The following is a 72,089-nucleotide window of genomic DNA, read 5'->3' as shown; positions in this document are numbered from 1 at the left end:
ACTCCAGTTAACGGTTCATCACCTCAAACTAACTCGACTCACCTTATCGTGAAGAGAATGTAGTCATTTTATACGCTGCGACTTTTGTGTATTTTAGGCTCTGAACAGAGGGTTAAAATTCGTCGTACTGAACCAACCCTGCGAACATAAACCCATAGAAACACGTCCGTTCACCACACATCACACAACTCACAACAAACAGCAAGCCGCAGTTTGCCCACATGGCATCCCCTCAACATTAGCTTTAGTCGGGTACCTCCAAATTTAAGGGCTAGTTTAAATAAGAATTTCAAACAAGTCGTCTTGGTACCAAACTGTAATTTTATTGTTGATGTTTGGAGCGACGTACGAGGGCGCTGTATAGGTTTGATGGTGGTCATTTTCACTGAAAGTTTTAAAAAGATTGTTTTCTCTGATCAAAGGAAGGATAAATTATGAAAAATACCAAAACATTTAATTCAGCCATGGACATTGCACAACCTGCAAAGATGGGTGTATAAAGGCCCGGTCACACAGGCCCCGATAACGAGAACGATAACGAGAACGATAACGAGAACGATAAAAATGCACGCCCTCTATTGGTTGAATGATCGTATTCTGCGTGGAGCATTTCAACCAATCGAGCGCGTGCATTTCTATCGTTCTTGTTATCGTTCTCATTATCTGGGCCTGTGTGACGGGGCCTTTACCCTTACAATACAAAAGTTCACTTTACAATAAAAAAGCTCACTCGTAAATTTTGGGATCTTTTTTAGTAAAAATATCTGCATGGAAAGGTGCCGATGAAGCTGGCGAGGTATCTCATTTTGTCAATTTCTTTGTTGTTCAACCCCTCCCCACCCCCTCCCTAAAAACGGATGTCCTTCCCCATCGACAAACTGATCATAAAGGCACTGGACAGTATTGGTAATGACTCAAAATAATTATTAGCATAAAACCTTTGGTAACAAGTAATGTGAAGAGGTTGATCGGACAAAACATTGTGAGAAACGGCTCCCTCTGAAGCAATGTAAGTTTTGAGAAAGAAGCAATTTTCCACGAATTTGATTTTGAGACCTCAGAATTAGAATTTTCCTACCCAGATATGTATGTTAGAGAAGTCCAAGAAGCTGTACTTGCTTATGACTTGCCATAGAGTGTCTTGTTTCTGACAAAGTTTGCATGTTTGGTACAAAGTACAAGAAAGGAATGTTTCTCATAGTAAAGGAAGGCAGAGGCTGGACTTTTGCTAGTATCATGCTTATATTAGTGTCAAGAGAGGAAGTGATTTTCATTGTCAAGCTACACCAGTCTACCTATTTGCATAGTTGTGGCTTATACCAAGTGCAACATAGGGACACAGGATCAAATGACGTTGTTTGTGTTGTATACTCCAAGTTAATGGATTTTTGCCCATTGTTGTCTTATAAGGTTGATGGAAGATACATGATTAACAGGTCGGTACAGGCGCGTGGAACCGCGAGAACAACGCGCGCGGCCCTGGGGGCCCGCGAATCGTGCGCAAGATCTTAGGGGGGTATCGCCATTATGGGGTAAAAACATAATAGGTACACCTCGTTAAATGTCCAATGCACATAGGTAATATATAAATTATTACATGTATAAGAGAGGAAAGTGGACTCACCAGTTAGCGTTTCTGGGAAACTTGACTGGTCGTCTTCAGCACTTCCCTCCCGGCTCTGCCGTCTGCCTGGAGGACATCATTCAGGTAAAGGTCGCTGAAGGTGTTAGGGCACTTCCAGCAGGCCCCCCTTGGTGATGTCTGCTAAGGGAGCCCCTTTAAAGAAGGCCCAAGAGGCGGCTACACCCTAACATCATGCGCCCGAATCGTATTCTTGGTCGCCGGCCAGCCGCCCAGCACGGAGCGGATGGCGGTCACGATCCAGCGTGAGATGGTGCACTGTGACGCCGGCCGAAAGGGCGGTGTTGTCATCACGAACAGCTTCTGATGGTCCGTACGAAGCGACTTCGTACGATTCAAGTACCACTTTAGTGCCCGGACGGGGCACCATAGTTTGTCCTTCGCCTCTGATGAAAAGGACTAATGTCCGGGACAAAAATGTCTGGGGACGTGAAGGAACTTGACTGGTTCTTGGTTAAGAAGCCGATCGTGGGGATCAAGCGGATGACGCCTGGTTCCCATCGGATATGTCCGGTCTCTATTGACAGGGCATGCAGCTCACTGCGCCGTCGCGAAGTAGCGACGGTCAGTAGAAACGCCAATTTGACGGAGAGCTGTAGTAGTGTGGAGCAATCCATAGGCTCGTAGGGAGGCCCTGCTAAGGTTGACAGAACGTCGAACAGGTCCCAAGACGGGACGAGTTTGCGTTCTGGGGGACAGGTGACAAACACCCTCTTGATAAATTGGCTAAGGGACCATGGATAAATTAAGAACGCGGCCGCCCGCGGTCAGACTCGTTCTAGAACGAGTCCGTCCCAAAATTGTCACGCGCCCGTCCCAAGATGGATTAAGCGCTTCACTGATTTTTAAGGTCCCTCATTATCGAACTCTATTGTTGGTGCCTTTTGTTGTTCAGATTACATGGACAAGGCAGCTTGCAAGTAAGCCACGAAGGGGTGAAGGATTAGTGTTTGCGGTCTAGCTCAGGTATACACCAGACAATGGGTTGGAGATGTCCATGTACAGCCAACCCTCAAGTTTGCCAAAGCTAATACAATAATATGCTACTGCCATAACAAGTTGAAGTGGTGACTATTATTCTTAAATTTGAAATCATCGCCAACTTATTTAGATCTACATCTAATTGTTACATTAGGACCCGTGTTTACAGAGATGATTACACTTACAAGATTCGTTCAAAAAGGTACCGCAAAATCATGCTGACCGGCTCGCAATCACACAAAACACAACGCACAATTACATCGTAGTACACAAACACTCCATCTAGCTACACACTCACACACAGTGTTTTCAATATTCAGGCCTAGTAGTCTTGTTATTTTGCGTGCAACAAACTATAATGCATGAAACATTGATCGCTAGAGGGCTTTCCTAAACAATGTGATAGCGGGAGAGCCGCCCTCCGTTGGAAAAATTGCGCAACAGCTTACGAAATTAGTTTCAACCGCCTTGAGATTAAGACTTTCGGGAGAATCTGGTGTCCGAAAATTGCAATACTAACCAGCGTTGGTGCCCGAGCTAAACTCATACAACATTGGTGCCGTCGCTGGTACCTTGGGCAACGTGGTGAATTTTCAGCAGTTCCTTGGGAAATATTAAGCGTGTTTAAGAAAAACTTCATAACGTGTTGGCTTCATTGTTCAAACATGAAACATTTTGGACACCTTGGATGTACAAAAAAGAGTATAGTTTTACTGTTTACTGTAAGATGTTTTTCCTATTGACTTTGTTTTACTTTGGGGGATTATTTTGCATGGCGGTCGTGCAAAGACGTAGTATTTTTTATTTTTTAATCTGCGGTTGTGTTTTGACTTATTGTGTGAAAAGGGCTACAACTTGGGTTTATCTACCCAGATAAGCCGATTATAACTACACAGGGGTTTTCGGCCTACACCATTGTTCCTTTGTTATACAGTGGGTCTTCCTCGAGACCCGGTGGTTGAGGAGAACGCGTTCCACTCCGTAGTTTTTCTTTTGTTCGATTTGTCACGCAAAGGAAAGCGTCGCGACGCGGTCGTTCCCGTGACATAATTTATCCATGGTCCCTAAGGGCCCCGTTGTCTGAGACGGAGGAACCGTTCGTGAATCGGGGCTGGATCACGGCGATGGCTGACCTGTAATTTCTGACCGTACCGGTCGTCAGGCCGCTGTCTAGAAGATATACCAGGAAATCCCCCACCTCCCCTACAGAAGTATTGGGAGGATGGAGGGATTCCCGGCTACACCATTTAAAGAAATGGCGTAGTCGGCTGTGGTATACCTTCCTGGTGGAGGCCCGTCGTGACTGGGCTGCGATTGTTGCAGCCCGTTGCGAAAGGCCTGCTGAGCAGAGGGATCGCGTGACAGCACCCAGCACGTCAGGTGAAGATCCCCCGGAGCCGAATGGACCATCCCCGAACTGGGCTGGTACAGGAGATCCGCTCGCCCTGGTAGGATCACCGGACGGTGGACCAGTAACCTGACGAGTCGTGGGAACCACGGTTGGCAGGGCCAGAACGGGGCTATGAGAAGGACCCAACAATCCTCCTGCTCGATCTTGGTCAGAACCCGAGAGATGAGCGAGATGGGTGGGAACGCATAGGCCAGTAGGCCGTCCCATTGTACTGATAGAGCATCGATCTTCCACGCGTTGGGGTCTGGCCCCCTTGCGCAGTAGATCGGCAACTGGTGGTTCGCATAGGAGGCGAACAGGTCCAGGTGTGGCCGGTCGATCAGGTGGAAGAGCGACCGAGCCACCTGTGGGAGAAGGGACCACTCCGTGGGGGCAATCCAGCCCCTTGAGAGAGCGTTGGCTGTGACGTTCTCTACGCCCGGAATGTGGTGCTGTTCCCCACTGTGTGCACCAGTGGATGAGATCCCAGGCCAGTGCACACAGGCGTCCCGACCGGGTGCCCCCCCAGTGGTTGATGTAGGCCACGACTGTGGCAATGTCGCCATCTCACCAGGACTGCACAGCCCCTGACGTCCGACTGGAATACCGTAGTGCGTTGGAGACTGCCAACATTTCCAGGATGTTGATGTGGGCCGATCGGTGTTCGGAACCCCACACGCCTGCGATTTGACGCGGGTGGAGGGTTGCCCCCTAGCCGAGGAGTGACGCGTCGGTCGTGACGGTCACCAGCCCTACCTTTTTGGCCTTACCGGGGCATTTCCCCTTCTGACGGGCGGAGACGGCGAGACCGTAAGGTCCCCCGCTCGGCCGGTTACAGATCTGTCAGCGGTGGCTGAGGGGGCTGACTGGGAGATTAATTTGCATATTTCCTATGCCACCAGGCAATATTGCTAAGACTTTACACACAATAGCGCCCTCCACTGTCCTACCCACAATGCTCCATGACATGCTTGCCACGAAGTCGTCCTCTTTTCTATGAGCCCTACCAAAATGTAAGCACCCAAGAACCGAGTATGTGGGGAAGGAGGGAGGGATACTCTAGCGGTAAGTATTCGTTCGTAGACCCCATCCACACTTCTGTGGGGGGGGAGTCTACTGCACTCTACTTACCGGTAGAGTCGAATTACTAATTTGCATAGACTCGCACCGAGGAAAGGCCTTGGGTATACGCGGTGCTACTGCATGTCTTTAGGGGCGTAGGACCCAGGCGCACTCCAAAGTTCAGAGAACGTCTTGCGGACCCTAGGCCCACTTAAGGTCCATGCCCGAATGAATGAGGTTTCGTCTCCATGGGTGAACAAACTTATTGTACCATGCTGGCTATAAGGCCCAGGAATCTGAGCCAGGCCAGCTTCATTGCCCGAGGAAAAAAGGGGGCGGCCACGCATTGACGCAAGTTCAACACCTGGTCCACCGATGGGCCGGCCAGCTCCTTCTGAAAGTTGAGGGCAGCACCGATGAAGGTGGACACCTGAGAGGGGATTGGGTGCAACTTCTCGTCTGTCACCAAGAACCCCAGGTTGGGAGTGAGGCCTCAAGTTATCTCCCTTGACCGACCCACGATTAACCAATCGTCGAAGTAATGGAAAATCATCACCCCTCGTCTCCAAAGTGCTGCCCAATCAACCCCAGCTACTTCGCCTGTGGCGTGGAGGCCTGTGGTTTCCTCAGGTCCATCTCGTCCGTGGCCTTAAGGCGTTTAGCCTTGGACTCCATGGACTCCTGAAAATTACCCGCAAACAGGACTTTCCCCAGAGGGAGCGTGTCAATACGCTTGTCCTGCCCTGCGGACGGGAGACAAAAAGCGCATCTTAGACGTGCAGCCGTTAGGCCGATGTTGCTAGGGTCAAAACCCTTGCAAACTGGTCCAGATCGGTATGCAGTCTGCTGTCAGACAATGGATGGAAGCTACCAACATGTCTGCCCGAACCGCCGAGTCCTCAACACCAGCTAGTGTGAGGTAATCGGATAGAAGGAGTCGGAAGGACGACGTGCGCATGCCAAAGTGTGACACTGAGTCCCTCTTCCCAACTATACTCTTCCATTTTCCCTTGGGCTTTGTCTGCAAAGGGAAATTTGGAAGGAGCTGTCCCCCTATCGGCGGCAAGTCTATCTGACGCCGAGTCTGGTAGAACTGGGTTCAAAAAATATATATCGAAGTCCACCGTGGGGAATTGATAATAAGTCTCCGCCCACTTGGAGTAAGTATTCCCAAATGGTCACCAACATAATGCCCTCGATACGGTCACTGCAGACACAATCGAGTGGCATAGCTGGAAAATTATTTCCGCTACGCAGAGTCGGGCCTGTCCTCCACTTGAATGATTGTCGTTCAGCAGGATGATCCTCAGATTTCTCGACGGGAAGGCCCGGCATCCAAGTCCTGTCCCGCTTGACAAGGCGCAATTTAGTTTCGGTAATTGAAGACTGCTGAATGCTAGTGGCCAACTCGTCCTTTACCCAGGGACGAGTAGCTAGCCGGACTCAAAAAAGGGTCGGAGGCACCCAGCAAAGGCGTGCCACCAAATGGCAGAGCTGTGCCCAAACCATGATGGTCCGACCCCTATCTGACACGAAGGACCTTGAAGGGTGCAGGCTGATCCCCGTCGGGGATGGTGCCCTTGTACCCAAGTGCGTGACTGTCCATAGTGCCCCGCGCCACCCCACGTAATATCGTGTGTGGTAGGTGCTGAGCAGTGGCTGTGAGAGGAGGCCGATGCACAGCTAACCAAGCCCTTGGGGCCTCCCTGACCTGTGTGCACCCAGTCGTGACCGGAATAGTCGGGTTGGATGTACAGCCCGGGTGGGGCAAAATTCTAAACCTCATGTCGGCCGGAAATGTGGCCATGAGGGTCTGAAAAGCTGTCATGAAATCGTCTTGGCATACTGACTCGTTATCCCGGAGACGCCCGACCCTGTGGGAGCCAAGCAAAAAAAATTGTCAGAGTGACTTTTTTTTTATTTTATTTTTTTTATTATTTTATTTAATTTAATTTATTTATAATTATTTCACCTGGTTTGCCGGGGGACTCCCAGCTACCCTGCTCCATGTAAACAATCCTTCAACTCATAATATTGCAAGCGCCCCACAGCCCATGGCGTGGGCGGGTGTTAATTGGGTAAGGCGGCCCTGCAAAAGCCCGTCAACGACCGTCGTGGGGGAACCCATGTGGTAGCGAGGGCCGGGTAAGCCAATGCTTCTACCCATCGCAAGCACACCACCGCCTATGGCGTGGGCGGGTGTTGATCGGGTAGGGTGGCCTCGCAAAGGCCCATCAACGACCGTCGTGGGGGAACCCACGTGGTTGGCGAGGGCTGGGTTCACTGAGCCAGGTGGAGGTGGAATCCCTCCGGCTGCAGTGACCCCGAGGCTCGAGAGAGGGCGCGGCGCGCTCCGGAACGGAGTTACCTTTAGCCCTACCTCTCTTGGTCGCCGCCCCGGCACTAGTTTTCTTTGACTTGTCGGGGCGCTTGACCTTAGATTGGGTGGACCCACTTACGCTGATCGAAGAGGGGGAGCAGGGAGGCTCCCTCCTTGGTCAGTGGGTCCCCAGCCGACGCAGCCGACTGAGGCCGGTTGAAGGGTGAGCCCAGTGACTGAGTGTCACCGGCGCAGCCCTCCGAGGGCTGCGACTGTCCCGGGGAATGGACGTACCCCCAGTTCCGACAGCCAGAGCCCTCCCCAAATTCCATTTCCTTGAACTACTCATTTATAACGATCTTTATCTAAAACACTTCAACTAAACAACAACTCTACTATCTTCAATCTCAGTCTTTATTTCAAATCTCAGCCATAAAGGTAAGGTGTTTTTATTTCATTTTAAAAACGGTAAACTGTTGGACACAGAATTATTTACATCCTCACCCAACTGTGGCTATGAGAAAAGAGGACGACTTCGTGGCAAGCATGTCATGGGGCATTGTGGGTAGGACGGTGGAGGGCGCTATTGTGTGTAAAGTCTTAGCAATATTGCCTGGCGGCATAGGGAATATGCAAATTAGTAAATCGACTCTACCGGTAAGTAGAGTGAAGTAGACCTACTGATCTTCTGTTATTTTGCTTTTCTCTCCTATTTCCATTTTCTTTGGGTAGTAGTTCAGTGCACTTTTTTTTTATTTGCAAAGAAATCAAAAAATTGAGGGGGGCACGGTTGATGTGCCGCCAAGACCCCTGATGAGTGAATTTGGTTTTGCTCCCATAGACAAATTGTTGCATCCCTGATTCCCCCCACCCCCCACCCCTGTTAATGAGACCCTATGGTTTCGACACTGATATTGCACATGTGATTTTCAGACATAACAATTTGACAGGCAAAATAACAGACTGAGAATTAAGGGCTTTATTTTCCTTCAATTTGTTTACAATGTAGTGAAAATGCAAACAAGAGTTTGATGTAAATGGATCTAGGTCTTTGATCTGTATGTGATAACAATGAATTTAAAAAAAAAAATTACTACAGAAGCTTGAGACTATGGAACTCCCAGGATCACCATGTCTTGTGACTTGTGGTAAGTGAGAGTGATGAACTTTATACCAAGACTGGTAAGAAGAGATCATGCATTCATATGGTTTCTTCTTTCTGCTCAATGTTATGTATGAAATCATTATTGCTGGTATTGTTTCCTTTGTTTTTTTATCTGGTAGCACACCAGGGCCTATTGTCATCTGATGTGAAAATCATCCTCTTGATGACATGACTACCACCAATAATTAACTAAGCCATTCTTATTATTGTTATTGTCATTAAACTGCTTCACTGTGGAACTCTCTACCTGCATCCTGTTTCCTGTTTTGACTCAATTTTCTACGCTTTCTTTTTATATCTTTATTTTAGCCCTCACCTCGATTGGCCTTTTTAAAATTATTTTTATTATTATAATTGCAAACAATATTAATTACACAGGTCAACCCCTCACTGCCAGTGTCTTCTCGCTGTGCATCGATGATGCTGTGGTGGTAGAGGTCACCAATCCTCTGTCGGCTATTTACGTGTGGTTCGGGGCCTACTACATGTTGAATTTGTAATACCCAGAAAGCTGTTCAACTGTTTTGGAATTTCTACAGAGGTAATTAACGAGTTTGAATCTTTTTCTCCTTAGCCACTCCCTAGAACTTAAAGTTAAGGTCATTTGACTTATATCATTTGACCTTACTTGTGAGTTTGCTTCGTGGAGTGTTGTGGCTGAGTGGTCTAGTGTTGTGGCTGAGTGGTCTAGCACACCAAACTCAAGTTCTGTCAGCTGAGCCATGAGAATTTTGGTTTGAATCCCAGACTGGCCAGTCATGATGCTTGTGTCCTGGAATAAGACACTTATTTCTGCTCAATACCCATGAGTAAATGGATACCTCCGAGGTAGGTTTGATATTCTTCCTACTAAAGTCTGATTTTTAAAACTGAACATTTTTTTTTTTTTTTTTTTTGAGTTATGCTTGGGATCAACCCAGAATGTGGGTCTAAGAGGAAGAGACCAAAGGGAAAGCAACCAAGGATCAGTGCGAAGCTGCTCGCTCTCACCAATGCACTGGGCAACTATGAAAACGAGTGGGTGTTGTAGACCGGTGATCTCTAGTTTATCTTCAAAACTATCTTACCTCAAACTTTCCCAAAACAATATACACAGTAAAAGTTTGGGGTTTAATAGCTTTAAAAGGAATGGGGAATCTTAGGTCAAATCATTATTATTTTTTCTTGCTGCACTCATTTTCCAAGAGTCAATATGAAAGTGAAAAAACATCACAAGTCTCTTACCTCGTTTAAAATGGTATAAAATTAAATTTCTTCTTAGTTGATACCCTTCCACAGTGCAAAATCTGTGAACATCCAAACACATCTTATGAAGTCATATTTAAAAAATGTGGGTATGTACATTTTTTTACAGGGAATTTTCAGTTCATTCATGAATATCTACGATAGTCATGTGTGGAAGGTACAGACCCATTTATTGTCCAGTGACTTCATGTTCCCGGTGCCATACAAAGTATCAGTTAAAATGACATTTTACAACGTTTTAATGACTCTGGAAATGGAATGGAAAATGAGTGGAGCAAAAAATGAATTTTACCTTAGAGCCCCTCTTTAATCTAAAAATCTTAATCATAACTTGGATGGGAGAGAAACAAGTTGGCTGCACCATGATAAAGGTTTATTGGATTCAGTTTGAAAATCATATTAGTGTATATTTAGTGTTCTTTACAAAGAAAACTTTGGAATAAACAAGAGTTACATGTTAGTTTGTCAAGAATGAGATGTGCTTATGTGGTGCACAAAGTTGAAAGCTAGTGTAGTTATATAAATCATACTTTGTGTTCCTGGGGAAAAAAGAAAACTACGAAGGCCCATTAGCGCCAGTAAAAAAATAAATTTCAAATCAGTAATAACGAATTCGCAATCCGTTATTACGGATTAGTAATCCGTTATAACGGATTAGCAATCCGTTATTACGGATTAGTAATCCGTAATTAATCCGTAATTACGGATTAGTAATCCGTTATTACGGATTAGTAATCCGTTATTACGGATTAGTAATCCGTTATTACGGATTCACTCATCCCTAGAGGGCGCTATTTACTGGTCACTCTGCATCCCTGGAGCGATGTGGTACGATGTTTTCAACGTGATTGAGTGACCGAAGCGCTATCGTGATTGGAGATTCTTGGTAATAAAACGCAGGTATTTAGTCGTTTTAACATTTTCATGTTCACTGGATTATAGACCTAAAGTGTAACTGAAGTAGGTGCTATAATAGGCTTGTTTGGAAATAGTGTGTACTGTTTTTAAGCGCTGCTCCACTGCTTCAGCGGTTGCGCGCTTGTGCTTCTAGTTCCACAGTGTACACTACCCTTTGACTGTCATGGCCATACACCTATTATATAACGGTAAGCCTGTGAGACTGAGAAAGTTGGGCACTAGCTAGCTGTAATGCTCAGTTGGTAATCCTGGACACAGGCCTTAACTTCGCCCATGAAATTCAATCAGTCTTTAGTTTCATTGTTAAAATTAGTAAGTGGCCTGCCAAAATTGCTGCTATAGCTATGACTAATAGTTTATGCCACAGAGCTTGAATTTGAAGGGAACGCCGTCGCGTCCCGATGTTGAACCGACTGTGGGCGATAGGGAGATTATAAGTACATTGATTTTGGGCGAAGCCTGGCATGGGGCCAAGAATAGATGGGGACCAAACATATTAAATTCAGATGTTCATTCTAGCTCACTCTACCCGCAAAGCATCTAAATTGCATATAATATAACACTCGTTCTTCCTTTGCTCATAAAACTATTAAACATAAGGGACCCATGCTGTGGAACGTGCTTAGTGAAACCTGAGAGTTTCCACAGGTTTATCTACGTTTAAACGTGTCGTTAAATCGGACACATTTGAGTCTTATTTGTAGATAGTGAATATAAATGTATGAATTTACCAAGAACTTATTATCTGTACATGTGCATTACTGACTGGGAATGGGTGGTCCCATGCCGGACTGGCGGCCTCAGCGCTCCGGCGGTCTCAGAGCTCCGGGTGACGTCACCGGAGATTTCGGCACGCAGTAATCACGGTCTCAGATCTCTGGCGTGCCAAGCTCTCTGGGATGACGTAGCATGCTGTCGTTGCGGGCGTGACTCCCCGCCCCCGCTACCGCCACGAATAAATTTTCGAGACCTGTTTTGTTATCGTACGAGTGCTTTTCCGAGGGGCAACCCAAAACCCTTTTCTGGCTTTCACAAGAACCTTCTTTGTAATTCCCACTCCTACAATACTTATTATAAACGTGTTTACTTTTTTCACATAAAGCTCCACATAAAGCTCCACATAAAGCTCCACATAAAGCATACGCTCCACTCGTTCATGGGCGTCGCCATGACTTGGTAATCTGGAGCTCTGAGACCGTCGGAGCTCCGAGACTGCCACACCTGGGATCCTCGCCCACATGGCCATCTACATTGCCGGCCTTTTCCCTTGCGGTATCCCCTGGGTGTGATCATTAAGTCTTTGTCGGTACTTAATTAGTGTTTTGTATACTAATTAAGTTTACGTGCATATTATGCATTGAGATTATTTTTATTTCATTTTTTCCCCCAGTATTAGCAATCCTTCAGTATAGTACAAGGGACTGTTAAATAATTAATTAAGAGTTTAAAAAATGTTTTCGCATGTTCTAATTTATAGCACTTGACTATTTTTGTTCATTTCCTATCAACCAGATAGGTGTGCAGCGATGGGGGACATTTACAAATACCTACAGGAGAGAGGAATTCCAATGAAGACGATCAACCAAATGAAAGATGAAAAGGTTTAAAACTCATTCTCTCCCTTTACCGGATTATATAACATGCATAATAGGTCTATAAGAAAACAATTGTTTCGTTTATTGTTTGTTAATGTTTCCATTGTTTTACCTGATATTCAGGGGGGTTTCGAATGACACAAGGCTATATGCTAAACAAGTTAATGTATTAAAGCATCTATTTTGGTTAAAAGTCTTTGAAAGATAGTTAGAGGCCTATTGCAATAGGATAGAGAATGATTAAGAAAAGAAAATAACACTTTTATATACTGGTCAGGAAGTTTTAGAGTGACATGGTCAGTGAGGATGAGGGTGGTTAGTGGTCAGTAAAAAGAATAACATGTTCTACAATCCTGGCCATATCTCGTTGGGCCCCCCTGCCCCCTTTCAATGTTGGTTCCAATTGCTGATTGTGTTCTGAGTTGTGTTCTGAGTTACAGTCAACATTGAGTGGGGGGCGGGGGGCGGGGGACAAATGTTTTGAATGTGAATGGGAAGTGCACAGGGAATCGTTGTATACAACATTAGGAAAGGGTGGCCCAAGCATTTTGGCCGGGATTGTAGACATGTGTCTGTGTGGGCATTGGACTTATTACGATGGGGCAGGGGGGTGGGCTCAACAAAAATGTAAGGTTACTATATAGTAACATTTCTGTGAGTTAAACAATAAAACTTGTTGTATGAAGACTGTTTATGGAATGGCATTTCTTTTAACCGAAGAGGCTAACCTTTCTTTATTTTCTATTTTTGCTTTAGATTGACGCAGACACAATTGGGATGATGGATGATGACACTTTAAAGACCTTCATCCCTCTGCTTGGCGACAGAATTGCAGTAAGGAGCTTTTGTCAAATGGCAGGCCCATCAGATCAACCACCACTATCATCAAAGAAAAACAAACTCCTGAACACACTGCGTCGGAAGCTGCAGCTTAAACGACGAAAGGAAACACTCACGGATACTGATGATGAAGACGATTTTGAAGCATCTGGATCTAGTGACAACCGATCAGTGAAGCTGAAAGGCAACAGCAATGCCCGGAAGGATGTTAGAAAAATTGACATTGGGTGGATTGACTATAACTACCAAACGAGTTCCTAAAAGCAAGTCAGTAAACAGCATGGAGGAGGAACTCGGCCAATTTCAGTTTCCAAAAAAGCTGGCAAGGAAGAGTTGGTGAAGTTATCCAAGAACCTTTTTTTTAAGGGCGGGAAATCCTCAAGAGGAAAGTCAGACGATTTTGAGTTTGAAATGTGCGACTTCAGACAACTTCCTGTGTCTTCTGATTTCACCGTAGGTACCCTGTATGATGAAGTTAAAATGCCTGTACTGCGTTTTTATCTGCAGACGACAAAGAAAAGCCAAGGGAAAAGTCAGGGTGAAGAAAGCCCCCAAGCTGAAGAAGGTGCCAAAACTGAAGAAGACGCCTCAGCAGAGGAAAGTGGGTGTGGAGGAAACAAGAAACAGAAAAACAAAGAAAAGCCAGAGGAAAATAAAACTGAAGCTGTGGTTGATGAAGAGGACGTCCAAGAACTACCGGCAATTTGGTCGGATATTGGCAATGAGGTGGTTGTAGACATCGACAGTCCGGATCAAGTTGGATCAAGTTGGATCATCACAACCTGATACTCCAACTGTGCAGTTTGGACCATTGGGCAGAAATGAAGTCGAACATCTGAATGACACCCTACCATTAGAAACCAACCAGGTGCCAGACGAAGAAAGGGGGTACAGAAAGTTCTGGTGAATTTGAAGTGGTCGTCCTTAGGAGAGCATTTATAATTGATGATTTGGTCGAGGCCTTCTCGAGGCCAAGCATCATGGGAGCAAAATTATCGGTCCACATGATTTTACCCAATGGTGACATGGAGTCGGGGCAAGGTATTGGAGTTTACCAAGATGCTCTCACCCAGTTCTGGTTGGAGTTTAACGAAAAAATGACGACAGGGGCGACAATTAAGGTACCTGTCATTCGGCACGACTTTGGTGAGCGGAAATGGGAAGCTGTAGGAAGGATCACTGCGAAGGGATGGAAGGACCTGCGATATTTCCCCATTGGTCTTGCTCCAGTGTTTATGGAAACTGTCATTTATGGCAACAGTGAAGCTGACACCAAGGAAACTTTCCTGCAGTTCATTCCCGAATCTGATCGGGAAATTATTGAAGCAGCATTGGATAAGTTTCCTTCTGATGACACCCATTCTGGGAGGATATGAGTGCAGGAGACTACCAACTAAAGAAAACCTACCTGGACTACTGGCTGAGTTAGGTGAACAGGAGTGCATTATGAAACCCACCTTTGCTACCAAAATCATGAAGGAACATGTCGAACCATTTTTTTCATATTTGTCGAGAAAAGAGTGTGTCAATCTATGACGAATTAAAGTTAAAACAGATAAAAATGGGTCGAAAAGAGCAAGAATACCTTGCTAGGGATTTACACGCAAAAGCGGTGTAAAAGAAGGGCCTTGCGGGTCTGGAAGAAATACAGAAATTTCAAGACGTCCTGACCGAGTATCGATTGGTGGTTTTATCCAGCGATCGTTTTAACGCTTCTATTTTCAGGGGCCAGTACAACGGCAAACGATCTATCTGTATTTTTACAATAACCATTACGATTTGATCACGTCAATGAAGGGCTTTTTAAACAGGGGTTATTTTTGTGACACGTCTCAAAGGGGTTTTGATTCTCAAGACAGACAAAAGCGATGCGTAGATGATTGTAGAATGTGTTTTTCTCCCGGCTGTAAATCGGGTGAGATAATCACTTGGGTACACTGTACGGAATGTAATCGTAATTTTAAGGACCAGAAGTGTTTTAATAATCATAAGACTAAGAAGATCAAAGGTAAAACAATATGTAAGTTATATTACAGATGTAAACGCTGCGACTGGTACGTAAACAATGAACTCGAGGGTAAACATGGCACGCACGACTGCACCAAAAGATACTGTACCGTATGTAAAGAGATGGGGTTTGTCGATCACGAATGCTTTGTCAAGCCTATCACTGGTACGGGAAGTAAACAGATCGATACCGATGGTCGAGTTGGTAATGGGGACGGTACAGGGCCAAAGAAGGAGAAGGACGTAGCAAAATATGTATTCTTTGACTTTGAGTGCACTGAAGATAACGGCGTTCACGAACCAAACTTATGCGTTGCACATGTTGTGTGTGAATTGTGTGAGGATAAATCAGAAGATGACCCGCTGTATAAATCATGTAAACATTGTTCAGAGTCTCGTCAGAAGATATTTAAAGGTGAGAAATGTAAGGAAGAGTTCTGCGATTGGTTATTCAGTTCTAAAGAGACGGATAATTCTATCGCTCTGGCGCATAATTTAAAAGCGTACGATGGGTATTTTTTGCTCAGTTTCCTGTACGACAATGCTATCATACCCGATGTTATTTACACGGGGTGTAAGATACAGTCTATCAAGCGCAAAATTGTTGATTCTATCAACTTTTTACCCATGGCTTTAAGTAAACTGCCTCAAACATTCGGTTACAAAGAATTACACAAAGGGTTTTTCCCTCACTTATGGAATACAAAACAAAACCAAGAGTACGAAGGTCCCTTTCCGGATGCCAAGTACTACACCCCCGACAGTATGAGCCCAGAAAAGAGACAACAATTTTATGAATGGTACGAGGGAGAAAAGGGAAAACATTTTGTGTTACAAGATGAACTGTTGTATCAGTGACGTACAAATTCTTCGTCGCTGTTGTTTGCAGTTTCGAACCCTATTTAAGAAAGTATCCTCCCAGGGGGAGAATGACGAAGGTATCGATCCCTTTCAGAATTGTATTACAATAGCCTCTGCGTGTAATCTGGTGTACAGGAGAAATTTCCTGAGTGCCGACACCATTGCGGTCTTACCTCCTACTGGGTACGAGTGCAAGGAACAACAATCAAAAGTCGCTTTGCAATGGTTACATTACGTTCACTTGACGGAGGGTAAATATATCCAACACGCGAGAAATAAAGGAGAAAAACAGACTGGCAAATATAAGGTGGACGAATATGATGCTGAAAGTCAAACAATATATTCTTTCAATGGATGCTACTTTCACGGGTGCGTCAAGTGTTATCCAAATAAGAAGACAATCAATAATACAATGATGACGCCCATGTCAGAGTTAGACACGCGCACCCTAGAAAGGAAAACTTTCTTGGAATCAACATGTACAAAGTTTGTCGAGATGTGGGAATGTGAGTGGAAAGCCATTGTCAAAAACTTACCCGAAGACATAAAAGTTACCCTCCAGCACAAATCAATTACTGGACCCCGCGCAACGTTAAATCCCAGGCACGGATTCTACGGCGGGCGTACGAACACGTCTTGTTTGTTTCATAAAACAAAGGGGGATGACGTAATCAGGTATTTAGACTTTTGTTCGTTATATCCATTCATAAATAAGTATTGTTCTTATCCACTGTACCATCCCGAAATCATAACTCAAAAATGTCTCAGACTACTACGGTCTCATCAAATGCCAAGTAGTCGCACCCCCCAAATTAATCCATCCCTTGTTACCCTATCGATCGGGGGGCAAATTGACATTTCCTTTGTGCCGAAGCTGCGTAGACACTCTGCAGCAGACTTTGTGTACACATACTGATGATGAAAGGGCTTAGCACGGTACGTGGGTGTCTATAGAACTCGAAAAGGCTATTGAATTGGGGTATAGAGTGATCGATATTGAAGTTGTGTGGCATTTTGAGCATAGTGAACAGTACGATAGGGAGACCAAATCCCCCCCACAGTAGTGTGGATGGGGTCTACGAACGAATACTTACCGGTAGAGTCGAATTACTAATTTGCATATTCCCTATGCCGCGAGGCAGAAATGCTAAGACTTTTACACACAATAGCGCCCTCCACCGTCCTACCCATAACGCCCCGCGACATGCCCGTCACGGAGTCGTCCTCTTTTCGATGAGCCCTACTAAATGTAAGCACCCAAGGACCGAGTATGTGGGGAAGGAGGGAGGGATACTCTACCGGTAAGTATTCGTTCGTAGACCCCATCCACACTACTGTGGGGGGGGGAGTCTACTTCACTCTACTTACCGGTAGAGTCGAATTACTAATTTGCATAGACTCGCACCGAGGAAAGGCGGTGGGTATACGCGGTGCTACTGCATGTCTTATGGGGGGCGTAGGACCCCGGCGCGCCCAAGGGGGTGTCGTCCCACGGGTGAGCAAAACATTATAAGTATTGTTAGCACTATATTACCGTGGAAAAAAACTCACCTAAACACGAGACTGACGAGGTGGAGCTTGTTCTGGCTTTGCAGCTGGCCGCCTGCAACACCGCTCTACCCGCTCTCCCATCCACCTGTAGAACGACCTTCAGGTAGCAGTCAGAGAACGTGGACGGGCTCTTCCAGGAGGCCGCCCTTGTTATGTCACTCATGGAGACCCCTTTAAAGAAAGCCCATGAGGCCGACACCCCCCGTACCTCGTGGGCATGAACTGGACCATCGGTCGCTGGCCATCCGCCCGGCACCGAGCGGATGGCTGTAACTATCCAACGCGCGATTGTATCGCGGGATGCCGGTCGGAATGGTGGAACCGTGGACACGAACAGCTGTTCGTGGCCGGTTCGGAGTGACTTCGTACGATCGATGTACCACTTTAGCGCCCATACCGGGCACCAAAGTTTGTCCTCTGTGACCGCCGAAAAGGTTTAAAGGTCGGGAACAAAAATATCTGGAGGTTCGAAAGAACCGGACTGGTTCTTGGCTAAAAACCCTGGCGTAGGGATTAGGCGGACCCCTCCGGGTTCCCACCGGATGTGCCCCGCCGCCACTGTAAGGGAGTGGAGCTCGCTACGTCGGCGAGACGTAGTGACCGCCACCAAAAAGGCCACTTTGACCGTTAGATGTAGCAACGTGGCCCCACTCAGTGGTTCGAACGGGGGTTTTGTTAGTGCCGACAGCACGCTAAAGAGGTCCCAGGATGGGACCAATTTGCGCACAGGGGGACGGGTGACAAACATCCCCTTAGTCAGCTGCCCAATCGCCCGGTTATCCGAGACTGTCGAGCCGTCGGCGAATCCTCCGTGGACTGCTGCAATGGCCGACCGGTAATTTTTCACTGTGGCCGTTGCCAGTCCGCTATCAAAAAGATATAGGAGGAAATCCCCGACCTCCTCTACAGAAGTATCGGTGGGACGAATAGCTCGCCGCCTACACCATTTAAAGAAATGGCGAAGTCGGCAGTCGAGGCCCTTCGGGACTGGGCGGCAATTTCCGCAGCCCGTCTCGAAAGGCCCGCTGCTCTGAGGGATCTTGTGACAGCACCCAGCACGTCAGGTGCAGGTCCCTCGGAGTCGGATGAACCACTCCGGACCCGAGCTGGTATATGAGGTCCGGGCGTTGTGGGAGAACCACCGGCCTGTGCACCAGGAGCCTGACCAGCCGAGGGAACCAGGGCTGTAGGGGCCAAAAGGGGGCGATCAAGAGAACTTTGCAATGATCCTGCTCGATCTTTGTCAGCACCCGTGGAATGAGGGAGATGGGCGGGTAGGCGTATGCCAACAGCCCCTCCCATCGCATAGTCAGAGCGTCAATCCGCCATGCCCCGGGGTCGGTACCCCTGGCGCAGTAGATCGGTAGCTGATTGTTCGTCCGAGAGGCGAACAGATCTACGTGAGGTCGGTCGATAAGCAGGAAGAGCGACTGGGCCACACAGGGGCGGAGGGACTACTCTGTCGGGACGATCCAGCCCCGGGAGAGAGCGTCGGCCGTGACATTCTCCTTCCCTGGGATGTACAACGCCGACAGGGCGATCCCCTGCCGTATGCACCAGTGGATTAGGTCCCAGGCTAGTGCACACAGTCGGGCCGACCGGGTGCCCCCCTGGTGATTGATATACGCTACCACTGTAGCGTTGTCGAAGTGCACCAGGACGGCCTGCCCCACTAACTGTGCCCGGAAGTGCTGGAGGGCATTCTGGACCGCCAGCATTTCCAGGACGTTGATGTGGGTCGAGTGGTGTTCCGGGCCCCACACCCCCGCTATCTGATGGGGGTCGAGGGTCGCCCCCCAGCCGTACAGAGACGCATCGGTGATGAGTCGCTGACGGTCGGGGCGGGCGGAACACTCGACCACATGTGAGGTTGGCGTCCTCCACCCACCATTGAAGGTGGGGGGTCAGCCAAGGCGTGGTAGGCACCGGGAGGTTGACCGAATGACGGCTGGGCCGAAAGTAGGCGAGGAGATGGAGCTGGATAGGTCTCATCCTCAGCCTGCAGAAATCTACTAGGTCTACCATGCTGGCCATGAGACCAAGTAACTTGAGCCAGGCTACCGCCGGTGCCACCGTAGCCCCCAGGAAAAGAGCCATGCACTGCCGAAGGTTCTGTACCCATTCCGCCAAAGGGCGGGCTAGCCCCCTCTGAAAGTCGAGAGCCGCACCGAGAAAGGTGGGCACCTGAGAGGGGATCGGGTGCGATTTCTCGATGTTGATGAGGAACCCCAGGCTGGACGTGAGGCGCCACGTAAGTGTCAGCGCCGCGTCCGTTGCCTCCCGTGATCGGCCCACAATCAGCCAATCGTCGAGGTATTGGAAAATCAGCAGTCCTCGTCTCCAAAGTGCTGCTCCGATCGCCCGTCCCACTCGGGTAAAAACTCGAGGGGAGGTTGACAGTCCGAAGGGGAGTACCACAAATTCGTATAGCATTCTGTTGTAAAGGAAGCGCAGAAATTTGCAGTGTTCGGACCTGATGGGGACGTGGAGGTAAGCGTCCCGAATGTCCAAGCTCGCCCCCCATGCAGGTGTATCGATTGATTCGAGGATTGCCCGCAGCGTTTCCATGCGGAAGCGCTTTGGGAGGATAAATCGGTTTAGGGGCTTTAAATTCAGGATCGGTCGCCAAGTGTCCGCCTCCTTCTTGGGAACTAAGAAGAAAGTGGACATGAACCCCATCCGTGTCCCCTGGTCGGGGACAAGGCGTATTGCCCGTTTGAGGAGAAGGGAACTGATCTCCCCTTCGAGGGCCTGGCGCTTGAGAGGGTCGGACGGGGTGGGCGTTGGCCGTATCAGCATGTCCGACGGGGGGGTTCTCGTGAAATCGAGTGCGTAGCCACACTCGATTGTCTCGAGGACCCATCTGTCGGACGTGATCTGAGCCCAGGACCCCAAAAATTCCTGAAGGCGACCTCCCACGGGTCCGTCGGCGGGAGGTCGCCTGGAGACCGGGAGGTCACTTCCGCCACGCCCCACGATACCGGGGGGCGGGCGGGCGCACGAAAACCAGTGACAGGGATGCCCGAGCAACGGATGAAATTCGAAGACGAGGGCGGGCCCTGTGAGTGGGGTATCCTGGGGGCGTCCCAGGTACCCGACTCCGCACCCATAATCCTTCTCCTCATGGCTAGCACCCCACAGCCTATGGCGTGGGCGGGTGCCTTGTGGGTCTTCAACCCTCGCAAAAGGCCGTCACCAACCGTCGTGGGGGAATCCACGGTGTCGTTGCGGGCTGGGTATTCTGAGCCGTGCGGAGGCGGTGCTGGGAGAGTGGGCGGTGCGCTCCGGACCAGAGCCACCTTTCGCCCTACCTCTCTTGGTCGTTGCCCCGGCACCGGCTTTCTTGGCCTTGCCGGGGCGCTTGACCTTCGACTGGGTCGACCCACGCACACTGACCGAGGAGGGGGAGCGGTAAGCAACCTCTTTGATCGGTGGGTCTTCCGGCCGACACAGCCTCTGCCGACAGAGGCTGCGTAGGCTGGCTGGAGGACTGCAAGCCGGGCGACGTAGTGTCGCCGGCGCAGTCCCCCGAGAGCTCCGACTGTCCCAGGGAAACGGACGTAACCCCAGTACTGACAGTCGAAGCCCTCCCCAGTTTCTTTACGCTACTCATTATTTTCTCAACGAAATCAAACTATAGTTTATTTCACAACTCACTACAACACAACAACTAAAACTCTACAATCTTTCTAGTCTTTTTATAGCACTCTTAGCGAGGATAAGGTTTAGACAACGGTTTTCTTATGAACTGTTGGAACAGATTTAAAACACAACCTCACCCACTCGCGGCTAAGAGAAAAGAGGACGACTCCGTGACGGGCATGTCGCGGGGCGTTATGGGTAGGACGGTGGAGGGCGCTACTGTGTGTAAAAGTCTTAGAATTTCTGCCTCACGGCATAGGGAATATGCAAATTAGTAATTCGACTCTACCGGTAAGTAGAGTGAAGTAGACACGGGTGGTTTATTCACGGAGTATATTAACACTTTTCTTAAGCTTAAAGTTGAAGCTTCTGGGTGGCCATCATGGGTCGTCAGCGAACAAGACAAGACACAATATCTAAATGACTATTATGAACACGAAGGGATACATTTAGATGCATCCAAAATTACAAAGAATCCAGGCCTGAGAGCCCTTGCCAAACTGATGCTAAATAGTTTCTGGGGAAAATTTGGTCAGAGAATTAACATGCCAAAAGTCGAAGTGATAAGTGATCCAGCCAAACTGAATGACATTCTATTGGCAGATGATAAGATTGTACATGACATAAATTTCATTAATCACGAAATTGCTGAAGTTCGATACGAAGCCGAAGAAGAGTTTGTTGAACCAAACGCCAAAACAGATGTGGTTATTGCAGCTTTTACTACTGCCCATGCTAGACTCAAGCTCTACGAACTACTCGAACAATTGCAAGAGTCCGTATTGTATTACGATACAGACAGTGTCTTATACGTAACCAAACCGGGACAGTACAATCCTCCAGAGGGTGATTATCTGGGCGATTTGACGAATGAGTTAAACCCAAAAGATGGAAATTATATAGAGACATTTGTGTCGGGGGGGGGGGCCCAAGAACTACCCGTATCGATTAGACACTGGAAAAACCTGCTGTAAAGTGCGGGGCTTTACCCTAAACTTTAGAAATTCACAACAGATTAATTTTGATTCAGTGGTCGACATGGTAAAAGGTGTAGGCCCTCATAAAATTATGATATCAGACCCTCATAAAATAGTAAGGAACAGTAAAACTAAAGAAATACTGACCAAGTCAAGCACAAAAGATTACCGCGTCGTCTATAGCAAGAGGGTTAGAGTAGATCAGTACAACACCGTACCCTACGGTTATAAAGCTGGCACACCCACGTCAACCACTCATTGAGCTTCTAAACATCATGGATGCAACGTCAAATACAAGCACACGGGATAAAACACGTATGCTTAAACTGATTTTAATTATTATTTTGCTGATTACGTATTGCATCCGTTTTATTTGGAAAGACTATGGTTCGAGAAGAACATGTAAAGGATTTATTGACTCTTTTTCTTGTGAACAGTACATCGCTCGAATAACCAATCGCAAAGCTTTTTTTTTCAGTGCTATTTTTATACTCTGTATTATTATTTTTAACTTCAGACGATCTCATGTCGACTAAACTGCAACATCCATTTACTTGCATCATTGCCGGACCAAGTTCCAGTGGGAAAACAGTCTTTGTAAAAAAGTTATTGGAACAGAAAAATGATGTTATTCTTGATACACCTGAGAGAATTTTGTGGCGTTATGGAGAATTTCAGCCGCTTTTCCAAAAATTTTCTGATAGTGTACCTGGTATACAATTTGTGGAGGGGTTGCCGGACGATTGGTCCGATCACCTCGACCCACGACACAAAAATATTCAAGGGAGAGACGCCCTACGCCTATATACCCAAAGTATAATAGACCCGTACAAATGCCTTTGTCTTCATTTTGTCAAGATGACGCATCGACTCGGGAACAATGCCCATACTCTAAAACTATTGGGCAAGTCTTCACCCAAAATAAGGAAAGATATTATAAAAGGAGCCGACAAAGAACTGATATCATATCTGTGCGAATGTGCTTTGAACGTATTAAAAGGCCATGTACATTTGACTTCTGCTCATAGGAAGAAGTTATCACGTCACAAGACACACCTGAGACAATTGGCTAATAAACGACTGTCACACAAGAAACGAAAACATCTACTCGTGCAAAAAGGTGGCTTTTTTTGGTTCGCTCATTGCACCCATCTTAAGAGCATTAGGTGGTCTGTTCCTAGGAAACTGATGCGTTACGCCAAGAAGATTGAGATGAACGCTACCGCGGATCAAGTCACACGTGCCATTCAAAATGTACTTTTGAAAAGTGACATTGGAGAAACAAAAGTACAATCGCTGGAACGGGACATGAAGGATACTCTGGACAGAACCGACCTGGATGACAACACCAAGGTACTTTTGTATCAACAAGCGCTCCAACGCTACCTACAGTTTGATCGAGCCAGAAAACAAGAACCCATATCAGTGACTATGAGTAATCCGAAAGGATATTATGACATGACCGAAGATGTCACCAAAACAAATACGGTAACCCCTGTAAATCAACCTGACACTGCCGCAGAAATCATTGAGGGTGTGCCCAAGACGTACAAGCATAAAGCCCAACTATTATTAGAAAAAATTAAAAAGAATGACGCCATGAATTGGAACGATATGGGCGAGCTAAAAATTGGTGAAGATGTGGTTAAGGGATCTAACATTACGGATTTAATCAATGATGTTTTACACGCTACAAAAGGATTTGACCCTCTTGGATGGCAACAATTTGTACGTGGTTTGGCGAGTATGAACGTGCCCGAAACGCTAGTGGGTAATGTGTCACGCCGAACCATAGTCCAACGTCACAAGCAAAACTTGATGACACCGAATGAAAAAAGGGTACTACCCGTGTTGCCTACCGCAACTTCAAAAGCTAATCGAAAGAGAGTCACACGGGCCTATTCTAGACACAGACCTAAAAAACAGTTACTTTGGGAGTCTTTGTAATAACGTAAACAATAATGATAAACAATTGTCAATTGTATTTTTGTTGTTTTATTGCGAAATAAAATAAAGTACATGAAATATAATATTTATACATTGTAATTGCGTTTTTATTTTTGTCTTTGGTTATTAATTAACTAATTCAAACTTTGTTTTGTCTGTTGTTATTTTATTTAAACTTGGTTTTTGTTTGTTTTTACTTAAAACTTTACTTCATTTATTTAATTAATCAAAACTTTTATTCAAAAAGACACGACAAACTTTTTATACAATAAAAAGAGGCTATTTATTTACAATACTTTGAAAACTTTTCACAATTTGATTAATAATAAAATCACCATGTGATATTGGTAGAGCAACGTTGTAGAGGGATTCCACAAAGTTATGTACAAACGCATCATTATAACGGGTATCCCTAGTGAGCATGCGAACAATAGTCTGCATTGCAACGTTCCTACACCTGTATTGAGCAAACATGATACAATACTGACCGCAGACTGTACTGTCCAGAGACTGAAGACAGCGGTCATTGTATAAGACCCCCGAGGAATGTCTATCAATAAACCGCATTAAATGCGCATCGTATTTGTCTAGTGGGTTACCGTATGAATCGAAAAATTCTGCCCTTTTGTCTTCATTAAAATATAAAGCGACCCAATGCATCCCCGGTTTATCACTTTTGTCTGTATTTATGACATATAGAATAGGAAAGCTGGAAATTTTTTCGGGTAACTTATCTATGGGAAAAACGCCACCATTGTGTTGTCTGGTTATTTTGTCAGTTTTCAGAATGAATAATCAATCAGTATGTTACGGGACTTGTCTATTTCTGGAATCGAATTGACTCCGCATAAACGAGTACATTCACGGTGTTAATCAATGGATCTCTAAAGGCGAGCTCCAAGCGTACATTACCGCTTCGTATTAGATTAAAATGACCGCCGGAACACAGATCTGGAGTCAAGTCAAATGCATAGAGGGTGTAACCGTTAGCGTAATCCGATCTAGAAATATCGTTTCCAGAATTCTGATGAAGATTGTTTAGACCCGAAAATAACGTCTGATATGCCATGAGATAATTACTGTCGGGTCCCACAAATTTTGGTTTGAGTGGTTTCCAAGGCAGTTGTTCCCCGTCTATATACAGCGCTAAAAAGTTTAAATTAAAATGTTTGAAATTGTATGGGTTTTTCTTAAAATCCCCATTTATAGCCGTATTTTCAACACAACCTAAAACAATGCGTTTGGGAGTCTGACCCAGAAACATCCTTTCCCTCGTAAAAGATTGATTGCCTTGCGGAACGGAGAATGTTTTTAACTCCACTCTGCATAATGGATATTTTGCAGTTGTTTGCTCCAATGTGTTTGCCTGGGCTAAAGCTACCGTGGGATTCACGCTGACTCTTCGAATGTACAAGGTAGCGCTCTGAATCTTTACTTTGTAATCTGCATCGGGTGTAGAAGACATGAGACAGAAAGAATCCTTCGAACGGTGCAATTTTATTTTCATGGAAACACCGTTTAATAACAAAAAATATGTCGGCGTGTATAGGTCCTATCAGGTCCACCAGTTTGCTCCCCTTTGTGTGTAGAAACCTTTGATGTAATCCTTCATTGCGATTGTCTACATCTTCGATCGTGGGATCAGTAACATCCATTTTCCCGGCTGAATCTTTATAGAATAATCCCGACGTGAGGTGAGACGACTTAGCGGCTGGCCCATAACTGAAAAACGATTCGAAGACAGATCGGTATTGGTACGTGTTAGTTGATGGCGTTATTACACGATCATTTAAGGACACGTCGACTTCGGAAAATAGAGACTGTAACATTAGATTTACGGGGGCCACAGGTACGTCATCGTCTAGTGCCGCTCAATCAGCACCCACGATTTTAGCCTGTACGTGAAGCATGGTCTGCGCCAAGTCCAAGTAAGTATCGCTGGATCCATTTATTACAAATTCAATCGGACCAGCGTCCACGATATTTGTCAGAGGTTGAAACTGTATCCAACTGGCCCTGGTCAAACTAGCCTGCGTACCGGGCAAAGAAAAGAGGTCCAGCTCTGACTTGGTACATTCTGAGGAATTCTTATGAGCAAAAGCCATGATGACGATTTAACATCAAATATATCGAGTGGACGCTTCCTAGCGGATGAAATGGTGGGTCGACCTCGACCCTTTCTCTTTATAACCTTCTTGCGTACTCCATGGGTTAGTTTTTTCTTCGGTTGACGAGCGATGGGGGTAGTTTAACCCTTAAGTGCATCATTAGCCATTTGCAGACCAGTCTGGAGAGCTTGTTTCCCAATTGTCTTAGCTCCCCATGTCAGGATGGGGAGAGCTGACGGAATAACCCGGAGAGAATTCCACCTAAACCATAACCCCTTTGCATCGGTGCTCCTTTGAAGTAGTTTCCACCTCCCGCCTGAGCTTTATAATACTGTTCGTAGAGTGACATGATGACTAAAAAAGGGGAGGGCGGACCTGACGAAAGTGTAGTTTCACGATGACTTTACCTCGTTCGAATGAAAATTTGAATCCAGCATTGTTTCTTATAGTCAAATTTATCGTGTCAAAGTTCTTTGTTTTAACTGGTATATAATGAGGCATACTGTAAGACGTGGATATCATTTCCCCCATGGTTTTATTACCTGTCTTTAGCGGTACTATTTTTATCAAGGGAACGTTAGAATCGCCTACATATTGAGGTTCTATGATATCACTATATATGTACAAACTATAAATTCCAGAATAAATGTCAGAAGGTCGAGTTCCTATTGTCGTTTCAAAGAGTGTTTTGCGAGGCAATCCTAGTGAATTGTATAATCCATCGTTAAATATTACGTAAGCACCCGGTTTCAATCTCACTAAAACTTTTTTAGATTTTCTGTCTACCGTCAAACTTATACTCGGCTTGGCTTCGTCAACCATAAGTTCATTGATGGTTTCGAGAAGCTCTTGAATAGAACTGTAGTAGCCATGTGGTATTTTTAAATATCTTGTCAGTTTACCATTTTCAGAGTAGGTCAGCGAATTATTTCCATCCGTTATGTTAAAATAACAATGAGGATATTGAATTTCGCTCAGACCGACCTCCCAATTACCAGTTAGTTGAATAGGATTAAATAGTCTGGTCGTGTAATCCGATAGTGTATTGTTCGGATACACATCCAGAGAGGCATTGCTAGGAAGGGTCAAATAGAATTGACGGTCCGACATGTTTCGAGTTTGAGTAGTTTCTGCCTGCAGGCATGTCGGATCCCCGTTATTATTCGAGTTTAGTTACCAAACTGTTGAACGAAGAGGGATATCCCAACCACTTTACAAAATATTCCTTTTGGCCAAGTTTTGTTCTCTGACGAAAAACTTTTTCCACTCTGTACGTATCAAACGTATCTTTTAAAACTTTCTGTAATTCCTCCTCGTAAAAGGTACACTTCAGCTCCTCGCCTCCATAATCTTTCAAAACATATAATGGTCTTACATTTCGTATACGTCGATCGATGGTGAATATTTCCTCGGACCATTTGGGTAAATATCCTTTTCGAAATACTTTTGCCGCTATGCTAATCCTAACCGAGTCTCCGATCTTAAACTTATATTTAGGTTTGGCTGCATGTCTGGCATCACTATACAACGCCTTCCACACTTTCCCGTCATTTTCTTCAGACACTTCGTTGGGTTTCATACGTATCGATCTATGTGTCGAATTATTATACGTATTGATCACTTTTTGCAACACATCTTTGTACTTGAAGGTATTTTGATATGAAAATAATTTCCAAAGTTTTGTATTCAAGGTAGAATTAAATCTCTCTATGACGCTAGCTTTGTGTTTTGTTATTTGTAGTGTAAAATTCAATTTAGTGATGAGTTAAGAATTCTTGCACATGAGAATTCAAGAACTCCTTACCCTCGTCCGTTTGGACTCTCAGAGGGGCCCTCTTTTGACCACTATTTACAATGGATCTAAAGGCATTTAGGATCGTTTTACCTCTTATTTTTCAGTGGTCTTGCCCAAGCAAATTTGGAAAACACATCGATACATGTTAATATGTATTTATACCCCTTATTATATCTTGAAAGCGCTTGAGCATCACATAGATCAAGTTGCCATATTTCATCAATTGCAATGGCGAGAACACGATTTCTAGGAAAAGTTCTTTTTATTGGTTTATGCAAAGTATAAGTATCTTGTTTTTCCAAGTATTGAACTATTTGTTTCCGAGACAACTCGTACACACCCTCGGCTTTGACTCTCTGATATAACTTTTCAACGCTACTTAACCCCGATTCATGTTCAATGTCATAATATAAAGTGTATAAGTAATCGACCCAATCTTTCATCTCCCCCATGTTGACTCTCTTAGTTGCAAAGTCAAAATGAATCCACCCCTTTATGTTCAAGTATTTATTACAAACGACTAATAATAACACACTATTTATCAAATTATTTCACGTTAAAAAAATTGTTTTTGATTTTATTCACTTCAATCAAACAGTTATGTACAGTCATGTACAGTTGTTAATTTTAAAAAGTTTAAAATAAAATTTTACAAAGGAAATGTTTTAATCAAACATGTATGTACAGTTTTAAAAAGTTTACACACAAATGCAGTCAAATAAAACACAATTATTAAATACAAAAGAGGACTTGGAAAAATGTCAAGCAACATAATCTCTTAACTCTTCCATGCCCTCTTCCGTAGTTAATGTAAAAAATAAAAATTCAATAAGTTCTGCGACCGCAGAATCTTCGCAAGGATACCTTTGTTTAGTGCGTCAATAGTACTGACTTTTTCAAGCCAGTGACACACAAGGACATCGCTATCCTTGCGAAGTTTTTCTAACATTTCTTCAATATACATTTACATGTTAAATTGATCCTGTGGATCATCCATCAGGCAGCTATGCTGCCTTTGAGATGGATGATCCACCTCACATCCATAACAATTTGATTGGATAATAAAACATAACACTGTGCGCACGTAGAACCCTACGTGCCCGTACATATGTTGGCCGATTGTGGCTGGTACGGTGGGGAGAGCTAATGGTGACATCGGAGGCAAACAAACGGGTGACGGAACAGGTAAAGCAACTGGAACGGGTGACGGCACTGAAGGAAGGGGTTCATCAAACACATCGTCGGGGCAAAGAATTTCCGACGCTATACAAGTAACACACAAAAAGAAATGGTATAAATAAGTTGAATGGTTGAAAACTTGATTGCAAGCTTGAAGTTTGGGTTTGGTCTTGAGCAATGTAACGGCAATGTTGCTAATATGAGAACATCTTCTGATCAATCAGTTAATCACAGTTTAACAGCAAAAAAAAACAAAAACAATAATAATAAATAAATAAAAATATAAAAATAAAATAAAACGTAACGTACCACATTGCCAAGAATACCCCTCCAAATCATCGTCATCTCCTTCTCCGGCCGTGTCCTCCTCCATCTCAAATTCTATGACATGAGTAACTAAAAATAAAACAAAAGAGAAACAAATTTATTTAATTTAATTTTTAGGCGTGACGTCTTTTACATTAAAACAAACACATTCAGAAAGAGGTGTATTGGAAGGGGAGGGGGTTGTTCTAAAAAGAACATTTAAGTAGTGGAAGCAAACAAATAAAATAAAACTTACACTCTGCCTGCTCTTGGAAGACACTTGTAGGTGGTGGAGGTAGGGAATGGGGGATAATTTGTCCCCACATCATGTCTTCTCCTAACAGCCTCCGCCATTCTTCCGCCGCGTTGAAGGAATCAGGAAAAAATTTGTTTTCAGCCATGATGATGATGATGTTTATAATTTACTGCTACTGATGTTGCTGGTTTGCTGGTTTGCTGATTTGCTGTGAAGATCTGTGGCTCCAAACGATTTGTCGTGGGCTTTTTATCCATTTGTTTTTTACATTACAACACACGCTTTTGGATATGTAAGTGACCATTTCTTAGTTCTTTGTTTTTAGTTAACCAATACAAGCGTCGGAAACTTCTTCAACGGCTTCGTCTATGGTGGGAAGCATTGTCTTTAGTTTAGACTTTGCCACTCCTCAACAGTGAGGTTAATCCCTCGCCCAGGAACCAATGGAAAGCCTTTCTTTTTTGCTTGGGTGTAATCCCTAATTTTTACGTAAGTCACATCTCTAAATTTCTCAATTAGAGCAGTTCCTTCGCCTATATTTTGTAAGCTAACAATCTGTATCGCATTTATTAAAAGGGCTATTGTAACAAGTACGAACAAAACAATAGCTACGATTAGACCACCCATCTTTTTACGCTCAAATATATTTATGAAGCTCTGTATCTTATCAATTATATATTATATAAGTTATAAAACAGCTTCGTCACCCAAAAAGGTTTGACAGTTTGGAACGATTGTATTCATTAACATGAGTCTTTTGAAATTGGCGCCCCTATCATGTCAATACATCCCCGGCTCGTATATCGATACTCTTAACTCCCAACTCACAATTACATGGCAGGATAATCCTATAATAAACTATTCAACGATATATACGATGAGATAACCCATCTTTTCACGCTTAAATATATTTATGAAGCTCTGTATCTTATCCATTATATTTTATATAAGTTAAAACATCTTTGTCCCCCCAAAAGGTTTAACAGTTTGGAACGATTGAATTCATTAACATGAGTCTTTTGAAATTGGCGCCCCTATCATGTCAATACATCCCCCGGCTCGTATATTGATACTCTTAATTCCAAACTCACAATTACATGGCAGGATAATCCTATAATAGGCTATTCAATATTAGATTTGATTGGCTACAGGGTTTACACTGTGTGGTGCAATAACGATAGCAGACCTTATTCAAAACATTACAGTAAACATATCGTGAACACTTCTACGCCCGAAATAATGTTTTATGCTGGAATTAAAAATTCATATACATTATAAAACATATTACTTCGTTGACACGCCAATATCATCTTTTCAATCGTGGCTTCTTCATAGTTACGTTGATACCAATGTAATAAAGCGCCAAAACACATAGACCAAGGATTATACATATGGTTTATTTTATGTTTATATATGTCGGCATTTGAAGAACCAAGTGCTAAAACAAGTTTTTCCAATGACTTTTCAAAGATTTCTGGGTCGTCGAATTCTTCAAACAGCTTTGAGGTTAACTGTTCTAACTGTTTTTTATTTAGTCGTGTAGATAAATGAACTAGTCGCGGATAAGTAACGTCCTCCGTTTGGTTTTGTTGACGCAGATAACGCAACCCATCACACAGTGGCTCAACCCTTGAAGATGCATCCGAACGATGATGTTTTTCTGCAGACATGATGACCGTTCAACTGACCAAAGTTATAATGTTATGATCATTTAATGATCATAATATTTATAAACCATTGGGATATTTATTATGTACACTTATATTTTCTGTATATCTCTCAAAACTGCAACGTCATTTTCACACGCCCTCTTTGTCGGAGGATATTTCCTACCAGCACTGACCAGTAATAGTAATACTGCAACATCATTCCCACACGCGACCTTTGTTCGGGGATTTCCCTGTCAACTATCCAGTAATACTGCAACGTCATTCCCACACGCGACCTTTGTTCGGGGATTATCCCCACCACCACTGACCAGTAATACTGCAACGTCATTCCCACACGCGACCCCTTGTTCCGGGATTCCCCTGTCAACTGCTATACCAATACACACACACACACACACACTACCTATGCATTGCACCACAGCGAGAAATTTTAACTGTTTTTAACCCATTTCGGGCACAGTTTGACCTCTCTGAAGGAAGGTCAAATTAAAAGTGTTCCATATTTCTACCCTATTTTGGGTACAGTTTGACCTCTCATTGTTCTCTAGGGCAAAGGGCAAAGTGTTCCATATTTCTACCCTATTTGGGGTACAGTTTGACCTCTCATTGTTCTCTAGGGCAAAGGGCAAAGTGTTCCATATTTCTACCCTATTTGGGGTACAGTTTGACCTCTCATTGTCCTCTAGGGCAAAGGTCAAAGTGTTCCAGAGAGTCTATCTTAACTACTATTGTTTTTGCACCTGACCTAATTAAAATCTGAAATGGTTTTGCAAATTAACTGACATTGGTGTCCTTATCTTTGGTGACACACTCATTCAGCTACATCTAGCCAAACTAGCTTGTCATTCATAGAAACCTCACTAGTCCAACACCTAAATTATCCGGCAGAACAATTTCTTTCCATGTACTTTTGGCAAACTCATTCAGCCACACCTGACCAAACTAGTACACCGCTACATTGCAATGAACTACACATCCTTATGCCTAGAGCTGCTGAAATAAGCATGGCAGTCTCAATCAGCTACATCTAGCTGAATTAGAACTACCACTGCAGTACAGCATCATTGGTGCAGGTATAAAGGGTCATAAATGGAATTCGGTATCTTACTTTTGGTAAACACAATTGCCTACATCTAGCCAAAATAGATTACCGGGTATGTTTCCCTTTTGCATTGATGAACATTTTCTTTCATTCATGATATTTTAAATTGCTTGCTGGATTGGTTACCTCTATACATGGAGAAAGGAAGAGAAGGAGTTCAAGTGAGCTTCATATTAAAGACACAGACTTTCTTGTCACGGATGTAAAACAGCTGTGGGTAACAAAGCGCAAATTCCGCTAAGGGCCCAAGCCAGACACAAGCCGCGTTGCATTGTGGCAAGATGGGCGCATGCATTATGTAGCATTTCTGACAAAGTTTTGTCCAATATCAATTTTAAACTGCCTCATAATCAAAATGCTCCACATCGCTCCACCAAACAGAATATTCAAATAGACAAAGGAAACCATCATGTACACGATCCCTTAATTGAACTTTAGGAAAAGGTTAGAATGCCCATATTATCACACAAATATCAAATATAATCCCATATTTCTCATAATATTTTCTTCAAAAATGGATACAAATATCCCTTGTTCTTGCGGCAAAAAAAGCAGATCGCGACGTTCAAACCATCCAAAAATTCAGCTTGTTTTATAAAATTACATGGAAACATGGCGCACTTAAACACCCTGGACACAGCTACTGTGCATGCATAGTCGAATCCGTTAGTGAGTTCGAATTTGGTAACTCCAATGTTATATCAGAGCTTGATTCTCGCTGTGTGAGAGACGTGCGACAAGAAACCCTGTAATCAAAGACGACTTTGTGAATACCCTGGCAGGCCAGTCAAACTCCTTCTCTTCCTTCCTCCATGCTCTATACAAAGCCAAGATTACATAATTTAGTGACAGATATATTTAAAGGAACATGTTGCCTTTGATCGCACGAGTTTGTCTTTTAAAAGCATTTGAAACCGTTTGTTATGAAATGTAAATGGTTATAAAGTAGAATATTTAATGATCCACACAAGATTTACTCAAAATTGCACAGTTTGTCTTTTACATCGCGAACACAGCAATGTGTTCCTTTAAAGGAACTAGGGTGATTTATCTCACTACAAATAGCTAATATGTTAAACCTTTTTGACAATCCCAGAATGGCATTCTCAGTTGGGTGGAAGACAAATTACAATTCCCACTATATTCTCAATGACAGGTACAGGTGCCTTCAGTAAGTGGGATTTGGTGTCCATCAAATAGTTATGGCACACTCAGTTGGCTACATCTAGCCAAATTAACATACCACTCACATACTGTACATAAACAGGCATGATATTTGGCCGTTGGAGGAAAGTAGGATAAAAACGAATCTGAAATTAGAGTAGTGGGAAGAATATCATGTCTGCATAGATACGTTTGAGGACACAAATCAAAACTGGTTTAAATTAATACTTTAGTCAAATGATAACAAAAAACAATTGATGAAGATGTTTTTACGGGATTGTACATAAACTTATCTTAATGGCTTACATTTAATAAAGATCTGAAAGATTTTCACAAGAACAGTGAGAGCCTAACCAAGATTTCCACCTCTGTTTTAATAAATCCAGGCAAATTCTGTTGACTACATCTAGTCAACATAACATACCTTCTGCCCCATATAGTATAAATATCTGCCAATAAGCAGAAGGGGGAAAAAATTCATAATCTAGGAGAATTAAAACTTGTTAATCGGAACAAGGAAAGATGATCGAGTTGCTTTTTCATGGAACTTTGTTGGCAGCTCTGGTACTCACATCATAACTTCTCCACAATTAAAGATGCTATGTCAGATTTTTGGCCGATTTGACTCAAAAATTTTGATTTAAAATTCAATAGGTATTTTGATGGGGGTCGAGAAAGTTACAAGCTTTCATTTGAGCCATTGCTCGAAAAAGTCCGCCAATTATTAGTAGTAGTGAAACAAAGTGCTCAAAAATAGATTTTGTCGGGATCATGTGACCAATTATTGTGTGTTTTACAATAACCGTTTTAATTTTTTGTCATGGTTCCTGACCATTAAAAGTAAAAGTTAACCTTTTTTTCGTTACAGCGGGTGATACTCATTGAAATACCATTCACTCAAAAACAATTTTTTTTTAATGTTTGGGGCCAAATATCTGACATAGCATCTTTAATTGTCTTCAACTGATCCAAATTATTTGCTAAGACATTATTGTGATTGAGGTGTCCAAACGGGATTCAGCAACACTTACTCCTTGGATTTAAGAATATGTTGCCATTGGATCCACAATCATATCAAACTGCTGGAAGGCATATAATTGCCTCAGTCCAAAAATGTCAACACTTTTTCAATTGTATGATGAAGTGGTGTGTCCAAGCTCTCCTGAAATCTTGATTTGGCTCTCACTGGACTGGTTGAAATATTTCTGGTCATGATTAGTGAAAGTCAGGTTGAAGGGCTTGTATGACTCTAGGAATTTAATTTGAAAATTTTGTGTGTATCCTAATGAAAAATTGTTTAAAATCATGTGTCCTGCAAGCCATGCTTTATGTTCAAGGAGTTCTAACCCAAGTTCATCTGGTCACAAAATCTTAAATGATTCTGCTTAGTAATAGACATTGGTGTCCTTATCTTTGGTGACATACTCATTCAGCTACACCCAGCCAAACTAGCTTCTCATTTATGTACAGGATAATGCCAGAGGTGCGCACCATTCGAACCCGCGAATGGCGCGCTCACTGAGGGCATGATGCTACTTAACCCACAACTGTGACGTCATGCTTTTGTCAAAATCACTCAGATATTTTCCACGAATTGAGCGATACTGTAAAATTTTCAATTCACTTGTTTAATGTATTACGTAATCTCGTTCACTCCAGTGAACACCACCGGTGGTGTGTAAATATTGTACATGGTCAAAGAGCGACATTCAGGAAATACGTTAATTCCTTTGACAGTGTCATCATGGTCGGGAGTGAAAACTTTTTGATCTCTTTTTTTTTCTGACTCATAGTAAAATTAGTCAAGTGATAAAAAAATACTTTAACGCGGATGATGTTGTAGCCGACTTACTTGGTCTACAAAAAAAACAAAAGGTGAAGATAAAAGAAGTAACCTACAGTACCTGCCAGTAATTCTAGATATTTTAGTTATAGCTTTGATTGACAAATTTAAGCTAACTTAAGATCAACAACTTCAGTTGAATTTCTGATATTTCAAAATAATATTGAAAGAAGTATCTTTGCGAACTTAATTTCTAGGGAGTTTTCTCCCATACCATGTTTGTGTATGATAAATTAAGCATTTTAAATTAGTTAAAAGAAATTCTAGTTAAGAAGCTCTAATACGTGAGGGCTTTTTTTAAAATGATAATGTCTATGGCGTCATTGACGTCATTTACTTTGTTCTTTGAATCTAATATTTTGAGTGACTGGTGCAATGTGGACAGTTTCACCTGTTTGCACAATGGGTGAATAGTTGTACCCAGTGCGCCATTCCTGCAAAATAATGGAGCGATCTAACCATGGCATCCCTTATAAAAATCGACTGTATTTTTACTATAGTTTTATTGTACTATCCAAAGTAAACCTATAATATTTGAAGTACAAATGAAGTTTCACTTACTGTAGTTTTACTATATTAAACAAAATATGTTAATTATATAGTAAAACTACAGTATACTTATATTAAAATTAAAGTGAAAACTGTATTTGGTTAGTATAATTTTACTGTGATACAGCCAGGAAGTTTTTCCACTCAGTAGCTTTCCAAAATGTTGACTCTTTCATAGATCTTGGAAGTCTAGACACTTCATTTGGCGGTTTAATGGAAGTAAGTCGCTTGTTAACCTCATTAACGTTTCGTCCAAGATAATATGCTGTATTATGTGAACTTGAATCAAACCACTTCGAAACAAATGACCTCACAACACCAAGTGCAACTGCATGCATGTATTCTGGAACAAATCCCCACGAAATATCAAATCTTGGTAAACAAGACAATACCGTGGGCCCTTTGACACCAAATACACATTCTCTTTGCTCAATTGACTGGGTTGCATGGACTTTCATGTTTTGGGCAGTCCTGTGTTCAGGCAATGGAGTTGTTAATGGATAAACTCTACATCTGCCATGGCCTCTTTCAACCGTTTCTCCAGGATGTAAACAAAAATTGCATCCATGTAACCCATTGAACTGCTTGATGTTTTGCAGCGGTGCTCTAGCAGGAGAGTCACAAGAACAAAGTGGTGCACACACCTTTGAACAGAAGGTTTCATTACCTATTTTAAATGTCACACCCTCTCGCTTTAATTTGTTCATTTCAAAAACGAAAGGGCGAAACAATGTCTCTGTTTTGGGTTTTCTTGGGCCAAACCACAAAGCTGCAAGGATTACATTTTTTGATCGTTCTTTTGGTGGAACCTCATTAATTATACATTGAATGGGGTTTAGTGAATAATTTGAGCTTTTAAATAAAGGGACACCGTCCGAGTTCCACATCAATGATATGCTATGTCTGTCATTAAATGCACCGTTTGCTTTTAGCTTTTGATAACTTAGTCCGTCCGAGATATCCCTGATATTTCCATTATTAACAGGTGTCCTGATTAAATTTGCAAGGCCTGGATTTTCGAACAGTTCTTTAAGTTGTTGGGCTATCGGAAGATACAAGAAAAAATTTCCCCTACATTTACTGTCTCTTTTGGAAAAAGGACATTTACAATCTGGGCAGTGGGAAACTAGAGGGTCCATGCCAATATAGGCAAGGCAATCATCGCAGTAGAAGTGCATTTCAACTGTTTCCTTGGTTGTCTTAAAGTTCGCATAAAACCGATACTTAGTTTTAGGGACACAGTCTAGTTGGATGAGGTTTAAAATCTTCAACAAGTCACCAAGTCCACTGTCGCTCAGATGGTGTCGGATGACGAAGCTTAGAAGCAGTATCAGTAGTTGAAACTTTGTCAGAGCTGAACCAGCTGAAACTTTCTCATGTGCTCCCTGCGGAAAGGTAAACAACAAAAGACAGATGAAGGGCATTATTATAGGTACAAAATAAGAAATGAATGATTTTAGTAACACCATGTGAACCGCTCTAACCGAGAAAATCTAATCCTTTACAATATATGTATGCAGCGGAAAGATATAGACATGTAATTTCCAGTCTGTGAGAAACGGTAACAAGTTTTGTGCACATGGCATGCCAATGATTTGTCAATTTTGTTCAACTAAAGGTTTAAGGGGACTGCACACAAAACAGTAAACTGTACCTGCATGTCATGAGCCTCTGGTCGATCATCGCCATCTTCGGAGTCCGAGTGATGAGCCTGTGGTCGATCATCGCCATCTTCGGAGCCAGAGTGATTAGGCTCTGATTGATCATCGCCATTATCAGAAGAATAAATGTTGCTGTGAACCTGCATGCAACAGAACAAAATGTTTATGATATTTGCTCGTGAATATTTGTTTGTGATGTTTGCAAAGTTAGTTAGGAATCATGAATATTGATGTCAAACCACACCAGTGTCAAAATTTATTAGAATGGGACAGAATACAGTAATCTTCAAGAGTAAAAAAATATTGGCACATGTACTTTTTTATAACTTATTTTTCATGGATGGGAGTCCGATTTGCCTTTTGAAATTAGATGTGACCTACTGATCAGCGTACAAATAGGTTGATGGATTAATTGATATATAACATGATGACCACCAAAGCAGCCAGAACACAAGACATCAGGGCCTATGTATGTGTAAACAGTTTTTATACTTGACAGCAGAAGACTGCAAGCACTTGTAAATACATCAATTGCTACGCTTGGCAACTGTTGAGCGCATTCTTTGGATAATTGTTCAATTGAAAAATGTGCTCGCAATTTTGAGATTGCTCTCCGTTGTTGCAAGATAAAATGCTAATAACGTCAACCATTATTAGGTGGTGCCGGTGGGATTAAGGTCACGGTCCGCACCCTACAAAGTTTTGGTTACATGTACGTGCACACAAATGCACCTGTTACGGATTATAAAACACAGAAAAAAATTACTCACCCGTTCTGGAACTGGACATGCTGAAAGCACTAAAGCAGGGTGTCTAATTTCACTTGACGTTGTTGGCAAACACTCTGTGGCACTTCTGAAGAAAAGAAGAAAATGATCACTGTCTTAACCAGTAATCTTTAACTTAGTGACTGAGTGACAATGACTGACAAGACTGAGTGAGTAAACAGACTGTTGAGTTTTTGGATTTGCTCAGTGGGGACAGTGTTGAGATTGCACACGCAATTTTGAGGTTTTCCTCAATAATTCCCAATACTTACTACTAATTTACTAAAATATATTTGTTTATAATATAAATAGACATTACCCACTTCTTCTGTATAGGATTTTTTGTTATGAGGGTTAATGTAGCTTGTAGTTGTACTGTAGGAGAAAATTATTAATGTGACTACTATGAGACTAAAATTGCAGGTGGCAGTTTGATGTTATATTCTTTCATTTTGGGGCATAAATGGCCTCCGCGATTTAATATATGTAGCCTATATTTATGTAGCCAGATACAGATATACCTCCTCCCAGACCGGTTTACCTACCTGTTATTAATGACCGTCTCGCTCGCATGATCATGAAGGGATGTGTCGACTTCGCGTTCGGCGTTGACGATTCGTTGTGTATGTGGTGCTCGAGATTTCTTGTAACGTTTGAATCTGCTGCAACTACGACTGGGAACCTCTTTTGTATCGTCTTGAAGATATCGCTTATAAGGGCCTCTTGCTCTACCATTGTGGGCCATTTTGAGAGTTTCTTTTCTCCGATTCCGAAGACATTTGTTTTCTGCATGGAGGTCTTCGGTCGGTCATCCAGCCCCGGCCCGATACTGATTGCATGTACATGTACATGTCAATGTACTGTACATAGACCTAAAATGTATACAAAACGCGCTGAAATCATCGAGGCCAAAATTTCCTATTACTTTTAATTCTGCTGGAAGACGTTGTGACCAAAAGTAACAAATTTAAAAAATTTCGTTTGAAATAAAGATCTGTTTTATTATTATTTTTTTTGTTTTTAATAAATTTAGCACTGTTTTGAGTATTTTTAGACTATTAATTAGGAGGGTATGATGTTGAACTTAATTCCCTGGTTACTTTCTTAAATTAACTACTAGATCTATGCAAAACTGGTACTCTGCTTTTAAGAGTTTAACAATTCTATTACAGTAAGAAGCGTACCATAATTGTCTGCCATTTTATTTTATAATTTTAAAAATTACAACATGAAATTTCTAAATATTGCACTCGTTTTTGAAATTAGTTTTTAATAAACCCTTGATACTAGTTTCGGAAACCCGGAATTACTATATGTCTGAGTTTCGCCTCCCACAATAGCCGGCTCCCGTTACTATAGTGTGATGCAGGAAAGAGCTACGTACCAGACTATTCGACGACCACCGACTCTCTACGCACGCCTGCATTTATTTCCCATGCACCACCCGGCCACGCAACGCATCGACCTGAGAACTTTGAACTGTTGCACTTCACTTTGTTTTGTCATTGTAATTTTTGTTGTTTATTTATAATATTCGCGTCATCGCATGATGAAGTACGCGCTGTTCGTCTTTTTCGAAGAAGATTGTATTGAAATTGGTGAAACATCGTGGATTACGGGCGTTGAAAATCTGCCACCTCTCCAAAATGATGGCTGGGACCACAAAAACAAAGTTGTGACAGTGACGTGGCGGCAAGCTGGGAAGAAGAAGACGACATATGCAGCAAAGCGTTGTCCAGCAAAAGTTATTCGATTCAGTGGTAAGTAAATTAAAACATAGCCATGCTAACGGGTTACTAGCCTACCTTGTTGAGCTGTAAATTGGCTCTCTTTTAACATCGATCTTATCACAGTCGCCATTAAAAGGCAAGATGAATATTTACCATTTTATCATGCCTCTGTACTGTACTACCGTGTAGTCTGATGGAGTTGAAACAAATAATATTTTATTTGAATTCCCCCTTGCCCTTGGCTTGCCATGCTTGTAACTTCACACTCCAGAGTGTGGCGGCTTAGTTATATCCGAAAAAACAGCAGCTAGGCCTATACATACATGCTGATACATTTAAATCAATTTTAAGACATGAAAATACTAACTAAAAAGCTTGTATATGTAAAACGAAGCATTGACCCAACCGTCGTACAAAGAAAAAAATACAACTCATCCCTGAGAAATTACCCCTGCAGTATCCCAGTGCGCAAGCCACCGTCGGGCCGCCAGCGGCTGAGAAGCGGATGAGCGGCATCGGCACGCCGCCCGTCTACCGACAGTGGTCCGCCGATGGTAGCCACCATTAAACGGCCGCGTAAATACCATCGGTTTGCCGCTTCCGGACCGCTAACGGACCGCCGTGTACTAAATAATGGTCGTCCAGCCGAGGTTGGACCGATGGGGGACCGATGTTGACGAAATTATACATGTTTTGTACTAAACCACGCATTACAGCTTTGACACTTCTGTTTCCGACAGAAAATACACAATTAAGCTCTGACAATAATTAACAGCAACGGCTATAGAATAATTATAAAGAATATTTTATCGTTTATCATGCATGGGACCTGGTTTATTTTTTCTTCTCTTTTACTTCGGCTGTTTGACAATCATCCGGCGGCGGCTGCATGCCCCGGAAGTTTATTCGTTGTGTATCTCCACTGCACTGTATTTGTAGCACGTACGATTGCATAGACCCAGGCCTTTTATTCTTCTATCACCTAATGCCGTGTGTGCAATGGTGTGCATGTGATATCTGCGTGGTATGTGCATGCATGATCGGGGCGCGTGCATGGACTTCCATACAGCCATTGACAAGCCATTGACGTGGCACGTTAATCCCCCCCACGCGCGTGGGGGCCAGCCGGGCAAAGCGAAATCACCATTTCAATTCAAAAGCAGACTTCGCTCATCAGCAGCCTACACTTACTTCGAGAGAAACAGCGTTGAATTTGCGTATCTTCACATTTACATGTACCGAAAAAGCTCAGATATATAAGGTAAGTAGTATATATTATAATATAGATCATGGATCGAAAGATCTGGGTGATGTAGTTGGCGCCCGGTTCCTAATACTAAATACTATTGTAATAGTAAATAGGTCTGACGAAAAAATTACCTCATCAAGTATCAATCATCATGATCTACTCTAACATACAGCTCTTCTTATTGAGCGGACAATATCCTGTGAACGTGATCAGTTGCAATTTGTAAGTCTGTTATATTGGATCAAAGAAATGTGTTGTACGAGTACATGACAATCCTGTGAGTGTATGCCAAAACGTGTCCATGTAATGGAGAAAAATAGGCTGGTAACCCTCAGTGGTTCCGTAGACGGCTACAGATATCACACTAGGAACCACACGACAGACGAAAACATCAGCATGTCTTGTACACATCACAGGTTTGACTCTTTGAGAGCGAGAGTGGATGTTTTTAGATTTTGTTTTGGCCATAATTCAGTAGGTTTTAAATCTGTTATTCTTTTTCAGGTCAGTTTTTGGTTGGGTGTATAGAGCAGTTTCACTTTCAGTGTCTCGAATAGAGCGGGGAAGTGTTTTTTGATTCCTGTACTGTTGGGGCCAAAATAGTTTTTCCGTCATGGAGTGCTACTAGTGTTGATTGATGTAAGGTTGTTTACCGCATCAGTATGGTCCTACTTATTACCAACAACTCATGACAAAACTCATGTTCAAAATGCACTAAAATCCTTAAACAAAAGCAAAATATAAATATCTCATACAATCACCATCTGTTTATTTTTGTTGTTGAAGTGTGAACAAATAAGGTTTTTGTTATTTTTTTTACCGCCGTGTTTGCTTTCTCACCAAGCTTACGTCATGGAGCGCAAAAATACCCAAGATCGTAATGGTACATTCCGAATGCGTTGCGCACACAAAATCGCGCGTTGAAAAGGTGAAATTTGTTGCCAGAAAAGTCTTATATACTGACACTTTAAAAGCATAAAAATATGCAGATGACAATTGTATGCGATACAAATCCCTTAGAAACAAAGGGCATAAACTCCTCTCTAATGTCAGACAAAGATGTCCTTTTGTGATCAAACTTATTTAAGCTTGAAAGAGATGTACTATTGGTAAAAGCAACAGTTTTTGACTCGGCAAGAGCCGCATTTTTCCTTTTCAATGCATTACAAACTGATATAGTATGCCCAAATTTCTTACAGTAATTGCATTGTACTTGTTTGGAAGTGTCAAAAAAGCTATCGGAAGTTGACCCTTTAGAACTTGCATCAGAGGTAGACTGTGGTTTTGTCTCAGTCTTTGGCCTATTATCAGAAACAGGTTTAGATTGAACAAAAGTCTTGTTGCCTTTCTTGTGATCCTGAACATTAGCATGCAAAAAACTAACTTTGTGTGTCAAAGCAAAATCATCGGCCATCACAGCCGCTAATTCTAAATCTGTAACTTTCTGCTCTTCTAGGTGCGCTTTGACAGCATAAGGCATGTTAGCCTTAAATTCCTCAAGGAGGATTAGCTGTCGTAACATGCCAAAATCTTCCTTAACTTTACAGGATCTACACCAACTATTGAACAAGGTTTTCTTCTCATAAGCAAACTCAACATACGTTTTGTTTTCTCGTTTTCATTTTTCACGAAACTTCTGCCTATATGCCTCTGGAACAAGTTCGTAGGCTTTCAAAATTGCAGCCTTGACTAAATCATAATCAGCGCTTTTGTCAATAGGAAAAGTGGAATAAACCTCTTGTGCCTTACCAACTAGTACACTCTGTAGAAGCAAAGTACGCATATCTTTAGGCCTCTCAAGTCTATCGGCAACTTTCTCAAAGTGAGCGAAATATTTGTCAACGTCTTTCTCCTCAAAAGGAGGTACTAATCTAATGAACTTGGTAGGATCAAATTTCTTAGCTTGATTGCTCATTGGATTTGGAATGCTGTTTCAGCTGAAACAATTCCAACTCTTTGTCTAATTTCTTTGACGCTACTAGCTGAAATTCTAGCTCAAGTTGTTTAAGTTTAATAGCCGCCTTAACTGAATGAGCATTACCCTCTACTTGTTTTTCTTCAACCATTGATTCTTCCAAAATTTCTACATCAACCAAATGTTCCAAAATTACTGCTCGTAGGTCAGTCTTTTTCATACTAGCAGCTACGGAAATTTTGTAATGTTTGGCAACCTCAAATAACTCGGTCCTTTTTAAACCAAACACTTTGCTCCCTAAAGGACTCTCTTCAAAGTCAGCGACGAAGTCTTGTATTGAAAACTTCTCCGCCATCGTGATATAATTGCTGGTTAAACAACAGAGAAATTGGTTCACTTAAAATTTGTAAGTGAAATCGAAACACTGAATTTTAAAATGGCTCAGGAATTTACTGAATTTTGTTCAGTTCGCTCCCGGACAAGCCCCCAATTCTGTTACGTGCGCCTAGTCCATTACAATGTCAAAAAGGAACTAAAGCACGACAGAGACATTTGACAAGGAAGAGTGAAACCTAACCAGCGATTATATTCACGATGATAATTTATTTTACTCAAACAACAATATTTAAAGCAATAGAACAATTAATAATGTACATGGCAGATTTAATACAATTCAAATGAGAGACTCTAAGATTATAGCTACCGGAAGTTTGATGACTGGGTTTGATGTGCTGGTTACACGGTGTCTCTTCTAAATTGACGTCTGGCACTAGATTGGTACATCTGGGGAGAGCCTCAAACCTGGCATGGGTTTAGGCCATCTAGGAAGAGCCTCAAAACCGGGCGTGGGTTTTAGGCCATCTAGGAAGAGCCTCAAAACCGGGCGTGGGTTTTAGGCCATCGGAGCGCAAGAACCGGGTGGTTCAAGCCATCAACTTGAAGGAGAAAGAGCACAGTTTTGACTGACTGTCTCTGTGCAAGAACCGGTTGGTTCAAGCCATCAACTTGAAGGAGAAAGAGCACAGTTGTGACTGACTGCCTCTATAACTGGAATATGGCTGAAACACCAACACTGGACAATGGTGTGGCCGACGGTTGGAGTGGTGACACCCATCAATGTATGGGTTGGGCAGAGCCCCTGGCTGACTCAGTGGTGGCGGAGTGATGAGTGTAACCCAGCAAGAGGCATACCCAGTATTTTATAGGCTAGAAACATCACACAATGCAGTGGGCAATTATACTAAACATTGTGTCCACTGCACATTAACAATAAGTTTGGAGTGTCAACACATTAAGGACACAATGTTACATTATGACCGTTGCATAACATCTAACAATACACATTGTGAAACAGACTGACCTGTTTTGCCAAATACCACAGATGTTCTTAAAGACCAACAAATATGTCATAACAAAAGGAACAGGATAAGGGGAGAGAAAGCCCATCTGTAACATATGTCATTATTATTATTAGTAAAGTGTACCAACATTTACCCATTGTATGATTTCAGGGGAAACGCGATGCCCATGCCAACTCGCAGTCTCACAGATTGTTGTAGTAGAGATGATATGAAAGACGATCTTGCTTGCTGGGCTGCAGAGCACAACATAACCCACAGAGCGTTGTCTGGAATTCTGTCAATCCTACAGAAACATCACCCAGACTTGCCCAAAGACCCAAGAACCCTGCTTCAAACTGATACTCAAATCATAACAAAAGGTGTTTCAGGTGGATTGTACTACCATAAAGGCATCAAGGAAGGTGTACTGTCGGTACTGACCGAGGCTTGCCTGTTATGTGATAAAGTCATTCTGCAAGTAAATGTTGACCGTCTCCCTTTGTTCAAAAGTTCTGGTGGACAATTTTGGCCTATTCTTGGTTTGGTAGAAAATTGTCGCAAAAATGGTCCTTTTGTTATTGGATTGTTCTATGGTACTAGCAAGCCATCCAACCTCGATTTCTTGCAAGATTTTGTTGATGAAGCTGAGCGTCTTGAAAGTGATGGTGTTATGTACCAGACAAAACATTTTGAATTCAATATCAGCGCTGTGATGTGTGACACCCCTGCCCGTGCTTTTATAAAGAATGTAAAAGGACATAGCGGTTACTATGGATGTGACAAGTGCAATCAATATGGAGTGTACTTGGGAAAAGTTACATTTCCAGAAACTGATGCCCCACTGAGAACTGATGACTCTTTCCGCAGAAAGGCTAACAAAGGACATCACCTGCAAGGCAGCACACCACTAGTTAGACTTCGGATAGATATGGTTTCAACCTTCCGACTTGTCAAGTTTTGGTTGAAAGGTCCTTTAAAAAATAGGTTAAGCCCAAGAGATGTCAAGGGCATGTCAACAATGCTTGTGTCCTTCAGGCCTTTCACTGCCAGTGAATTTGCCCGAAAACCTAGGGCCATAAGTGAATTTGAGCGATGGAAGGCTACAGAATTTCGCCAGCTGTTGCTATACACCGGCCCATTGGTGATGCGCACCTATTTGCCTGAAGATATGTACCACAATTTTATGCTCTTGTCTGTAGGAATTCACATTTTTCTTAATCCATCACTGTGCGTCAACAACAGCCAGTATGCTCATGACTTGTTGGTGTCTTTCATCCATCAGTTTGCAGATATTTATGGCCGCGACATGTTAACATACAATGTACACGGGTTAGTACACTTGTCAGAAGAGATGAAACTGCATGGTCATCTCGACAACATATCTTGCTTTGAATTCGAAAACTTCTTGGGAAGGCTTAAACGCATAGAATCACCACTGCAGCAAGTTGCCCGACGGTTATCCGAGAAACGTCAAAAAGATCCCGCACATGCTGGTTGTCTTCTTCAGAAGGAGCGGCATATAGGGCCACTTCCTGCGTATGCATGCTATGTCAGCTCTCACTACAGTGAACTTCACAGAGAGGATTGCACCATCAAATGTACTGTGGGGGATAACTGTGTTGAAATCGACAAAGACATGGTAGTTGTGAGAAACTTTTACACTGTTGAGCAAGACAAGTTTGTGGTTTTCGAAAAGTTCACAGTTGTTAAAAAAATGTTCTCATATCCTCTGGACTCCACTCATCTCGGCATTTGTAGAGTTTCTCAGTTGAGTGGTGTATTGGAATCGTGTGAGGTAACAGCCATTGGTAGGAAATGCGTAATGCTACCATACAGAAAGCAGCATGTAATACTCCCCCTCTTGCATTGATCATAAACATATACAGTTTCTTCCATTTCAGCATGACTTAAGCTGTAGTAGCGTTTACCGGGGAGGACGACGACCTGGCTATAGTGTCTACAAGGTGGCTTATAAATGATAAGGATTGCTATTGGCCACCGTACAGGACAACCTTCCGCATTGACAAGGCTGTGCGTGAGGCAGAAGTTCCAGGGTCAGAGTGGCATATCCATGCCATCAGAGTGTTGACAACAACTGGTAAGAAACAGTACCTTTTCTTCTTTTTTTTCATCTCGATATCACTTAGGCCAGCATTTTTTTATATATCAAATTACGAACATAACATGAAACTTGGCAGTCAGAGGGCGATTTGTTTTTTTTACATTTACCGCAACATGTATGTGTGTGTTAGCCGCGGTCTCGATTTCAAAAAGGCACTCCAGTGTCATGATCGCTGGTCAACACATACTGGAATATGCTTGTATGGACAATTTTTCACAAACGTACTATTCGTTTGACACATAGCATGGGGAACAAGTTGCAAGCAGCGTTTTGTTGAAGTCTTAAAAAAAAAGAAAAAACAGCGAGCACAATTCGTCAGTTTAAAACCCAAATTCTTACTACGTTCCGTAGACTGTGATGAACCATGGAGACCTGCACCGATTTTGCGTGTGTGGTGCCCATAATAGTGCTACCACTGGAAGTAGAAATGAGTATGATTTGCTATCAAGTTTATCTGTACATGTTCACTCAATTGTAACGTCTTCACATGCACGTGTTGCATTATTAAACCAAACATAAATTTTCTGTGTGAGTTTGCTAAAGGAAGTACAAATAGCGCTCTATTTTTTTCAATTTTGTTTTTAATATTATTAAAAATCCCACATTGTGAAAAAAATAATGTACATTTTCTCAATTATTTCTTTTTCTTCTAAAATTGCCGGTTATAAATATTGCTTGTTTATACGGACCTTTTACAAAATTTCATTTTTTCAAATTCTGTATCCTTAGACTCTTACGAAATGGCAAGGCATCGACTCAGACGAGCTGAGGACACATCAGATCTGCAAACTGAGAGAACCCTCCAGCCAAGAGAAGGAGGAGGTACGCACGAAATTATTGGTTTAATATAACTTGCTTTTTTCAAAACACCTCTTCTACTCACTGACTAATCTACACAAATTTTGCCATGTCTCGAAAAAAAGTCTTGTACAAAGCTGCAATATTTTTGCACATCAAGAAATCTCTGGCACTTGAATTATCAATATGTTTTCAAAACCAGTTTTGCAACCACATATTTGGTGTATGCAAACTTTAAATGGTTTAATGCTTAAAGTCCCTGTCAATCTTTGTGATAAACTGTTTCTTTTAGTGATATCACAAGTGATCTTTTTCCTTGCCTAAAAAATTAGCATTTGTCCTGGTTTTAAGACGATGCATTTAGGAGGTTTTACATTTTGTTTTTGTTTTAGGATCAATCGAAAGTATGTTTCCGACTCTTCTGATGAAGAGGTGGTTGAAACCTTGCACGACTCGCCCATCCCTCCAAGAAATGCTGCTGGCCTTCTGAATTTCACCTCCGATGCAGGCCATACAATGGTAATGCAAACCCCTGAACTGCGAAGACCACGGGCCACCCAGAGACCATCCAACCGAGAAAGGACCCAGTCCCCGCTTCAGGAAAGACCAACGGCTGTTAGTCTGCTCCAGGAAAGACCACCGGCTGTAAGTCATCTTGTTCGACAGGGGTTGAACAAATCTTCGTTTGATGGTAAGTTTCTATCAATTTTTTCATTAATCTGCTGAATCGAAGAAGCTGGATTTTATGAGGAAATTAAAGAACTTTTGACCTCAAATAAATTGGCAAAGGAACAAAACTCCAAATGGCGCATTAAGATGTACTAAAGGTATTTCTACTGTTGAGAAAGGCCTTGTGGTCTACCAAGAAATGGTGGTACTAGCCAAACTCAATTGTAGATATCGACCTGAAATTTGGGCTATGAGAACAAATTAAGTGGACAGCTGATCTTTAATTACACCAAGACTAATACGTATGTGCAGCATAAGACTTCTGTATAATCTAACTTTCAAACATTGTCAATTCGATTATTTTTGTTTTGTTTGTATGTTGTTTTGTTTCAAAACCTCTATAAATGTACTATCCCTCTTGCAGCCACACAGCGCCTTCTCATCACTCTGTTGACTGAAATCAAGAGTGACTTGGCAGAATTAAAGAAGAAGGCTGATCACCACAGCCAGTTGTTGGCAAAACTTCAAGAGGCTAGGGCTACTGAAAATGACTTCGAACTGCCAGACGGTTTAGACTTCCCTCTAAAGTCTCTGGAAGATGTTGACGTGTTGGAAAACCTTCTGGAGACTGACCCAAACTTGCACAAGCACTTGTACACTGATTTTACAATTAGGCTGTGATGCCTTTCAATTGCTGTATAATATATCAGCAGAAAACTGGGCAGTGGAATGAATTTTGCTGAACAAGCCAACCGTGTACATGTACATGTTGCATTATGAAAGGTCAACATTAATTAGTTTGATATATTTTGCCTGATTGTCAAAATTACATATTTAGCCATTTGTTGTCGATTTTCTTTAATGAATTTGGTTATTCATAACATCATGTGCTACATTAAATATCTGTTTTCATTTATTTCAAATAGAAGCTATCCGGAGAAACAGACCAACCTGCAAGGCGTCTGATGCCGAAATACAGCGGGAGGTTGCCCATTTTTTTAAGGGCTCTGCAGATAGATGTGGTGGTAGAAAGGAGCGACTAAACCGTGCTGCTGCTGCTGCAGCTGCTGAAGCTGCTGATGCCATCGCTGATAACAATGGTGTTGAGCAGCAATAAACAGTGTGACCCCTGTCTGACCCCACATTGTTTGCTTTGGTTAATAAATAATATTAATATTAAAGATGTTCAAAGGCGTGTTAAAGTCCTGCGTGCTGTGTTAAAGAGTAGTAGGTTTGGTTTTAATTGTGTTTTTTTGGTTAACCTTGCCAAGTACAATATTTGCCACAGTTTTGCTTTTCTCATTGTGTAGTCAAACAATTTTGAAAACACTCGGGGTTTTACCATTTAAGTAATGAAATATCATGGATGTTTTGTGCTACTATTGTGCTACTATTTAAAAAGTTGTCTTCACATTATTTATTCTACACAAAATTTGTTTTAAAGTATTTGATAAACTTACTAATTTATTTCGTTTGTTTTAGTTGGCCTATTACATAAAAATACAGACAAGATAAATATTTGCTAGTATTTCAGCCACGGTTTTGCTGTACTGATTGTTCTTACTTTAATAACCTTGTGGTATTACATGTATTTAATTAACTTTTTTCACCTCATTTATTGTACAAAAATAATGTTTCAATTATTGACGATGCTAGTTATTGATTAAGGTTGTGAAGTCCAGAACAAAAATACAAAATACTTGTTTTTTTATTAGTGACAATACTGATGATTTTGCTCTGTTCTCGTAGAACAAAAATTGCCAACACTTTTATTTGCCAGATGTAAGCCACTGTTTAGATGTACTCATTGTGCAGTACAACCTTAAAGAAAATACTCAGGGTTTTGCTATAATAATTAAGTAATACAATGTATTCATTGTACAAAAGACTTGTTTTGTATTAGTGGCAATAACAAGAGTCATGTAACTCATGTACAGAACATTGCCAGTTTTGCCAACTTTAGCTTCATTTGTTTCAAAATAAAGTGTACCATGTTAATTGGTGCAATTTAACCTATACATTTCAGCCTGTGTGTACATGTACATGTTTAATAATTGTTCAATCGTTTGGAGCACAAGGGGAGAGGAGGGATGAGGGCCTAGGGAAGGGGAGGGAGGGGGAGGGTATAATGAGCGGTCGGAGGGCGGTAGACAACTGGTTACCAACGTTGGTCCCCCAGCGGCCCACCAGCGGCAGCAGCCGGCTTGTCGATGGAACGGGCGGGCCGACGTCGGTCCAATAGAGGCTCCCGCTGGGTATTAAATGACAGCCACGGTCCGCCATCGGCCCGCCGATGGCGGCCACTCGGATGCCGCTGATGGACCGACAGCTTGCTGACGGACATTTCTTCGGCGGTCCACCGTTGGCAGCCACCCGCGGCCCGACGTCGGTGCCGCCGGTGGACCGCTAGTGGACCAACCGTTTATTGCTAACTGGGATATAATGGTAATTCATCGTTCAGGTACCTCGAAAGACAACATGGCGGATATTACCGTTCGTTATTAATTCTGGGTAAAAAAAAAACCTTTTTTACAGTTAAAAATACAAATTTGTCAACAGTTTGAAAGTGATTTAGATGCATACTCTTCTAGGGTCCTACATACATATATTTAACGATTGACTTGTGTTCAAATAATCTTTTAAACTTGTTAAAGTGCATTTAAAATTTGTTGTTGTGAGTTGTCGGTATTAAGTGCGACCACTGTGTTGAACAAGTGCAACACAGTAAAATACTTTGTGCTAGATCATGTAGGCCTAGATGGTTATTTTCAAACACAAAAACCCACAAAAGTGAAATGTATCCCTCGGCCCTCCCCCTGGCCCATCGGCCCTCTCCATAGATATAATAATTGGAAATTTCAGAAGCATCACTGACGTTGACTGAACATGAAAATGACTTGAGGTTGGGACTTTTTCACCAAAAAAAATTAGCTAAAAAACATAATTTTTTTTTTTCAAGATCGCAGAGAGGAGCTGGTGAAACGCCGGAATGAGCTGACCAAAGGTGGACCAGCTGCAACATGCCTTGATGACGACCGTGCGTTGTGTTCAAGCAGCAGCCAAGAAGAGACAGTCATGGGGCGTGGAAAGCGATCGGTGAAGAGGAAGAGGTTTACCAGTGATGAGGAGTCTGGAAGTGAGGAGGTTGGTTTTTCCCCTGGCATGCCTGGCTTGTACAGTAGTACATTTCAAATATTCCTTTTAGTGACTGTAATTACCATGGAAACATTGATTGATTTTTGTCACCCCACAGGAAGTTACGCGGCAGCCTCGTAGGAAGAAGCCTCCCGCCGACCTGGGCTACAACAGGATTGTAGCCCAGCTAGGAGTCCAATTTGACGACCAAGATAATGAGACAGATGTAAGTGAATACATACATGTCTGTGTTGTATCAAAAGATTGATGTATAGTGAAGGCTTTGAAGGAATTCAATTGCATAAAATATGGGAGCTGGGATTTTTCGGCTCCACTCTCAGGTTTCAAGTGTCGAGTAATCACATCTTTTAAATGTACAAAAAACTGTCTAAAATAATTTTACAATTTATTCTAGGTCGCCTGCTGCAATGCCAACAGACAAGTGGCAACTTTAGAAAAAGAGAATAACGCCCTCAACATCGAGAAGAAAGCATTAGTGAAAACCCTGTCCCTAATAAAATGTAAGTTTAGTTGAAATTCTTTTCAAATAACAGTTGGCAATGTAAATGAACAAACTTTCATGCGGAACTTGAAAACTGGAACCTCCATTGAGGTGATTAGTTGTCTGCCTTCTCCACATTGAGTCAGAATTAGGGGTCCTTCAAGTAAAATCAACCAATGAAACTTAAACATGTTAACTTTAAAATGTTGATGTGACAATGCATGTACACTTAGCCAACATGTGTATGTGTCTTTATTCTAGTACATGTTATTTGACACATTTGAATGATATTGGCCTGTTCACCATCTAAAAAAGAGACTCTGTGTAATAAGACTGAATATTTTGCACTATAATTGTTGTTGGCCTGTAAGCTGTCGGTTTTGAACTAAACCTGAGACACAATTGTGTTTAATTCACTGACAATAGTGTTCAAATTTGCCCTTTTCAATATTTTAGCATTGCCATCATTACTGAAGAGAGCCGAATCTGCAGGGCAGCCTGAATCAACAATGCAAGAGAACCAGCTGGGTTGTTCTGTCACAACCCCATGCCAGACACCAGAACCTCGGGTTAGTCAAAGTACATTGGTTTATAGAGTGCATGTAGTTACACATCACATGTTGAATATAGGTTCTAATAAACCTAGTACATGTAAAGCATTTAAGAACGAATTACGGCCTCACTTAAAGATGAGCTGTACATTTATTTTTTAAAATGGATTATCCGTGCTCTCTTCATCCATTTTCAGAAATGAAGTAATTCCAACAATTTGAAATTCTGTTTTTTTTTTTTTTTATTGTTTGGTCCCCTTTAAATTCCTTGAATGGTCAGCAATTTACTTTTTCAAACTGCTTTCTTCCGCATCAGTATATCCCTTTTTCTACTTATATACATGAAGTACAAGTAATAACAAATAGGCAATGTGGCATTTTATTTAGTAAAATTGGGGGTTTTAATAGACCAATGGAAATCTAGTCCACTAAACTCAAGTGTGACCGATTAATCGCTCACTTGTCTTGTAGTGGGGGTTATTTTATTAATTGTTTCACAGAAAATCATTTCATACTACTAAAATAGCTTTCTCTTGGCTGGAAAAACAGACAATTGGTGGAAGGCCATTGCGTTAGCCTTTCACCAGCAAATGATAAAAGCTGAAGTCTTGAAAATTCCTTATTAATATTCTAAACACCTCAGTGGTAGGACTACTCAGTGGCATCCTTACATATTTATGCATCTGTGTGGTGTTCTGTTTTTTGACTCTTCAGCCTGCAGGACTAATCACCCATGAAATGCTGTTAAGATGTAATACAAGGGACCCACAGAAGTTGGTCAATGATTTGCTGTCCTGTCTATGTACAGATGAGTACTTAGCGACTCATTCATTGACAGGCAGCAAATCGGTCCATCAAGGCGACCTAACCAAACAAAAGGCAGCAATGGACATAGACATGGTTAATGCCATTATGGGTAAGATTTATAATAGCCAATTTGGCTTTTCTTTTTTTAACTTGCCATTAAGATTTCCGCGCTTCTGTAGCAATCACTATACAAATTTAATTTAAAAAGTGGTGTAGAAAACAACAAAATGCTCATGACAAAGTAAGCACAAGAATTGTTAGGTAAATCGTACACCAAATAGGCTGTAAACGTTTTGTGTACCCGTCATTCATCCACACGACATAATTAGTTTCTATGTTTTCTAAAGGAATATCCTGGTCTTAACACGTACCAATCCATGTGGAAAACTTTCTACACGGAGACTTGGCACATCGGTTAAGGGCGAACAATCTTTTATAAATATTTTTGTTACAATATGTTCTTAAGTGTTTAGTAAGTACCTGGTTGGACTGTTGAAAACACATGTCTCAAAGCAAAGGAATATCCTGATAGTAATGCCCAATCATACACTGGTGCTAGGAAATGTTGCTTTGGTGTGTATAGAACAGTAACGTATATTTGACCTTTAAAGAATGGATGAGCAAAAGCTTTGACATATTAAATTTGTAGAACATGTACTTAACAACATTTTAATGTTTCTTTTGATGCTAGAATGTGTGAGAGCCAGATTTATGGATAGGAAGCCAGGCGACATCAAAGGCTACATCAGAACTAAACTGAACAATGTGTCAAATCGCCTGGCAAAGAGGAGACCAGATCAGTAAGAGACATAAATTAATTTTGCATGTAAAAATGTATTAATCAGTTATGGTATTATACAATAACATACCGTAACTGGTTAATACATTTTTACATGCTAAAACTGAGATGAAATTAGTTTTGTTACATTGTTTTACTCATTTATCAAAAACTACAGCACCTCAGTAAGTAATATTTTTAATAGTCATGGTACTTTTAAAGAGTCTATGTACCCTTTTTAAACAAAAAACACACTGTCCACAGATTTACATTAAACTTACACAGTTTGAAGATTATGATAGTAGAAAGCTTCCCTTGAAATTTTACTTACTGAGGTGCTGTAGTTTTTGAGAAATGAGTAAAACAAATAAATTTTGTCTCAGTTTTAGCGTGTAAAATCGTATATAACTGGTTAATGGGATTTTACATGCTAAAATAATTTTTGCTCACTTGAGACAACAATTATTTTGTGACTTGTTTTACCCATTTCTCAAAAACTACACAACCTCAGTTAGTAATAGTTGAAGGGAAGCTTTCTGCTATCATTACCTTCAAACCCTGTAAGTTTAATATATGTGGACTTTTTGAAAAGGTACCCAAATCCTTTAACACAATGTCCACAGATTTTCATTAAACTTAAACAGTTTGAGGATAATGATAGTAGAAAGCTTCCCTGAAAATATTACTTGCTGAGGTGCTGTAGTTTTTGAGGAAATGTTTTGTTAGAAAAATCTATGTACATTTTTCTAACACTTTTTTTTGTACTTATCTCTATAGACCCTTTAGTTGATGTCCAATAGCCATAGAGCTTTATCTATTAACTAGAGCGCTAACTTCCCCTGGGTTTTGAAGCCACCCTGGGCGCAGACATGTTTGGTGTCTTGCGTGACTTTGGAACTATTTTAATTTCAAGAGAACACTTATTTATTGCCGCGTTTTTTATTCATTCGGCGTGTGCGCTTACGTCTACGTCTGCGCCTGCCCATTCACGTACGTCCGCGCTGCCTAAAGTTTGAGAAATCAAATACGTTTATGTACGCACAATCTTTTCTATAATACTAAAATAGTAACAACAACAACTTGGTTATACCGGTAGACAGCTTTATGAAATTGGGCCCAGTTTAATTTAGGTAAGCATGTGCGTATTTTACAGCAAGAAATTTAGGCAGCCATTATTTCACACATGCTAATTAAAGAAAAAACAAAAACCGCAAGTTCAACTTGAATGATGTAAACAAAAAATATACGCGCCTTTTAAACATCACATGACGCTTGCAGTTTGTCTGCTCATCAGTAGATTGTGCATTTTTGGGTTTGATGACACATACAAAAGAACAAACGCACTATCATGCAAACAGCCGTACAAAATTTCAAGCTTTTGTATTGGTTTGTACATAAACATGGATGCGCCCACACGGCTTCAGAACGTGTATAACGGGGTGTTCGCGCTCTAGTCAATTATTCAGACAACTTTGATGCGTGCTGATTGTATGTACGTACGTAGGCCTATGTCTTATTGCAAGTCTTCAAGACATGATGTATTCTGACAAAAATTTCCCCCGCTAAGCACTTGCCTTATTAATGCAATAACGAAATATCCCTGTATGTGTGCTAAAAGCATTCACTCCCACTTTTTAGTCCCTTATGTCTGGCAAAACACTTAACATGGAAATAGCCTAAAAAATTGAACCTCAACATTACTTTAATTTGAGTCACAACAAACAGAACAGAAATAGCTACCAAGCATCTTCAGATTTTTATGTCGCAAATTATTTGTTCTCTAAAATCGAGCATTTTAGACATGATAACTACGTTATTTGGTCATTAAGGCCTGTTTAAAGTCAGTTGCGCGATGGAAATCTAGACGCGCGATCTTAAAAAACACACTTTGTAGTTGTTGCTGAGGCCTAAAAAAGTGTTTGTTCATGATCACGCATCAAGATTTCCATCGCGCGACCATCGTGCAGTCGATTATAACCCAGCCTTTTAACTGTGGAGTGATTTAAACAGAGACATATTTTGTGACTGCATGTGTTTAGAGATCGCCTTGAAAGTAAGTAGTGAACAGACCATGTTGGCGTCTACGTTTTAGCTTAATTGTTTTTAGCAATGTGAAGTGCTATGTACAACTCAGGAAATATGAAATGTGTAAAAAAACAAATCTGTACAAAAACGGTGAAAAGTATATTTTGTTATACATGTATGCATAAACTTTTAAACATTTATGTTTTCATATTAAGTGACCAGCAGTATTAGTGTAGTTCACTACATTATCGGCAAAAAATATATTTTAGTGTAAAAACTACTTTTAGTTCATAATTAAAAAACAAACCATTTGAAACAAATCACTGTACTGATGCAAAAAAACATGTAGTATTAGTATAATAACACTATCACCAATTTCAAAAAAGATCAAGTGTACCCCTTCCTTTGGGGACCTTGACCCATCCTTTTTGAAGAAATGGAACAAGACACTCACTAATACGTCTTTCCGTTTGATCAAGTTGCTGGAAAATCAATGCCAACAATTCATTGATAATCAGTTACTTGAGATAACAAACACTGAGTCTCAACTCCAGGAGTCATGCTCTATTGAAGAGTTTGAACAGTTACAAGATACCATACTATGTAACGTCAAACACTTAAGGTCCACCCTAATGGACAAACAGAACAAGAAACGTATGAATGTCCTGGCTAACCATAAGAAACACACCCATAGACGTTTCCACAGTAAGAGAGCCACCATTGCTCCTCCTACTGTTAGGTTGCCAGAGACCAATACTGTAGTTAACCTGTCTGACATGGTCCTTACTGACCCACAGGTTAAACTCCTCTCAAGGGGTCTTAAGTTTTGCCCCACACCCAGAGAGCCTAACCAACTTCTTTTCCAACAGGACATGGCCCAATTCAATCGTAGGTTACGCCTACGTGAATACTTTCATGTAGAGCCCTCCATGGATGACGAGTCATCTGTGGAGACCCAACCTATTCCCCGCAACCGCTTCAGGGAAAAGAGTACTTGGGTACCCCCTAAGAACCGAGATGTGTCTCTAGAGACATACATCAATTCGGTTAACTCCGAGGTTCTTAAGGCCCCCAGTACCCCTACTCCCAACAACCTCCCCCAAGATGAGCGTCACGCCCTTACACAACTCCGCCAATCACCAGACATAGTGATTAAACGGGCTGACAAGGGGTCCGCAGTTGTAGTCATGAACACACATGACTACATTGCTGAGGGCCTTAGACAGCTCAGTAACACTGATCATTACATTGAATGTGCTTCTGATCCCACTGAATCTTTCTCCCAAGATATCAGTGACACCCTGGTTAAGATTTATAATGCCAATGATATTGAGAAAGATACATTTAACTATCTCCTCCCACATGACCCCCGTACAGCAAGGTTCTACCTTCTACCTAAGATACACAAGCCCAATAACCCGGGGAGACCTATTGTATCTGGGAATGGTAGCCCCACAGAGCGCATTTCTGAGTTTGTCGATAGCTTCCTCAAACCCTTAGTCTGCCGTATTCCTTCCTTCATCAAGGATACCAAAGACTTTCTCCACAAACTAGATGAGGTCAAGCACCAAATACCTGACTCTGCTATTTTGGTTACTTTTGATGTTTCATCACTGTATACTAACATACCCCATCATGAAGGCATGAGTGCATGTGTCTCTGCCCTCAATGCTAGTAATCAGTCCCGCCCCTCAGTGAGTCATATTAAGGAACTCATGAGCCACATTCTAATGAAGAATAATTTCACATTTTCTGACAGGCATTTTCTACAGGTACAGGGTACTGCTATGGGTACCAAAATGGCACCCTCATATGCTAACCTATTCATGTCTCAGTTGGAGGACAGACTCCTGTCCTCCGCCCCCAACCGACCACTAGTTTGGTGGAGATTTATTGATGATATTTTCTCCATCTGGTGTGGTGACCAAGACAGCTTGGATGAGTTTATTGACCATATCAACTCATTTCACCCCACCATAAAGTTCACTACCGAACAATCTCTCACCAGTGTGAACTTTCTAGATGTGACAATAACCAAGTCTCCTAATGGCCTTGTCACAGATGTTTACAGTAAACCCACCGACACCCACCAGTACCTTCTCTCCAATAGCTGTCACCCTAGTCACTGTAAGTAGGTATCACAATACGTGGCTTGTGTGTGTGTCCCATGTATACACATACATGGAAAACGCGTACATTTTAAATGGGTTGAAATGTGTTTTCTTTTCACCGTTTGATGTAAAATAAAGAATTAAAATAAACCTTTGTTCTTTATCTGTCACTTTGTATAATTTTTAAGTAAAATAAAGCAAGTTTGTACCCGTACAGAGCCCTCTGAATCATGGTTGTTTTGACTGCCGCACGGCGCATTGTTCATGTGCGTCGGAGCGTCCAGATTTACTGTCGCTCATTTTTATGAATGGGCAGTCGCGCGGATGAATATATGAAGCCATACTGTTTGCCAAACGAAAAAGTAGATAGCAAGCTTTATTTTCATATAAAATTCATGGGGGTTGATGACGAAAATATTCACAAAAATCCCTCTTGAAATGTTTCGCTCGTTATAATGCAACGATATAATGTAAAAAAAAACCCAAAAAATATACCAAAATGAAGGGAATTTCACGAAGAAAATAGTTCCAACAACAGCAGAATTGCGCGAGCCATGGCGGAGAAGCGCAAAGCCATTGTATCCGACTGGTGCACACATCAGTATACTGCGCGCTAGTAATTGCCCTGATGCTGACACGCAACGACCGCGCCGTGCAGCTCGGATGAAAATGGAGTCAGCTGATGAACCAAAAGACGACCAAAATACCACCGAAACGACACATTTTGTGGATGACATAGGTATGTATTTGAAGAAATTATATTCAAGATTAGTGTAATGTCTGTTTTTAATGAAGTTGATGTATATATCCGGATAAAATTATCAAAAGTGTAGGTAGTTGTGGTTTGCCGTCCATGTTGGTACGTGGGTGATTTCTCGGTAAGTCGGCAACCACGCATTGTTTTGTGACAAAAATTGAAAACGAGGCGCCTGTTTGAGGCTCAATAAGTCTATAAATGTAGAATAATACTGGCCTGTAAAAAATACATGTAACTATTAATTAATAATTATGGGAAATATGTTGAAACTGTATACTTTTGTGATCTAAGTTGTGGAAAAATATTCCGACAATCCCGTTCATCCATCGACCATGTCGACTAAACCAAAATCCAAGATGGCGGAAATTTTCAAGAGTGTTTTCTGCGCGTGAGACGTTGAAAATTGAAACCAAGAAAACGTGAAATGTACACCTTTTTATTGTTCGTTGTGAACTGAAAATGGTAAAAAAAACTCTCATTAATAATGGCTGATATTGTGGTGATAACTGAGTCCTGTAATTTAGTGTAAAACCACAAAGAAATCCACACACAAATTCGTGAATATCGTATTGTCACAGTTCAACCAGTTTCGTGAAAAAATACCTCAAGTGACTGGTTATATTTTATTTATTCACTGATTAAGATAAAATGTATTTTTTCTTATTTTAAACAGATGATGAGACAAAGAGGTTGCTTGAAGCAATTTGCGTGGCTACTGGGCGTGGACGACGGCCAAATATACCGGACTTCAAACCCACACACCGGCTGTTTCTTCAGGTATATTCCATCAAAACAGCTCATCAAAAATCTTGGGCAGATGTTGCAACATGGATGGGGAAGTTCTTTCCAGACTACCCTTCTTCGAAATGCAGACATCTGATTGAAAGTATCATCAGCCGTGTCCCAGCAGAGTCAGTAGATCGCCAGACTTTCTACGATGAAGTCATTGACCTAAACTTTATAGGTTAGTGAAGTTTTTATTTTATTTTTTTTTATTGGAAGGTCGACAAACTTCAGGCAGACTCCTTGCATGTTTTCCTAAAGTCCTATGTTGCTGTGCGTTCCCCTAGCCTGTATTCCTTGTGAGAGTTTTGATTTCCCACCAGCTGGTTTGTAAACACAAAAAAGAAATGCACACAATGGGAATTTTGTTATTAAAACTTTATTTCTGTTTTTTTTTTTCTCAATGATAAAAGGACCAAGATGTGAAGCGGCAAACATCTCTCGTCGTTGCATGCGCCAACCACCAGCTGTTAACAATCAACCACTGACGCGAGGAATTCTACTGGAGCTAGGGAGCTACTATGGAGGCGATGTGTTTCCTGCGATAAACCAGATCTATGGCAGCCGGTATGGAGAAAAAACAATACGGACTGAAAACAAAAACACTAAACGGGTCTTTCAAAAACTCAACAAATCCAAGTCGAGGAGTGATGCGGCAAAAAGATTCCTCGATGAAGTCATCAAGGAATCCACTTCAGCTCCTCAAGAGCAAGCTACATGTAGTAGGACTAGTGTAGGTGAAAAAAAGCAAAAGGGCACAGTCCAAAAGGAAATACACAAGGTTACCAATAAACTTCAAACTAAAGAAGAAGAAATAAGAACCTTAAAGGAGAAAGATGCTATTTTATCAAATCTCTGTAAAGAAAAGTCGCAACAAGTAAGTAATATGGAAAAAGACATGAAAGTTCTTGAGAATAATCTTCAAAACAAGAATATTAAATTGAGAAAGCTAGAAACAGAGGTAAAGGTATTAAAGGAAAAGTTAAAGGAGAAAGGTGAACAAGTGAAAAACCTAAAATCTTGTGCACTGTACCAGAAGCTCAGAAGGAAAACGTTGTATCTAAATCAAAAAGAGGGCAACATGAAAGCTCAGCTACTCAAGTGTTCGGATAGGGAAAAGAAAATGAGAAAAAAGGTAAAAGGGTTTCAACGACAGTTGCGAGTGCAGAAGACTAAGGTTGCACAACTGGCAAATCGCAAGAAGGATGACTTATGTCAGCTTGCTTCATTAAAAAGAGACCTGGTTAATTTACAAGCCCAACATTCCACATTAATTTCTGACCAGTTGGAACTAAGAGGGGATGGACTAGGTAGGCCATACATCGATGATATTGAAAAATGTGTTATGGAGTTGTGTTGTGAGCTAGATGTTCCAACGACAAAGGTAGGGGATGTAATTGGAACAGTCTGTAGATTAGTATTTCACAAAGTAAATTTTGATAGCCTGCCATCTGCCTCGACAGCAAACAACATGATAGACCGTGCCCACGTATTAGGCAAGCTGCAGGTAGCAGAAGGTATAATGCAATCAGAAAGATGGGATTTGCATGGGGATGGTACTTCAAGAGACGGGAAGAAGATTGTCGGCCAACAAGTAACACTAGATTCGGGGCAAACTTTGTCAGGTGGGTTTAATTCTGTTGCAGTAGAGGATGGAGTGACCCTTCTGGATAATGTTATTGCAATGATGGAGGAGTTGAGTGATTTATATGGAGGAGAAGAGAAGGAGGCCATCTACAAAGAGATGATGAAGAAGATGTTTGCCGTGATGTCGGATCGGTCAAGTGTTAATAAATTATTTAACACTCACTTAGAGTCGCATAGGGAAACAATTCTTGGTGAGGAAGCAGCTGGTCTTCAGTTTTTATACTGCAATGCCCATTTTCTTCTAGGGTTAAGTAATACTTGTGAAGGAGTGTTGAAAGAAATAGAGAAGGAAATTGTCAAGGAGTTAGGTGAAGGTTTAGGTAGAGATGCTGAGGCAAAGTTTGCTCGATTTAGTTCATCTGGTGAATCTGCAGCAGCACGCTACATAAGAACAGCTTGTGATGTCTTGGGCCCAAGAGGTGACCAGAAGAATGGATGCCGTGCCAAATGGGAGGCTTTTTGTACCGAATGTTTGCAGGAGAAGTCCAAGGTTTCCAGCTTTCGAATGAACAGGTTTAACAATTTTTTTCAAGGGGCAGCAGGATTGTTCTTTCACAAGTCACACATTCATCAATTCTTTAATGATTTCAATGATTCGTTTAACTTGAAGCTTGAAAGTGTCCTGCTCGATTGCGATAGTGAGAAGGTATCAAGTTTGATTAGAGCGCTCGGCATTATTTATTATGCTATTACTGGGCCTTTTTGGAATCTTTTGAAGAGTGAAACGCACTATCTTGATCAGTATAGGTACATTCAAGAGATGCTGAGCAAATTTGAAGAGTGGTCGCAAGATAGCAGCATTCTATTGTCGACTGCGATAAGTTTATTTCCCGACTTTGCTGTCCCTATTGATGACGTTTGGAGAAGCCTTTTAGGTGATTCTTTGTGTGGGTCAAGTTTGACAAAGTTGACTCTGGAGAAGATTATGGCTGGATTTATTAAAGTAACAAAGAAGCAGTTAGAATATTTTCTCCCAGGAGGGGTGTATGGTAGTGCATCAGATGATGAACTAAAACAACAAATGAAGCACTGCAAACTTACAAACCTTGTTTCAGAGTATGAATTTGGCGATCTAGATTTTAGTCAATTTAGAGGAAGGCACGCTTCACTGCATTTTCATTCCCGCATTCAAATAGTTAAACGTAACAAAACAATTTCAAAGTGGTTATCAAGCAAACCACCTGATGAGCAAGCAGCATTATTACAGTCTGCACGAGTAAAAAGTATCCGTCTGAAGGAGAAGCATCGCGAGGCAGAGAGGGAAGTTGTGAGAAAGATTGAGGAGCGCTTGAAGGAAGCAAACAGAAAAAAGAAAGAGAAAGAAGCCCTAAAACTAGAAGTGAAGAGAAAGCTTGTTACAACAGTTCAAAAACATGGTGGCCCCTGTATGACACCAGCAGATGTTGATAGAGTTTTGAAACATGTAGCCGGGAACAAACTGAAATTAGATATTGTCAAAGATGAGGTTCGATACTTGAAAAGTGTTCTTGGGGTTGTGAGTAAGCGTCTTGTTTTCGGGAAGAAGGACCTGGATACTCTTGTATCCGATCTAAAGGCAGTTTTAGAAATGTCAAGGGAAGTAATCGATAGTGTCGACTTGGCTTCTGGTTCTGGGGCTTTGACAGATACAGGTCTTGAAGTAGATGTAGATGTTCATGAGTCGGGAGAGAAAAGGAAAAGATCATCAGAATCAGTAGATAAACATAAAAAGCAGAGAACAACAATGAAACCTGATACTTTATCATCATCAGTTGGCTGTCCTGCAGTGACGTACACATTTAAGGCTCAAGGAGAATGGGTTGCGGTTGCTTATGAAACCGAGTGGTTTATTGGGAGTGTTGTGGATGTCATATCGGCCGAGAGAGCTGACATTCAGTTTCTCAGCAGAGGGCATCAAAACATTTACAGATGGCCCAGAGTGGACGATATTGATACGGTTGACAAAAGATTTGTATTTGCTAATGGTTTTGATGTGTCTACTTCAAATGGCAGAACATGGTCTGTTCCAGAATGGGATTATCTGCAGGACCTTTACAAAAGCTACTGCTCGATGTACTTTGTTGATTCTATAGAATTGTAAATATTGAGAGTTGACTGCAATAATAATGGATTTTGAAGTAGTGACATTTTAAAATTATTTACATGTACATTGTGTATTGGTTGATGTATTCACAATTATTTTGATTATGCGACATAATGCTTGACATTCACAATTAATGTTTGTAAGGTCACACAAACTGAAACAACTTTGATAACTTTTTGAACTAGACAGGTGCGGATTCACAGGGAAATTGGGGTTCAAACCCCTCTCCCCCTTTTCTGCAAAAATTTCCGGATCCGCCTCAGCTTGAACTTAAATTCTCAGTTACGTATTTTTAATGATCACAGTTAATTATATTAATTACTTGTCATTAATTACATAAAATAGATTCTTTACATTTTGTAAACATTGTGAATAAACATACTGACTTATTTTAAAAGGGTTCCTCTAAAGAAGGTATTAAATTTTCGTTGAAGAGTAGAATTAAACAAAATACATAATTGTTTACCAAAAATGCAAATTAGTGATGTTTTCTTTATTTGTAGTAAACTTTGTATTAATTTAGAAAATGAGAATCATGTAATGGATAATTTTGACCATAATTTTCTTTTGAATTAGTCAGAGGTTACTAAGTTTGAGCAAAAAATGATTAAAACGCAACATTCTCTGAAATAAGTCAAAAACAGTAAAATCACAATAAAATATGAAAAATGAATAAAATGCCATTTTTGATTATCAATAATTCTGAAACTAACAAGTCAGAGGATTTGATAATTAACAATGGTGCAGTATAGCCAGAATAAAAGCAACATAGAAAATTTGAAGTCTGAGGGATGTACGGTTTCACATAGGAAAACTGCACAATTAGCCATATTTGATCATCTGTATTTGAAAAAGTGGCATACCAGTGACATTGAAAAAAAATAGACATAATATTTAGCCAGGAAGAAAGCAACACACAAAGTTTCATGTATGGGGGATATACAGTTGCTAAGATATAACCCCTTGAATAAGGGGGAAATGCAAATTGCGCTAATTTGCATAATTTTGGTGTTTTTTTATCAGACTTTAAAATGGTATAACTTAAAAAGTTGAAGTCGTATTTTAACATGTGTGGTACCAAATTGTTTCTTTTGATGAGTTCTAAAACATTAGAACTGCCCATCTTAGAAAATTCATTGTGATACCTACTGTAAGAAGGCAATTGCTTACAGTCAGGCCTTACGTATCAGGCATATCTGTTCCACAGATACCCTGTACAAGAGGCGCTCATCAGAGCTAAGGAAACACCTTGTATCCTGGGGACACAGCGAACGTAGGGTCCAACTTGCTATCAACAGGGCTCGCAACGTACCTCGTCATACTCTGTTGACTAACACGGGAGCTAAAAAAGCTCCTACCCATAGAGTTGCTTTGGTCACCACCTTCCACCCCAACTACCCAAACTTCCCTCAATTCTCAATAAGGGACCATGGATAAATTATGTCACGGGAACGACCGCGTCGCGACGCGTTCCTTCGCGTGACAAATCGAACAAAAGAAAAACTACGGAGTGGAACGCGTTCTCCTCAACCACCGGGTCTCGAGGAAGACCCACTGTATAACAAAGGAACAATGGTGTAGGCCGAAAACCACTGTGTAGTTATAATCGGCTTATCTGGGTAGCAAGTTGTAGCCCTTTTCACACAATAAGTCAAAACACAACCGCAGATTAAAAATAAAAAATACTACGTCTTTGCACGACCGCCATGCAAAATAATCCCCCAAAGTAAAACAAAGTCAATAGGAAAAACATCTTACATTAAACAGTAAAACTATACTCTTTTTTGTACATCCAAGGTGTCCAAAATGTTTCATGTTTGAACAATGAAGCCAACACGTTATGAAGTTTTTCTTAAACACGCTTAATATTTCCCAAGGAACTGCTGAAAATTCACCACGTTGCCCAAGGTACCAGTGACGGCGCCAATGTTGTATGAGTTTAGCTCGGGCACCAAAGCTGGTTAGTATTGCAATTTTCGGACACCAGATTCTCCCGAAAGTCTTAATCTCAAGGCGGTTGAAACTAATTTCGTAAGCTGTTGCGCAATTTTTCCAACGGAGGGCGGCTCTCCCGCTATCACATTGTTTAGGAAAGCCCTCTAGCGTTCAATGTTTCTTGCATTATAGCTTGTTGCACGCAAAATAACAAGACTACTAGGCCTGAATATTGAAAACACTGTGTGTGAGTGTGTAGCTAGATGGAGTGTTTGTGTACTACGATGTAATTTTGCGTTGTGTTTTGTGTGATTGCGAGCCGGTCAGCATGATTTCGCGGTACCTTTATGAACAAATCTTGTAAGTGTAATCATCTCTGTAAACACGGGTCCTAATGTAACAATTAGATGTAGATACAAAATAAGTTGGCGATGATTTCAAATTTAAGAATAATAGTCACCACTTCAACTTGTTACGGCAGTAGCATGTTATTGTATTGGCTTTGGCAAACTTGAGGGTTGGCTGTACATGGACATCTCCAACCCATTGTCTGGTGTATACCTGAGCTAGACCGCAAACACTAATCCTTCACCCCTTCGTGGCTTACTTGCAAGCTGCCTTGTCCATGTAATCTGAACAACAAAAGGCACCAACAATAGAGTTCGATAATGAGGGACCTTAAAAATCAGTGAAGCGCTTAATCCATCTTGGGACGGGCGCGTGCCAATTTTGGGACGGGCGCGTGCCAATTTTGGGACGGACTCGTTCTAGAACGAGTCTGACCGCGGGCGGCCGCGTTCTTAATTTATCCATGGTCCCTAATAACATGCCTATACTTCACTCCTCCAGCAGGTTACACTCAGCAATCACTGAGGTTCCCATGGTTGCATTCCGCTGCCCTAAGAACCTTGGTGACATACTAGTCAGGGCCAAACTTCCCCCAGGTACAGTCCAAACACAACCCCCGACAGATATACTGGGCTGTCACAAATGTACCCGTTCCAAATGCAAAACGTGTCTGCACATTAAGCCCTCACTTAAGGTGAAGAGTCATACCACTGGCTCTTCATACAACATCAAGACCGACTCTGAATGCAGCACGTCTAATGTAGTCTATGTCATATCATGTAAGAGATGTGGGCTACAATATGTGGGAGAGACTAAGACCAAACTTAGTCTTCGCTTTGCGAATCATGTCTCTTCCATAAAGACTAAGAAACCGTACCCAGTCTCTATCCACTTCAACAGCCCCAATCATAGTGTCATTGATGTTGAACTTCTGGTGATTGAAGCTTGCAATGGTGATGACACACACCGCAAGAATAGAGAATCACACTGGATTCACCAACTCAAGACAGTCAAACCCTTTGGACTTAACATAAACACTGGTGTTAAATAACTTCTCATTACCCTCCACTTCACTTCTGCCTAAGAACTTATATGTTGTATATATTCTGTACATAAAGTATAAATTAACCTAGTTTAAAGTTGTTTTTATAAATTCATCACTGTAACTATCTGATGTAAGTAACCCCCCCCCCTTTTTTTCCACAGGTCCCTCATACCTATTTTTAAAATCATCATACCTTTGATCTTGCTGATCTTGCTATTCTTATTAATTGACCATTGTTAGTTGCATCATGATGCAACTTGCTCTCAAATCCTACCCTTTCATGTCTCCCTGCATTGTTGTCGAACAATACTTTGACCACTTTTATGGTCCAGTAACCCTTCCTTTCATTCTAAACATCCTTTGTCCTCGCCACTTCACTCCCATTGGTTCTTAGCCACCAATATTGTTTCTGAAATAGGAACTTTGATTGGCTGTTTTTTTCCCGCTTCTTTCTGGATCCTTTCCTTAATCCCTTTCCCCCTCTCTTTTTCTATAAATGGATATGTATTTGTTTGTACTTGTTTTATGCCTCTGAAGAAGGTCCGGATTGGATCGAAAGCTAAGGCCATCTACCCTATTCATTACACATTTCAAAATATAATATTATAAAACTATGTTAAAAGTTCTAAAATTATTATATTAAAAATAGTGAATATTAATGTTAACTGTGCAGTTAAACTATAGTTTTACATGAATATTTTTAAAATATGGTTGTAATTCTTTCATGCTAATATTACACTGATTACAAGTTACAACTGCAATAAATGAACACAAAAGTAATACAAACAATCTCACAAAAACTGCTGTCATTTTGTATTCATTTTGTGTTAATCTTACACTTTTCCTACATTTAGACTTTAGGAGAACTTTGCTAAAACTACATTTATACTACACATTTTAAAGTACTCTAAATGTTGCTGAAACTATATTAAAGTTACATAAGCAATGCACAATAAATATAGTTTTAGTGGATTAATTATGAATTATTGTTTAAATAAAATGTACTTAATATTGAGTGTAACTGCAGTAAATATTTTGTACTCAAACTGCAGCAAAAATACAGTGAAAATACAATGAACTTGTATTTTACAATAATAAAAATACAGCCGTTTCGGCTAAAAGACTATAATTTTATTATAATAAAATTATTGTAGTTTTAATATATTTACACTATATTAAACATCGCAAATTTATTTTTATTATAATAAAATTATTGTAGTTTTAATATATTTACACTATATTAAACATCGCAAATTTATTGTAATAAAACTGTAGTGAATTTTTATAAGGGCAGTTCATTGGTTTTTTTGGCTGGCCATCGTTTTCCAAGAGTACAATAATAATATGCCCCGGAAAGAAAGAGTGAAGCGGTTGAAAACTGCTAAACTAGAGGAATCAGTCAAAGCATGCAAGAGGCTGGATTGCTACTTTGGTCATGTCGGAGATGTGTCGGTGTCGGGTAAGTAAATTTTAAGCATCACCATCAGTGCAATGAAATAATAAATTCATGATTTTTTTTTTAAATGATACGACGATGTTTATATTCTTTTCCAAGCGTTAGACAATGACATAATTATTTTTAATATTGTAATGTATCGTAAGACGTCCCGTTTTCAAGGTGGTGTCCATAACAAAACCGAGGCAAATCTTTTACCTCTCTGCACGCGATGCATATAAATTTCATAAACTTTTTTAGGTCTCCTCTCATTTGACCAAAACTAAGAAACAGTCGTATTCGTAAGAAGGCTCCCCTGGTTAGTTGCACTTGTTGTAAACACGTTTTGGTATTTTATGCATTTCTACAAAGGTACAAAAATATGTTGTAATGTTGGGGCCATTATTAATTCTTAAAAAATTTGCCCACCAAAAAAGTTTCATCAAACACTTTTTCAATTCACGATGATCAAATCATGTGACTGAATACTCAGCTGAGCATTCCGGGTAAGATTAATACAGAGGCTTAATAATAATAAAAAAAAGTCATGTGCCTTTTCATCATTTTCTAATAAATCTAGAGAATTGTTTCTTTAACCCTCATATCATCATTAATATTAAAATTTAAACATAGGCTTGGTGATTCTATTACCACTGTTTATTTGTATATGCGTCTTTTATTAGAAAAGGGCATACCTCAAAACCAGGACAGGGGAGGAAAAGTACGAACGATGTTCTCAGAGGGTGGCCAACAAACAATACGGTTATTATCCTGGTTGCATCATGTTGCAATTGCATGTTGCTGTAATAAGGGTTTTTTTCTTTTCAACAATATAGGCAAGCTGTAGCTGCTCCACAACAACCACAATTTCTGGAAGATGAGCTACTGCAAAACCCACAGCCCCAGCCAATTACTGATGATTTAGCCGCAGCAGGTCCTACTACTACTAAGAAGCAGACAACTAGTTCAACACGCAAGACAAAACCGGTAACCGTTGATGGTTGGGGTTATGACTGGCTTCAGTACGAGTGTCGTAATGGTGTTGTAACCAAAGTTTGGTGTTCGGTGTGTCGATATCATCAGATTGATCAACAAGTCCAACCAGCTATTAGCCCCGGCCAGAAACAAATCTGTGACCTTGATGCCTACACCGTTGGCACAAGTAACATCAAGAAGGACACTACCCAAGCTCACAGTACCTCGAAAACCCACCTTGCAGCTGTGAGAGCAAAGCATCCGCCAAAGAAAGAATCGGTCATGCACCAGCACCTAACGGCATTGAACACCAAGACAATGAACAAAATGTGCAAACTGTTTGATATTGCTTACACAGTTGCTTACTGTGAGCAGCTATTTACTCTCTACAGAACTCTAGTTTCAGTTGAACGTAAACATGGTGTAGAGTTGGGAACGACCTATTGCAATGATATGGCATGTCGGGCGTTCATCAGCCACATTGCCGGCACCATGTTGAGTGATTTACAACGTCGATTCAACGAGGATAACTTCTACTGCTCTATATTGTTTGATGGCAGCTCTGACAAGTCGCAGTCTGAGAAGGAGGTGATCAGCATCAAGTTCATTGAAGATGGAGTTCCATAGATCAAACTCCTCGGGTAAGTAAATTATGTGATTATAATGGAATAGAACTTTTGGCTATCAAAGTTGCCAAAAATTAGATTATCATCAGCTGAATCAAAATTCCATTTTAAATAATTTGTTTATTTTAATTTTCCGTTTTTAGAATTGCTGAACCAAGCAGATGTAATGCAGATGGTGTCTATGAAGCCATCACCAAAAAGTGTGAGGAGAAGTGTCTCGAGTTGAGCGATTGTTTGGTTTCAGCAGCAGCTGACGGTGCAGCAGTAAACTTCGGGCAAGTTGATGGAGTGCTGGTCAAACTTCAGCGGTCTGTACCTGCTCCATGGCTGATAAAAATGCACTGTATAGCTCATCGGCTGGAGTTATCCTTGAAGGATGCATTTAAGGGGACATACTTCACAGAGGTATGTTTTTGTTATATACAAATTTAAAAACTACTTTTATTAAAATAAAAAAAATCTTTCTGACAGGGGAATAACAGTACAGATTAGGGTCCATCTTTCTCCAGAAGACGATCAGAGCAATTATACTGATCAAAACGTTGAGTTAAAACCCAACGGTTCTTTTCAGAACCACCCCCAACTCATTAGAGATAGTCATTACATGGTGTACTGCAAACCTTTTCATATCGTATTTCCACTCATTCAACAAATGCTTTAAACTCTAATGACTTTCCCCCACCTGTCCTGTATTTGTGGCCAATATTGTTTATACTAAGTCTTTTATTAACTACGATGTTATATTTTAACTTTATTTACAGATTGACGAGATACTCATGAGGTTGTACTACCTCTACAAACGATCACCAAAGAGGTGGCGTGAGCTGAAAGCTGTTGCTAAGGTTTTGAAGACAAATGTAGTTAAGCAATCGCGAGGACAAGGAACCCGTTGGATAGATCACAGACGAAAAGCTCTGAACTGTCAGTGCGTGGCAACACAGTTTGAAGAGCAGGCCACTGGGCAGCGGAAAGATGTACCAGCTGCTGATGCCGCCAAGATGAAAGAGTACCTGAAGCTCTTAAAATCCTGCAAGTTTGTTCTGCACATGGCACTATACCAGGATTTGGTTGACGACATGGCTGAAGTATCTCTTGAGTCTCAGCGTGACGACCTACCTCTTTCTTCAGTGAGAACCAGTGTCATGCTTGCAGAAGCAAGTTTAAGGAGGAAGAGGACATCTCCAGGCCCTCACCTGAGACCTGTACTTGCTGCTGTCAATGAAGCCACTGCCAATGGAAAATCCACCTTCCTCTTCAATGGTGTTGAACTTCAAGCCAGGCCGACAGACCCATTCAAACGGCAGACAATAGCAATCATCAACTCTATTGTGTCCTGCATCGGGAACAGATTTTGCAGCTTCAAGGAGGATCCAGTGATCATGGCAACAGAACTCCTGGATCCTTCAAGTTATCCATCTGAACCTGAAGCTTTGTTGGATTATGGTTTGGATGAGGTCCAAACCATAACTGACCACTTCAAGTCACTGCTTCTGAAGAAGGGATGTGATGTCACCAAAATTGAAAGGGAGTGGATGAAGGCAAAACAAGACATCCAAAAACATCATCAGAAAGAACAGTTTCTCCCCCTATGGAAAAAGATGCTGTTAAAATCTGATAAGTACCCTAACCTTCTTCACCTCATCCGAATCATTCTGCTTTTACCAGTTGCCACATCGCAGGTTGAGCGACAGTTTTCTTTTATAAAGCGCTTCCACCATTGAGGATCTCCTTCGCATATGTACACAGGGCCCTGAACCAGAGCTCTTCAACCCTGCACCAGCTGTAGCGAGATGGTGGAATAGTGGTATCCACACCAAGCGTCCACACATGAAGCGGAAAAAAGTCAGGAACCCTGCACAAACACCAATGGATCAAGACTCTGACTCTGACTCTGTCTCTGTCTCATCTGCCTGTTCTTCTACTTCAGTCAATGACTTGTCTTCCGACGCTGATCATGGTGATGGAATGCTTGATATCGATGCTGATCTGTTGCCTGTTCAGGTGGACAGTATTGATTCTTCATCAGCATCCGAGCCCGAATAGATAGATACCTGCCTGTATTTCTGATACCCTTAACTTGCTGTTTTTAAATACATTTTTCAGATAAACATGATTTCAAAGAACTTGCCGTTGTTAGTTAAAGGAAAGCAAAAAGAAGAACAAGACTAATGTAACGGTTC

At 41.5% G+C, this 72,089-nt stretch overlaps 4 protein-coding genes and 1 long non-coding RNA gene across 5 annotated transcripts; 3 read left to right on the top strand and 2 right to left on the bottom strand.

Annotated features, from left to right (window-relative positions):
* Positions 1-28,832: 28,832 nt before the first annotated feature.
* Positions 28,833-29,932, bottom strand: LOC117305805. The gene is made up of 3 exons (XM_033790681.1): positions 29,788-29,932; positions 29,535-29,621; positions 28,833-29,309 (listed from the first exon to the last, which is right to left on the bottom strand). The coding sequence occupies exons 1-3, from the start codon at positions 29,930-29,932 to the stop codon at positions 29,011-29,013; spliced, it is 531 nt and encodes a 176-aa protein (XP_033646572.1). The 3' UTR covers positions 28,833-29,010.
* Positions 29,933-33,255: 3,323 nt separating this feature from the next.
* Positions 33,256-39,288, bottom strand: LOC117305804. The gene is made up of 6 exons (XM_033790680.1): positions 39,089-39,288; positions 38,547-38,631; positions 37,770-37,916; positions 36,898-37,500; positions 35,576-35,580; positions 33,256-33,376 (listed from the first exon to the last, which is right to left on the bottom strand). Exons 1-6 carry the CDS (start codon positions 39,286-39,288, stop codon positions 33,256-33,258), a joined length of 1,161 nt encoding a protein of 386 aa, XP_033646571.1.
* Positions 39,289-41,443: 2,155 nt separating this feature from the next.
* Positions 41,444-47,686, top strand: LOC117305820. The gene is made up of 3 exons (XR_004520737.1): positions 41,444-41,534; positions 46,679-46,875; positions 47,629-47,686. It is a non-coding gene; the product is annotated as an uncharacterized LOC117305820 (long non-coding RNA).
* Positions 47,684-50,428, top strand: LOC117305819. The gene is made up of 3 exons (XM_033790691.1): positions 47,684-47,721; positions 48,090-48,388; positions 48,791-50,428. Exons 2-3 carry the CDS (start codon positions 48,214-48,216, stop codon positions 49,045-49,047), a joined length of 432 nt encoding a protein of 143 aa, XP_033646582.1. The 5' UTR covers positions 47,684-47,721; positions 48,090-48,213; the 3' UTR covers positions 49,048-50,428.
* A 231-nt stretch (positions 50,429-50,659) lies between these two features.
* On the top strand, positions 50,660-54,164 carry LOC117305803. The gene is made up of 7 exons (XM_033790679.1): positions 50,660-50,771; positions 51,326-51,510; positions 51,620-51,727; positions 51,917-52,022; positions 52,480-52,572; positions 53,269-53,470; positions 54,053-54,164. Coding segments are annotated over exons 1-5 (513 nt in total). The 3' UTR covers positions 52,482-52,572; positions 53,269-53,470; positions 54,053-54,164.
* The last annotated feature ends 17,925 nt before the right edge of the window (positions 54,165-72,089 follow it).

Source organism: Asterias rubens, unplaced genomic scaffold, assembly GCF_902459465.1.
Source record: "Asterias rubens unplaced genomic scaffold, eAstRub1.3, whole genome shotgun sequence".
Lineage (NCBI taxonomy): Eukaryota > Metazoa > Echinodermata > Asteroidea > Forcipulatida > Asteriidae > Asterias > Asterias rubens.
The sequence above is the reverse complement of the archived record's forward strand: the minus strand, read 5'-3'. Positions and strand labels throughout refer to the sequence as shown.

Excerpts from the sequence above, each read along its gene's own strand:
- LOC117305805 (XM_033790681.1), bottom strand. The coding sequence starts at position 29,932 with ATGGCTGAAAACAAATTTTTTCCTGATTCCTTCAACGCGGCGGAAGAA. Across the intron at positions 29,622-29,787 it reads CTTCCAAGAGCAGGCAGAGT|TTACTCATGTCATAGAATTT; the intron begins GTAAGTTTTATT and ends TTTTATTTTTAG. Across the intron at positions 29,310-29,534 it reads GGGGTATTCTTGGCAATGTG|CGTCGGAAATTCTTTGCCCC; the intron begins GTACGTTACGTT and ends TTACTTGTATAG.
- LOC117305804 (XM_033790680.1), bottom strand. The coding sequence starts at position 39,288 with ATGGCCCACAATGGTAGAGCAAGAGGCCCTTATAAGCGATATCTTCAA. Across the intron at positions 37,917-38,546 it reads CATGTCCAGTTCCAGAACGG|GTTCACAGCAACATTTATTC; the intron begins GTGAGTAATTTT and ends TGTTGCATGCAG. Across the intron at positions 37,501-37,769 it reads CAGAGGCTCATGACATGCAG|GGAGCACATGAGAAAGTTTC; the intron begins GTACAGTTTACT and ends ACCTTTCCGCAG.
- LOC117305819 (XM_033790691.1), top strand. The coding sequence starts at position 48,214 with ATGGTAATGCAAACCCCTGAACTGCGAAGACCACGGGCCACCCAGAGA. Across the intron at positions 48,389-48,790 it reads GAACAAATCTTCGTTTGATG|CCACACAGCGCCTTCTCATC; the intron begins GTAAGTTTCTAT and ends TCCCTCTTGCAG.
- LOC117305803 (XM_033790679.1), top strand. The coding sequence starts at position 50,660 with ATGGCGGCCACTCGGATGCCGCTGATGGACCGACAGCTTGCTGACGGA. Across the intron at positions 50,772-51,325 it reads GTCGGTGCCGCCGGTGGACC|ATCGCAGAGAGGAGCTGGTG; the intron begins GCTAGTGGACCA and ends TTTTTTTTCAAG. Across the intron at positions 51,728-51,916 it reads ACCAAGATAATGAGACAGAT|GTCGCCTGCTGCAATGCCAA; the intron begins GTAAGTGAATAC and ends AATTTATTCTAG.